Below are 72,089 nucleotides of genomic sequence, written 5' to 3' on the forward strand. Positions count from 1 at the left end.
CATAAGTAACCATTAAGACTGAATATTTCTGCTCTTGCATGCAATGTTGCAACCCAATCTTGTTAAGATTGTGTGTACCTATATGGCTGTATTTGTAATGCAATGTTGCAACACCATCAATGTTTGGACCAGAATTTTTCATTCCTCCAAAACTTTGAAGCTTTTGAAGGTTTTTGAGCTTGTGTCCAACACCAGGGGATGGACCAACATCTTTTAATGTCCTGAAAAATCCATTTACCTCTCCAATTACACCTTCTCTGCCTTGTAGTGGACTAAGAAATGGCCTAGCTTCTGATACATTAGGAAGCAAAGAGACAAACAAAGAAGCAAGAAGAATAAAGGTGAGGAATGTGACAAAGGACTTTAGTCTTGTATCCATGTTGAATAAAATCAAGGCTTATTTTGTGATCACACCTAGAAGGGTATCTTAGTTTTGATTTGTATTGATGAAGTGGCATCAAAGAAGTTCTATTTATAGGTAAATTCTAAAACCATGTGACACTAAAAAATAGCGAGGTTCCGCCAGATGATGTAACTTAACTCATACATTTGTTAAGGAAGCACACAAGGCAGGTTCTTTTGATTTGAAAAATTGATACTTGTGAAAGTGATGTTTCTATGTTACTAGTAATAAATTAAATATATATGGACCACTTATAATGACATATTTGAGCAGAATTCAGACTAATTTGTAATATTGTCACGCAGCCTTAAATTTAGATCGAAATTCCTACCAGAAATTTCCAATTGAATTAAGTTTGGATGTTAAGGTTTGTGAAATTGCTCAAGATTTCAAGGTAAATATTGTTAATTAGTTTCATAATCGAGTTTGTGTGAAATCTTGTTCCTCTTTGGTTTATTTAATTTGTAATTTTTGTTTTTGATATTGTTGTTATAGACGGATCTGAGATTCCAGAGCCATGCAGTTCTTGCACTTCAGGAAGTAGCTGAGGCTTACCTGGTTGGATTGTTTAAGGACACCAATCTGTGTGCAATTCATGCTAAGAGGGTGACAATTATGCCAAAGGACATTCAGCTTGCTCGTCGCATTCGCGGTGAACGTGCTTAGGGTAGTGAAGGTGCTTTTAGGGTTATGGCGGATTAGTATTTTGGAAGGATTATGAATTGAATTTTCTTTTATGCGTTGTATAGTTCTGAACCTATAATGTTCAATTTTTAACAACAGACATATTTTGGATTATGATTAGTTTGTACTATTATAAGTTTGTGCTAGATTTTATTGGGAATATTTTGATATGATGTAATGAAAATTATACATTTCACATTCTTTATAACATTCTTTATTTTGATATTGATGCTTATAGGTTGTTACAAAACCATTAGACAATTAGTTTGGTTTCACAAAGAACACTATCAAAACCATTAAACCATATTTATGGTTTCAACAATAGTTTTTATTTAAAACCATTTATCAATAATGATTTTCACTATTCTTTTAGGAGCACTTGTTGTGGAGCACTTGTTATTGGAAATTATAACATTCACATTCTTTGTTGTTACGTATTCATGATTATAGGTTGTTACAAAACCATTAGACAGTTAGTTTGGTTTCGCATAGAACACTATCAAAACCATTGAACCATACTTATGGTTTCAGTAATAGTTTTTATTTAAAACCATTTATCAATAATAATTTTCACTATTCTTTTATTTTATTTACCATTTGACAATTATTTAATAGGTTATAAGTGTGTACTATTAAGTGGTTACTTAATAATGATTTTAATGTTTATCACCTTTTTTTTATTACAAAACCATTAGACAATTATTTTGGTTTCACATTGAAAACTATCAAAATGTGTACTATTAAGTGGTTTTTTTGAAAACTAATTTTAATAAAATTGAACATTCTTGGGCCAAAAATTAAATAAAATGAACGGTATACTATGATAGATACTATAAAAAGACACAACCAACTGATTATGTCACTTTTCGTAGAAACTCGAGAGGTTTAACACGAAAAACAAACATAAAATAAAGCAAAAGTATGTTTTCTTTTTCTAGAAGATAAATTGTTTAAAACAAATTAATAATTTCATTTAAAACCATTAGGCAGTTATTCTGGTTTCACATAGAACACTATCAAAACCATTTAACCGTACTTATGGTTTCAGTATTCCATACCCCTAATATTAGTAAAATTAAATTAAATTAAATTGAACATTATTGGGCTAAAAATTAAATAAGATGAACAGTATAATATGATAGATACTATTAAAAGACACACCTAAATATCAAAACCATTAAACCATACTTATGGTTTCAGTATTCCATACCCCTAAGTTTGTTTCACCATAAACTTGATACAAATCCAGAAATTCATAAACTTGATACAAACATTAACAAAAAACTTAACACTAATCTAGAAATCCAGAAATTCAATAAAAAAAAAACATTAACGTGCTAGCTTTTGAATCAATTCTTCATAGTATGAAGTTGGTGCCTTCTCCACATAGTTTCTTTTGCAATTGCTTGAGTCGCTTAATATTGATGAACATATTCCAATTCTCAAATTCATAGTTTTTGCAGCCTTGCCATTCTTCCCATAATTTTCATCATCTGAACTTCCTTCATCAGAATCTTGTGCAACATTTTGTTGTTTCTTTTTTTGATGCTTCTTTTCTTTACCCTTAGACTTTCTTGTTTTCTGCTCCTTATTTTTACTACCATCAGATGATGAAGCTGTGTCATTCCTTTCATCCTCCTCCATTTGTGTTAGCCCAAAACTGAATGATGACAATGGCTCTAGCTCTTTAGTTTTTTCACCTGCATGATCAAAGAAAACCATTAAATACATCTAATGGTTTTGGAGTACAACTGACCAAAACCATTTCCACGGCACAATTGTTTTTGCATAGTTTTTAAAGTTTAACAAAGTTCTAACAAAGTGCATTGTGGTGTATGGCTTCTAAATCCTATGTCCATATTACGTCTTATTTTCACTTATATTTCTGGCTCTTGTTTGTTTTTTCCTAACAAAAATAACAATAATGAATTTTTTGTTATATTCAAAATAATTCACACACACATACAATACATACACTAAAGCTTTTGTATGTTGCCAACATGACGTGAAGCCAACGCAAGCTTATTTCAATATCTCTGGTATACCGTACAATGTGGTAAGAAACAAAACTAATATTATTCACTTACTAAGATTGATGTTCTACCATATCTTTTTGGTAAGTAAACGTTACCAAAGGACCTAAGAAACAAAACTAAAAGGCTCTTATTTAGGAAACTAGACCCTAGATGTAGACATTGAAAATCAAGAGTGCAATAACAAAAATCTGAAGTGAAATTAAGAGAAAGGCAAGACTAACACATCTACTTACACATGTTAAAACTGGTTGCCACAAAGGCACACATAGACAATTTTTTCCCTAATATGATAAAATGTTACTAATAAATAATTAAACAATAACTGTGATGACTATAATAGAGACACAAATAGATGGGTAAAAGTTTAAGCATGCACGTTCATGAAGAGTTCTGTGTTTCACTACATAGATCTAAATGCTCCACTTCCATTTATAAAACATACACTAAAGCTAACTCTAAATGCTCCAAGGCCACACAAATTTCTTAATTAACCTGTTAGCAAATTTCTTAACCCAAAATCTCCGAATTCAACAACAAGTAGCATTAAGAAATTGACATGAATATCATCTCAGGTTTCAGCTCAGTCAAATAGCAAACACATAGAGTGCATAGATTAGAAATTTGCGAAAACAGAAAATTTGAAAACCTCGGAATCCAAAGCATCGTTGGTTGCAACATTTTCATGCTCTGCAAATAGAAACACAAATAATTTCATTAAAAAAACGATATAGTTAGCGATTTCAGATAAATTAAGAAGTAAAAGAGAAAGTGTGTGACCTAAGGTTTGCAATGTCCAGATACGCTTCATGATGGAATGGATTAGATCCTATTATTGAATGAAGAAGTTGAAGATTAGGATAGAAAGAAAATTAGTATGAAGAGTGGAATTAGAGAAGAAAGGGTTATAGGATTGCCGTATAGATTCGAAGAAAGAGACACAAATAACTGGTGGAAGATGCTTGCGGCGGCGGAAGATGAAGATGATGCCGATGACAATGCGGCGGTGATGATGTTGAACGACGGTCACGAAGACGGTTTCCGGTGGTGAAAGTTTGTTACCGGCGGTGGTTGAAGTTGGAAATGGAGAGAAAACGCTCGTGATGCTCTGTTTTGGTTTGTTTGCTTTCTTCACCTGTCTTTCTTTGAGGTGTAGGAAGTAATTCTGTTGGGCTAGTTGCATAATGGGCTGGACTAATGCAGGCTTATGCATGGTGCATAAGTTATGGCTTATGCATGATAACCACACCCCTCCATAATATATCATGGTAATATATTCGATCATTCAAGTTTTTTGTGTGTTAGATGATCATAAATATGAAATTATGACTAATAGATAGATAGATATATAGTGAAAGACTAACTTAATGGATCTCTGCAAATGCAAGATAATAAGGTCATAGAGAGAGAGGAGAGAATGAGAGATGAAAATGTTGGGAAACGGCGTTGCACCTTGAAATTGTAAAAGTGAGTGGATATTAACATTTATAATGAGTTTATCACAAGATGGATTAGGGTTTAGGTTAAGTTTTCACAAGGCCGGCCCAATTGCACTCTAAGACAGACATCCGCATTGGGCCTGAACTTTATCTTGGCCTCAAACTTATTATTATAAGAATTTTGCTCTCCACCCAGCACGTTTTGCTCCCACCCTGCAGCCGTTCCATATTTACCCTTGCGCATGTTAACTAACGCAAGTGTAAATGTATGCGTTAGTTAACATGCGTTGCGCAACTTAAGTAACGCAAGTGTTAAACACTGCGTGAGTTAACTTGCGTACACATTAAGCACTACGTGAGTTAACTCACGCACAGTCTGTGCATACAACCAGCAGAGTTGGAAACCTCTTTTCTCCCTGTTTTTTCCAATCATTCTTTGAGGGAAATGTGTTTCTGTGTTGCTGATAAATGACTTAACTAACGCTGCGCAAGTTAACTTGCGCAACGCATGTTAAGTCACGCATAAATCACAACTTGCGCATGTTAAGGTGCGCAGCGTGACTTAACTTGCGCAGGGGTAAAAATGGAATGGCTGCAGGGTGCGAGTGATTTGTGCTGGGTGGAGAGCAAAATTCTTATTATAATTCAATTGATAGTATTGATTTTATTACTATTAATTATTTTAGGTTTGGGAATATGAATTTTTATATATTTTATAATTAATTTATTTACTAAAAAATTAATCAATATTATGAAAGTATTTAACATATTCATTTTATATTGATAAAACCATCGATAATTCTATTTGGTTGATTGGTGTTGGTTAGTGCATTCATCTTTGGCGAGATAATTGGCTCATTGCCCCTTTCGTGGAAATGCTTGATATGTGATTGAAGCATGCCATTGGAACCTCCCCTATAAGCTTTCTAGTCAACCAGAAGTGGTCTATACAACTCAAAAGATGACTCTGCCATTTTTTCAACTTGCTAACAAGCTTTTTTGGATGCATTCATCCGACAATATGATATTTGCAAAACAAGATTTTAATTTTTCGCACCCTTATCCTTCTCACCTTGGGCTTCTATTATTTTGGCTTCTATTATTTGGATGTCTTGCATTGGTCTCATATTCTTTTGTTTTAAGGCGTGATATGCTCCTTAAATTGCCTACAAATGATAATCTTCGAATGTGGGGTTGTGTTGTGGTTTCAGTTTGTGTATTGTGTTTGTCTACAGTTAGGAACCTGCAGTCACTTGTATCTCCCTTGTCCTTTTGTTGTGGCTCTTTGGTTTTGGTTGGGTATCCAATATAGATGTATATTTGATAGAACGTCAATACTCGTAGTGCTCTCTTACGTGCCTTTTGCTTGCAGTTCTTAGATTCTGGACATGTTTATTGTTGTTCTTCATAGAATTCATACTATTTTCTTTAGTTTGGTGAAAATTACGTTTCAAGCTGCAAAAGCTAAGATTACTTCACTAGTGGCCATTGAAGTAAAAATAATAGTCACAAGCAAATGGGGTTTGACTTTTGACCCTTTGAATTTGAAGAATCGGAGAATCTAAAGTATGGATCAAAATGAATTTTATACACGAAAAGATTGGTTGAATGTGTTTAATTTTAAACTATCAAATAAAGGAGTTAAATGATATAGAAGATGAAATAAAGAAACTTTTCCGGTCTACCTATAACATCATGGTCTTTTTTAGGATATTGTTATTTTAATTATTTATTAGGTTTATTAGATCACTTGGTCGCTTAACTTATTTCATGTTTTCATTTTGGTCCCATAAGTAATAAAAAGTACCTTTGAGTCCCTCAACTTTTCAGCCGTTTGCCAAATAAATCCCAACTGTTAACTATAACTCCAAATATCTATAGTGGACCAACCTTAAAAGAGGTCCATGGTAGACCTTATTAAATTTTGTAATTTTATCCATTCGATCTATTTATCATAAAAGGGACCGTTAGATTTTACATGGGTAATTACTGATTTACCCCTTTCTTCTTCATATCCAAAACTGAACTTCCAACCTTCATCTTCTTCTTCTTCTTCACAATCCAAAACCTAGAACTTCCATCTTTCTTCTTCTTCCTAATCCAAAACCCAACTTCAATTTCTTCTTCTCATCATTATGTCTACTTTTTATAACCTCTTGATCTTCATCATCTTCAACATTATGTTCATATAAAACACAAAAAAACTTGTACAAACAAGCCCAGGAAAAAAAAAATTATCGAATCCTTCACCATTCACTGAAATATTAATTGGATTCAATTACTTAAAAAAAAAAAAAAAAATCCAGAATTGAAACACAACAATTCACAAACGTGCTGTTACAGGTTACAAAACACAAATATGATTTTCTAAGAACACAAATCTGCAAATCTTCTTTTTCTCATACTTCAAATCTGTAACTCATGTAATACCTGCAACAATGCAAAATTTCCCATACTGAAATATGTCATAGCTAGAAAATATATTAATAAAAGAAAACTAAAAAAATGGATAATGATAAGTATCAGTAAAAGAAGAAGGATAGAAAGAAAATGAAGTATCAATTTTTTCAACATTAATCAGCTTCATCATTTCATCTTCCACGTTCGGATACAAACATTCATCAGCTTCATCATTTCAGAAAATCAAAAAAATTAGAAAAGTAAATCTCAAATTCATGTGTTTTGAATATCCTTCATCATTTCATTAAATATTCATCAGCTTTATCAATCATTCACTCATTTCAGCCAATCTAAATAGTAGTTCAAGAAAATAAATGGGTTCAATCCTTAACTCATACTCCTGCTGCGAAATTCGGATACAAACATTGTCCTCCTTGATTGAGCGTGGTACAACCAGATCGTCTTCCACCTCCGACGAAGGTACACGATTTTGTTTCTCTTTCTCGTTTTCGATCTCTTCCACCACCGCGTCGGAGTTTCTTCTTCCGCCGCCGTCACGTTTCCGTTTCTCATCTCCGTTTCACATTTCCTCATAACCTTATACTTTGTTTGGATTTTGATTAATTGAAGTTGGGATCGATTTTTTGATTGAGAAGGCAAAAGTCAAAGAGAAGGAGGAGAATGTAATGAAGATGATAGATGGGGGAATGGTATCCGATGAAGAAGAGAGAGCATGAGAGTTAAGGAAAAGGGGGGTTTGAGGGGGGAGAGAGTAGATCGAGATTGAGATAGATTGGGAAAAAAAATCAAATTTTTTTCTGGATTTTTTTTTAATGAAGCTGATGAATGAGGGAGAGGAAGAAGATGAAGAATGGGATATATTGTGAGATACAGTGGACATGCATGATCTAATAGTCTTCCTTTAATAAAAAAGATCAAACGGTTTATATTAAAAAAATAAACAGAATCTATGGTGGACCACTCTTAAGGTTGGTCCACTATAGACATCATTTGGGTTAAAGTTAACCGTTGGGATTTATTTGGCAAACGGAGAAAAATTTGAAGGACCAAAACGTACGTTTTATTAATTGTGGGACCAAAATGAAAACTTGAAATTATTTGAGGGACCATTGGATCAAATAAGCCTATTTATTATTTATTAATTTGTTTGATGTGTTTGAATTGTTGGAATAGTTGGTTTTATTAGAGATAGAGAAATTAAGGGTATTTTCGTAATTTGAGAGTGAGGGTATTTTAGTAATTTAGAAGTGGAGGCTTATTTAAAGAGCATAGTAGAACTTTTAGAAATTAATAGATTAGAAGTAAATATTAAAAAGAGATTTAAGTGTAGTAGAATGAGTAGTGTAATTTTTATCAGTAAAAGTTAAGTGAACTAAGCTCAGTCAAAGTTAAGTGAACCAAGCTCAAATGGTGTGGATATATAAGAGTAGTAGTAGTCACATTTCAGGGTTAAGAAATCATTTGGTAAGTTTTACAAAGAGAGGAGAGAAAATAGAGTAAGTGAGAAGATAAATAAGAGGAAGAAAATTTATAGGGAAAAAGAAGAGAAAGCTTGGAGGACTAAAGTGAAGGGGTAGATTGAAGTTTAGGAGGCTAGCTTAATTGGATAAAACGGTAAGAGGGAAAGTTATTTTCACCATCTAAAATTGATGAGAAATTGTGTGGTTTTGGATTATATGTGTTCTTGCATATTCATAAAATTGTTATTGAATTAAGTTGAATTTCGTGCTCCTTTTATTATGGTTATTTTGAATATGTAAAAAGTGATGAAAACATGTTGTTGTTGCATGAAAATCTATGTTTGGTTATGGTAAGTTGGTGATTTTGAGTTTTTCGCTTAATTGAATGAAAATCATGAAGTTGTTGAAGAATGGTGTTAAATCTATGTTATATTGGAATGTCAAATGTTGGTAATTAGTTGTTAGGTTAATATTTACTCATTCGTTCGAGTTTGAACTCAAGACATGACTCCAACTTTTAATCTCTTAACCCAAGCAGGCTGAGTTACCATAAACCCCAACACCCCCTCCCCTGAACAAAACTTCATATTTACTTTCTACTTTTTTTAATGACATATATTAATAATTAGTTGTTAGATTAATATTTACTCATTCGTCAGAGTTTAAACCCATAATCTTCAACTTCTTATCTCTAAACTCATATCGGCTAAGCTACTCAAACCTCCATCCCTTGAAACAAAACTACATATAAACTTTATATTATTTGTAAAATCAAATATTTTAATACAACTATATATTTTTTTTTCTACAAAAACTACACACTATTGTTTAGATTTATAATTTATACTTTTTCGTAAAAAAAACTTTATAGTGAATACTAAGTTTAATTTAAATTTATGCTTATTTATTTCTCAAATAACTTTAATACTCATTACTTTTGTGTGAGAAGTTTTTTTTTTTTTTGTGCAAATTAGTTTTTAATTTTAATAATATTTTATAAATGCGTTAAATCCACGTGCTTGGTACGGGTATCATACTAGTGACTACTTTATTTGCTTACATCGAAAATCCTAAATTATTAGGCTGACAATTGTCAATGGTTGATTTCATAAGCCTCCACTACATAAGATGAATTATAGATAAAGATGCAATTACACTTAGAAAAAACATCTCATTGTTTCGAAGATGGATTGCAGCACGAACATTCTTTTCCTCTGGTTTTTCAAAAGCTTTCTCACAATTATTAGCTCCAAAACCAGCAGCTATTGCACTATCTCTTGCAGTTTGAGGATCAGTTGGCAACAAACGCAATGCCTTTTGTAATTCATTAATAGTTGTTTCATAGAATTCATTAACACAACTGTTAAGAGCTGGATCAGTGGGAAAAAGTTTTCTCATTTCAAAAAGATCAAGTTGAACCGCTGCTGCGTCATTTTGAACCATCTCCAAGATATACAAGGAGAGGTCATGGTAATTTGTGGCTGAGGTGATTTCTGGGTCAGTTTTCAATATATTCAAGCATAATTTGATATTGCTGCTAGGGTTGCTGTACTCATTGCATAAAGATTCATACAAGCTGACTGATATTGCTGGAAGAGGAGCATAAAATATGATGCACAAGAAGAAAATGAACAATGATGTTTGTGTTGTGGATTTCATTTTTCTAATGGTGTATGGAGGTAGCAAAATTGAGAAATAAATAAATATTGGGTAAGATGTGAGGAGAATCAGATAAATAGTGAGAAAAAAGATAAGAAAGTCAAGAATATATATAATGAGGAAGAGTCAAGAGAATTAATTCGACAAAATTGATTTACCAATAATTGACATTATGGCCCCTTTTCAAAAAATAATACTACCTCCGTCCCTTATTATAGGACCCTTTTAGAAAAAAAATTTGTCTCTTTTTATAAGACCCTTTTGATTTTTTCAAGTACATTAATCATTTCTTTACAAAATTACCCCTATTTACTCTACATATTTTTTTGTAAAGCAATAAATTATTTTTTCCTTTGATAAAAGAACAACAATAAATTTATGTGGGAAAACAATAGACTAGTAACTCTCATTCATGCACCATTCTTCAACATTCTTTGAAGCTGCCTTTATTCACGTCTCATAATAAAAACAGTGGTAACTCCCATTCATGCACCTCTTTTGTTCAAAAATATGTTAAGAGTGGTAACTGATTTATGTTATAATCGTGATCACAAGGATTAAAAAGGATGTTTAAATCTATGTTAAGAGGGGTTTCCATGGCTTCCTATAATTTTTCGTGAAGGGTTGTTTCATGCTCATTGTTCTTAAAAATAATGGCGCCAGAAATTTGCAAAATAATTCCTAAAATTTTTAAGTTTAGTGCCTTAAAAATTTAAATTTTAGGAAAAAATGAGCGATTGCAAATTTTTGTGAAAAAAGAAAAGAAAGTGAATGTTTATTCATGTTCCAATTTTTCTGTGCCATGGCTTTTCCAACTGGTCTACATTCAACCCAAGAGGTTCATTCACGTTCCTTTTCTTTTATGGGTACAATGATAAATTAATTTGGTGCATTAATCAAGTAGTAGTATGTAATTAATATAAGAAAATAATGAGTTGTGATTTCAATTATTAGAAGGGCAAACATGGAAAAAATTATCATTTGCCAACAAATTTAACACAATAATCAACTTTCTTAAAACCCGTGTTTTTTCTGAAAGGGTCCTATAATAAGGGACGGAGGTAGTAATTGACAATTACGGTTGTTGGAACACTAGTTAATTCTAGTGAGAAAAATTGGAAAGAAAGAAAACACTACGAGAAACTAGTGTGTGGGTATGTGACTTAAAAATGTCCCACATTGGAGAGTCACCCCAACTAGTAAGTGTTTATATAAGGGTAGGGTGACCTCCAAGGGTGTGCCCTTGGGGTACGAAAGCGTAGGCGTAACAAATTGATGTGTTACAATCCGACCCGATCCAGAAACTTCCGGATATTTCCAGTTAAGAAACAAAACGCGTTTGCTTAAGGATTAAGCAGACTTAATCCCCAAGTAACCCGTTTTTTTGTTACTAACTCTGCCTATAAAAGGACAGCTCGCCCCACTCATTCTTCACACCAAAATCTCACAGTTGATGCTTCCTGTGCGATTTTCTCTCTTCTCCCTTCGATTTTAACAAATCGTTCTTCTTCTTCTACTCCATTCTGTCCCATCGGTTTCGAATAGAGCGGTTACGTACTGTATCGAGTGGCTTCGATCAAACGATTGAACCATATTTTGAGGTGTAATTCTCGAGCGACTATATATTGTGCAGTATATACTCGTAACAGTGATCTGGGCTGTTTTATCCTGGAGACGGCGTGGTTGATTGTCTACCTTGCACAAATTAGGGTAGTGCCGCGAAACGTCTTAAAGAAAGTGACCTGGTCGTGACTCACCCAGTAATTTCGTTCGGTATAATTTTTAAATCGAAATCCAACAATTTTAAGACGTTTCTGAAAACATGAGTACCAACAACGAAATTACTGTATCTGGAACAGCTATCGATTTCAACAAACCGTTTAAGTTTCACGGTAGTAACTTCAAGCGTTGGCAAACAAAGATGATGTTTTTTCTAACTACTAAAAAGGTTGCCCACGTCTTGAAGAACAACATACATGTGATACCATCGATGTCGGTTCCTATGGAAACGACTAATAACGGTAAGACAGCAGCGGGCACAGATGCTTCTGTTTCTGCTAGAAATGCTGAGTTGGAAAGGCGTAATCCCGAACATGCTGAAAAGGTGAAACATGCTGAAAAGGAAATACTCCTCTGGCAAGACGATGATTACCTGTGCAAGAATTACATATTGAACTGTCTTACGGATCATCTATATGATCTGCATCTTATTTATAAGACAGCTAAGGATGTTTGGGATGCTCTTCAGAATAAATATAATACTGAAGAGGCTGGCTCAAAGAAATTTGTTGTGAGCCGGTACCTGAACTATAAGATGAACGACGAGAAATCTATCGAAGAACAATCACATGAGCTTCAGAATATTGCTCATGAGATTTTTATTGAAGGGATTCAATTACCTGAGCAGTTTCAGATTGCTGTGATAATTGATAAACTACCCCCTGCTTGGAAGGACTTCAAGAACGCCCTTAGGCATAAGACTAAGGAGTTTTCTCTTGAAAGTCTGATTACTCGACTTCGTATTGAAGAAGAGGCAAGAAAACAAGAACTGAATGAAGAGGTGTTTGTTGTCTCGAACAACAACACTAAAAAGAAATCTGTGGGTGCTGTTCTGAAGCCTGCTGGCAAACAATTCAAGAATCAGAACCGTCCTGCAAATAAGAGTTCCAATCGGAATAAGAATGGGAACCCTCAAAAGGTCCCAAGAGCTCAACCATCAAAGAATGACCCTGCTCAACCGTTTAATTGCTACAATTGCGGACAACCAGGTCATATGGCACGAAAGTGTAGAAACCCATCCACTAGACTGGCTCAAGCTCAGGCTCACTTGACAACAAATGAGGAGCAGCCGTATATGGCAATGATAACTGAAATCAACATGGTGGGTGGATCTGATGGTTGGTGGATAGACACAGGTGCCTCTCGCCATGTCTGTTATGAACGTGCTATGTTCAAGACATACACTGCTGCTGAAGATCAGAAGGTGCTGTTGGGAGATTCTCACACCACTGAAGTTGCTGGAACCGGAGATGTGGAGCTGAAATTCACTTCCTGGAAGACTCTCATATTGAAGGATGTGATGCACACTCCTAGAATTAGGAAGAATTTAGTTTCTGGTTTTTTATTGAATAAGGCTGGTTTTGAACAAATCATAGCATGTGATATGTACTCTATTACTAAGGATGGGGTTTTTGTTGGGAAAGGGTATGCTACTGATGGTATGTTTAAGTTGAATCTTATGAATAAAATTTCTCCTTCTGCTTATATGTTGTGTGATTTTAATATTTGGCATGCACGACTCTGTCACGTTAATAAACGAATCATTTCTAATATGAACAATCTCGGTTTAATTCCTAAATTATCTTTGAATGAATTTGAAAAATGTCAGTTTTGTAGTCAAGCAAAAATAACAAAAGGATCTCATAAATCTGTAATAAGAGAAACCGAACCATTTGAATTAGTACATTCTGATATATGCGAACTTGATGGTAACTTGACTAGAAACGGGCAAAGATACTTTATAACTTTTATCGATGATTGCTCTGATTACACTTATGTGTATTTAATGAAAAACAAAAGTGATGCGCTTGATATGTTTAAAATTTTTGTCAAAGAAATTGAAACTCAATTCAATAAAAGAATCAAGCGCTATCGTAGTGACAGAGGCACTGAATATTTATCACACACATCCAATGAGTATTATAAAGAGCACGGAATCATTCATGAAACAACTGCACCTTACTCTCCTGAGATGAACGGTAAAGCGGAAAGAAAAAATAGAACCTTTACCGAGTTAGTAGTTGCCATCATGCTTAATTCTGGTGCAGCACCTCATTGGTGGGGGGAAATTTTATTAACTGTTAGCTACGTGCTAAATAGAGTACCTAAAACTAAGAACAAAATTTCTCCTTATGAAATTTTGAAGAAAAGACAACCAAATTTGTCTTACATTCGAACATGGGGTTGTCTAGCCTATGTAAGGATTCCTAATCCCAAGAGAGTCAAACTAGCAAGTAGAACCTATGAATGTGTATTCATTGGGTATGCCTTGAACAGTAAAGCATATAGGTTTTATGACCTAAAGGTTAAAGTGATCATAGAATCAAATGACGCCGATGTCTATGAAACGAAATTTCCCTTTCTATCAAGAGATAGTGGGGGTAATAGTGGGGGCGCAAATATGAACACTACACCTGATCACACTCCGGTGATTAAGGATAGTGATAAGAACATCATAACTGATGTAACAGAACTTCGAAGAAGTAAGAGAGCAAGAACTGCTAAAGAGTATGTACCTGAATATGTGGTCAATACATTAGAAGTGGATCCATCAAATCTTAAGGAAGCTTTATCTTCCTTGGATGCTGACTTATGGCAAGAAGCCATAAATGATGAAATAGATTCTCTACAATCGAACGAAACTTGGCACTTGACTGAACTACCTCCAGGCTGCAAACCAATAGGTTGTAAATGGATTCTGAAAAGGAAACTGAAACCTGATGGAACTGTTGATAAATACAAGGCACGCCTTGTAGCCAAAGGTTTCAGACAAAGAGAAAATATAGATTTTTTCGATACCTACTCACCAGTTACTCAAATCACATCCATAAGGGTACTAATTTCCTTGGCTGCTGTTTATAACTTGATTGTACACCAAATGGATGTGAAAACTGCTTTTTTGAATGGTGAGTTGGAAGAAGAAATCTATATGGAACAACCTGAAGGTTTTGTAGTCCATGGACAGGAAAGCAAAGTCTGTAAGTTAGACAAATCTCTGTATGGTCTAAAACAAGCCCCTAAGCAATGGCATGAAAAGTTTGACAACTTAATGATTACGAATGAGTTCAAAGTGAATGAAAGTGACAAATGTATCTACTACAAGTATGATAAAAACATTTGCACTATCATATGTCTATATGTAGACGACCTACTCATATTTGGGTCAACCATTCATGCCATAAATTCTGTGAAATCACTGTTGAGTAACAACTTTGATATGAAGGACCTAGGAGAAGCTGATGTAATCCTTGGCATCAAGATCACTAGATCAGATAAAGGAATTTCCTTGGATCAGTCTCATTACGTTGAGAAGATATTAAGGAAATACAACTACATTGACTGTAAACCTGCAAGCACACACTATGATCCAAGTGTAAAACTTTTTAAGAACACTGGAGATGGTGTTAGACAAACTGAATATGCGAGCATCATTGGCAGTCTCAGATATGCCACTGATTGTACTAGACCCGACATTGCCTATGTTGTGGGACTCTTATGCAGATTTACAAGTAGGCCAAGCAAGGAACATTGGCATGCTATTGAGAGAGTCATGAGATACCTGAAAGGGACTATGACATTAGGACTGCATTATCAAAAATACCCTACTGTACTTGAAGGGTACGGTGATGCAGATTGGAACACCTTGTCGGATGATTCCAAAGCGACCAGCGGCTATATATTTAGCATAGCTGGAGGAGCTGTTTCTTGGAAGTCTAAGAAGCAGACTATTCTGGCTCAGTCCACAATGGAATCTGTGATGATAGCACTAGCTACTGCTAGTGAAGAAGCAAGTTGGCTAAGATCCTTGCTAGCTGAAATCCCTTTATGGGAGAAACCGTTACCAGCTGTGTTAATTCATTGCGATAGTACCGCGGCTATTGCAAAGATTAAGAATCGTTATTACAATGGTAAGAGATGACAGATAAGGCGAAAACACAGCACGATTAGAGAGTGTATCTCTAATGGAGCGGTTAGAGTTGATTTTGTACGTACGAATGAAAACTTAGCTGATCCTTTGACGAAAGGACTTAATAGAGAGAAAGTCCGAGAAACATCCAGTAGGATGGGACTAATGTCTATAGCCCACTGAATGATGGTAACCCGACCTATATGACTGGAGATCCCAAGAGTTAGGTTCAATGGGTAAAAACAAGTCACGAAGTGGTAGAACATGCTATGAGAGAAAGAATATAGAAAGCATGATCCTGCAGCGAAAGAAGGATGAGGTAATAGTAACTCTTAATGAGATCTATACTCTATGTTGAGTGGGGTACACAGCTACAGGAGTACCTTTGATAGACTCACCTATACGAATGTGGAACTTAGGCCAGTCCTATGGAATTTTGAGGCAGAATTCCTAGAGCATTCGTTAAAACTGGGATACACGTGCAGGGCCTTAAAACGCACGGGCTTTTAGAATACACCTATGAAAAGGTCTGTGTGTGGATTCTATGTCTGAGATAGAGTTCAATGCTATAAGCAACTCTTGTTAAATCAGAATACCTTCCACTATGCAAAGGTTCAAGTTGTTGGCAACACCTTTGTATATTAGCAAATCTTATGGAAACGTTTTACGTTATTTCTTGAAACCATTTTGAAGTCAAGTGGGGGATTGTTGGAACACTAGTTAATTCTAGTGAGAAAAATTGGAAAGAAAGAAAACACTATGAGAAACTAGTGTGTGGGTATGTGACGTAAAAATGTCCCACATTGGAGAGTCACCCCAACTAGTAAGTGTTTATATAAGGGTAGGGTGACCTCCAAGGGTGTGCCCTTGGGGTACCCATTTTTGTGAATGGGTGAACGCTTACAAAATATATATATCACGCTTACAAAGTAAACATTGATATATATTTTTTTGTCACTTGAAAATGTTAAATTAATTAATTAATTAATTTTTCATTATACGCGTAACAAATTGATGTGTTACAATCCGACCCGATCCAGAAACTTCCGGATATTTCCAGTTAAGAAACAAAACGCGTTTGCTTAAGGATTAAGCAGACTTAATCCCCAAGTAACCCGTTTTTTTGTTACTAACTCTGCCTATAAAAGGAGAGCTCGTCCCACTCATTCTTCACACCAAAATCTCACAGTTGATGCTTCCTGTGCGATTTTCTCTCTTCTCCCTTCTATTTTAACAAATCGTTCTTCTTCTTCTACTCCTTTCTGTCCCATCGGTTTCGAATAGAGCGGTTACGTACCGTATCGAGTGGCTTCGATCAAACGATTGAACCATATTTTGAGGTGTAATTCTCGAGCGACTATATACTGTGCAGTATATACTCGTAACAGTGATCTGGGCTGTTTTATCCTGGAGACGGCGTGGTTGATTGTCTACCTTGCACAAATTAGGGTAGTGCCGCGAAACGTCTTAAAGAAAGCGACCTGGTCATGACTCACCTAGTAATTTCTTTCTGTATAATTTTTAAATCGAAATCCAACAACGGTGAATTAATTTTTACCAATAAAGTTCACCAAGAAAAAATTGACTCGCATGGGATGATAGTCTTGTGTGGATTTGATTTTGCAAATGATATTGATGAATATGAGAACATTTTTTTGACAAATGAATATGAGAGAATTCTTGAAACTGATTTTCTTTTTTATCAAAGTGCAATTGATTTTCTCTATCCATATATCAACCAATAGTTAGATACCCTAATCAATAAAAAAAATAAATTGTTGTCAAATAGTCTATTTAGAAAAACAAGACACCATCCCCACTGACAAAGAAGGAGCAAGGGAACACTCCTCACTTGCATAAGTTGAGAATCAAGGGTTCGATTATAAACTTTGTTTGGGCATTGGTTGATGCCGCCTTTGTTTGGCTTGTAATTTTGTAAATTTTATGTAGTGTTTTTTATACGTCTTATGTTGGAGGAACTACTATTTGGTTGTTAATATATATCCCATTTTAACTTGTTCAAAAAATAAAAATAAAAGATTCGATTATAATTAACTATTAAAATAAACAAAAAATTAATTTTCGTGCCGAATATTAAATTTAATTAGAAAATACTTAATAGCTTTGATATTTGATAAATTTTAGTCGAAAATAATGATAATATATTTTTTTTTGTGGTGTATGGGGGTTTGAACCTCAGATTTTGCATATATCATGCATTGTCCTTATCAACTGACTTAATAGCCCACAATCACTAGCGTGTTGACTTCCAGGAGTAAGAGACACAGGGTTCACAGACAAAATCAACAGGGACGAGTAGAAAGAGTGCACAGAAAAGCAACATGTCTCCTACTCCTCCTAAGCCAACTCCAAAAAATCCGAAGATGCCAACACCCGTTAATGTCGACATACCACACAAAGATCAAATCCCAATTTTGATGCATGACTTTATTGAAAAGGTTACAGATGTACCCGGTGATGGCCATTGTGGGTTCTGAGCAGCTGCGGTCCTACGTAACTTGACTGTTGATGATCACACATTAGTTCGGTACAACCTTTACAAAGAGCTTATCGGTAATGAAAATGCCCGCTATCGGAGGATGATTAATGATGATAGGCGGTATAAAGAGGTCTTAGACGCTCTATCCTACGCCGGTATTGGCAATGCACCACGGGATAAATGGATGACAATGCCGGATATGGGTTTCCTCATCGCACAGAAATTCAATCAAGCGGTTATTGTGTTGTCCATTGGGTTAGGGCTCTCGGCAACCTATTTCCCTCTATGTGGTCCACCGCCGTCGCCAAGTATCTATCCGTTGATGTGTCTAGCATATGTGAATGACAACCATTTTATGGCATTGAAATTGAAGGATGATTGTCCAATTCCTCCTACTTGCAACCTATGGAGACAACACCATCGAGAGGATGCAGACCGCTGGCCTGATAGATATGCCAGCCGGATGATAGATTATAATGAGCTAAGTCGGGCAGCGGGTCAAGAGGTGGTAGAAGATGATGAAGAATTGTACATTATTGAAAATCTTGATCCCGGTGAGAGGGTTGGTCCTGTTGGTCCTGGTCCTTGTGTGAAGGTTGAAAATGATGATAGTTCCATTGATCTTTCGGCGCCATAGATTAAATATATATCGTTAATTTAGTTGAAATGTATATCATTAGGTGAAATGTGTAATGATATAAATTCAACTCTTTTTTGGTATAATGATATATATATATATATATATATATATATATATATATATATATATAATCATTTTTTGATATAATATTTAAATTAATTGCCTTTTATACATACATATATAATGATTTATTGAAAAACAATTATAAAAACCACAATGACATGCAAATCTATTTCAGTTCTGTGTACTGGTTGAATCCGGATTATACAATCCGGACATGTTCGGATTATATAATCCAGAAAGCTCCGAGGGTAATTTTGAAAAAAAAATAGGGTCCGCGAGGAAAGACATAGGGTGGGAAAGTAATAGTCACAAAATAAAATTTGAGTCTCATACCTTGGGGAGGCCCATCTCCATTGAGCTGTTTGCACACTCCAAGGTCCGGGCCCTGGATACCATTCTAATAATCTTACCCAATAATTGAATGCAATGCATTTACCAATTGAGAAATGATATTTGTACACCTATTTTCTAACAACTTTTTGACAACTTTTCTCTCTCATACTCACATTATCTTCTTATTCTCCCTCTTCCTTTTTCTCTTTCTATTATTTTTGACCAATCAAAGAAGAGAAAATCAAAGTTGTCATAAAAGTTGTACTAAAGAATTGTACAAATATCACTACTCTTTACCAATTACCATCATCGATACTAGAAACAATTTCTGAGAATCAAATGGTGCCCTTAGCTACCAAAGGAAACCTCAAACCCAATTTTTAGAGTGCGTCAAAATCAAAGGATTGAAATTTGTTCTCAACCACCTCGGTGGAATTATGTCACCGATTCGAGTATGGTAAGGAGATTTCAAAGACGATCCATCACCTCGGTGGGATCAGCGATGACTGTGTTTTGGTGTTTTGCTGACAAAAATGTTGCACTTAAATTAGACATTAGCAAGGCGTAAGATAGAATTGATTGGCTTTACCTTAAGGAAGTGATGCTTAAAATGGGCTTTGACAATAAATGGGTTCAATGGATTATGATGTGTGTTGAAACTGTTGACTACTCTGTTATTGTTAATAATGAGTTGGTAGGTCCGATTTTACCTGGTAGAGGCTTGAGACAAGGTGATCCGTTGTCGCCTTATTTATTTATCTTGTGTGCTGAAGGCTTATCCGCCCTTATTCGGAAAGCAGAACGAAGCGGAGAAATCCATGGAGTGTCAATTTGTACAAATGCACCTACTATTTCTCACCTCTTGTTTGCAGATGATTGCTTTTTGTTTTTCAGGGCCGACGATAGGGAGGCGCAAGTGATGAAGAACATTCTCCATACTTATGAACTAGCTTCCGGGCAGGCCATTAGTCTTCCAAAGTCCGAGGTTTTTTCAGCAGAATTGTTCCATCGCGTTTGAAGGAAACTATTTCTAATATTTTAGGTGTCAAAGTGGTAATGGGGACATGTAAATATCTCGGCATGCCATCTATGGTGGGCAGAAGTAAAGAGGCAACATTTGGCTTTATAACGGACCGTATTTGGCACAAAATTAATAGTTGGAGCAGCAAATGTTTGTCCAAGGCTGGTCGTGAGGTAATGATCAAATCGGTACTACAATCCATCCCATTTTATATTATGAGCATCTTTTTACTTCCAAATAAGCTTGTTGATGCAATAGAAAAAATGATTAATGCTTTTTGGTGGGGCCACGACGGTAATATACGTCGCGGATTACATTGGATGTCTTGGGAAAGGTTGTCTGTTCATAAAATTTTTGGAGGTATGGGCTTTAAGGATTTGACTTCTTTTAATGTGGCTATGTTAGGGAAACAGGGATGGAGGTTCCAAACTGATTCTAGTAGCCTTGTTTGTAGATTATTTAAAGCTAGATATTTTTCTACTTCTGATTTTATTGGGTCCAAAATCGGGCATAACCCAAGCTATGTTTGGCGAAGTATTTTTAGCGCAAAAATAGTGGTAAAACAGGGTGCAAGATGGCGGATTGGTTCAGGGGCCAATATACCTTTCTTAGGCGCCCCTTGGCTCAAGGATGGCTTATCTTTTTCCACTACTAATCCTATTTTTGAGTCTTTGATGCAGGTGAAATTATGTGATTTTATTGATCAAGATTTAAAAATGTGGAAGGTGCCTCTCATTCGTAGCTTGTTTGATGCGCAAACTGCGCAACTCATACTCAATATGTCGTTGCAGCCACTTGTATTGGAGGACAAAATGATATGGAAAGGGGAAAGGAGTGGTAAGTATTCTGTGAAGAGTGCTTACAGAATTTGTGTTACAGAAATTGCAAATAACTTTCATATGCATGTTAATGGTCGTTGGAACCTTATTTGGAAACTAAAAGTGCCTCCTAAAATCAAGAATTTTCTTTGGCGTGTGTGTCGTGGTTGTTTTCCAACACGTGCTCGCTTAAATAGTAGAGGAGTCTCTTGCCCACTTGACTGTGTTCACTGTAATCATAATTATGAAGATAGCATCCATATCCATATTGAGTGTCCTAAAGTTGTGCAAGTATGGCGGAATGCCAATTTATGGGACATAATTGACAGGGTAATTCATCAAGATTATGATATTAGTGCTCTCATTTTCACTCTGTTACAGAATTTATCTTCAGGGCAATGTGAGCTGATGGCAACTATCATGTGGAGTCTTTGGAAATGTAGAAACCTGAAGCTTTGGCAGCAACAACTTGAGTCCGAATCGCAGGTGTTCCAACGTGCAACCTATGTACTTGAAGAATGGCGGACGGCCCAAAGAATTAGATCAAGCAGCAACACTCAATCTACAATTCCGCAAGTTCAGCCTTTCAGACAAGAGGAAGATGTTTGGAAGAAACCAGCACCTGGCATGTACAAATGCAATATTGATGCATCCTTTTCCACTTCCCTTAATAGAGTTGGCTTGGGCATGTGTCTTAGGGATGAGGATGGTGCTTTTGTTCTTGCAAGGACAGAATGGTTTGCCCCTCTTTGTGATATAGATGTGGGGGAGGCTGTTGGTCTACACACAGCTTTGGATTGGCTTTCTAATCAACAGTTTGATAATGTAGATTTTGTTCTTGATTGTAAAAGGGTTGTTGATTGTGTCAATTCTAGTTTAGATGATAGCAGCGAGTTTGGATGTATTATCACTGCTTGTAAACAGCTGCTAGTAGATAGATTTCAGAACTCTCATGTTGAGTTCAGCAGGAGGCAAGCAAATAGGGTAGCTCATGAGTTAGCTCAGGAAGCCCCGTCTAATCCTAGCCCCCATGTTATTCATGATGTACCTACATGTATTTGGCATATTTTAGCTAATGAAATGAATTGATTTCCTTCCTTAAAAAAAAAAATTAGTGCAATTGTTTCTTCCAGTTTTAGGCGTGGAGTTTGTGGATGATGTGGTGGAATAAATGATTTAATTGTTTAAATGTTTTTTCTATTAACACTAGCGAAAAGATGGACACTTAATGCCCGATTTTTTTTCCTGCTCTTTTTACTGCGTTAAAATTTAAAAAGAGAAAAATTCAACCAAAAGTGCTGAGAGGTGTAGTTTTATTTCTATATAATATAGATACTGGTTGAACGTGTGTAGATTATCGAAGACTTTTTTTTTTATAAAATGTAGATTATCAACAATATCTTATAGAAAATTTGTGTGTAAATTACAAACGATATTTTATATAAATTTTTGGTTATAGATTAACATTATTAGTATAGATATTTGTGACTTTCAAATGTAATAAACTCAACAAATCATATTTATCTTTTCAATGACAACGATAATATAACAAATATAACAACAAAATTTATCTTTTTAATAACAACAACAATATAACAAATATAATTAGAATAACAAAAAAGGTTAACACAAAATTCTCCCAAAACCCCCCTATTTTCTTTATATATATAGTATAGATAACAAAATAATTTCAAGGTACACACTAAATCAATATAAAATATTACTTGACCAAAAATAAATCAATATAAAATATTAAGTTTGGTCAAAATTGCCCTGATTTAGTCCCTTAATAATTAACAATCCATCATTAACAGCATCATGAAAATCTATCAATAATCATCAGGATTATATTAAAATAAGGGTTTTTCTATCATGTGCAAATTTGCACATGTTAAGAAGTTTAAAGTAGTAACTTTGACTTGAAACTTGTGTTTTTTATAATAAATAAAAAACAAATTAGTAGCTCGAGAAACTAGTTTCCGCAATTCGACATATGAGATACCATAATTTACCCAAAAAAAAAAAAAAATGATATAACTGGTGTAATATTAGACATTGAATAACTAAACATCAATCATTATGAATAGGAAAAGAAGTTAAGATTCCCAATGCAAACTGCAGACAGTATATGAAATTCTTTTTTAAACCTATATGCTTCAAATAAGCAACAAGAAAATGAAAGAAAAATAATATGCAGAGAGAAAGAAGCCTTTACTCTGTTGAACAAGAGCATGTATCAAACATGATTATCAAATATGACATAATCTATTATTAACCTATACCATTTATGATGATATAACTAACATCCAAAAAATTTCAATTTAGAGAAAACTTGAGTGTGTAGAGAAAAGAGCATAAAAGTCTACAAAAGCATCAACACGAGTCGATTCACCAACCGCGCTTTGTTAGAAAATCCTTTGTTCTCTTTCTCATGCGGGTGAAGACAATAACTACGCAAGCCAAGACCCATGGAGAGAAGTTCCCAGGAGAAAAGTTGAATTTGCTCATCCATTCTGGACTTTCCCTCGAAACTATTACTATCATTAGGGTTATTACTGCTACCCCAATCAAGATCCTGGTAATCGGTTTAATTAGTGAGTCCTGCAAAATAAAAGTTTAAGCGAATTAGAAGTTTACCTACCACAGTAGTTTCTAGAAGTTTAATCGGTTATAATAATCAGAAAACAATTTCAATCCAATTACACAACTTGCTACTGCAATTCTGAATCCTTCACAAAATCTGAAAAATGAAAAATGGATTACCCCAGGCTTTTGAGAAAGTTGGTAATTTTCTTTATATATTAAATTATAATAGTTCATTGAACACCTAACCCTTCCTATCCTCGTGACGAGGAACCACGTCTGAGAAAAACATTGGTATATAGGTTCTAGAGATAATGTGATTATGCATATTTAAATATTCTAGATGATTAAAAGAAGTGCTCAGTTTATACGAAGCAAATATAAATGCGTCTTTGATTCGTCAATCAACTGACAACAAGCAGAGTTTACAAAGAACTTTGGGCAACAATGCCACTCAAGAGGATGGCGTGGATGAACTTCAAGAGGTCTTTGGAAATTCCTTATGCAGCAAACGTGTTACAACCAGGTGAAGAAGCTGAAGTCCCGCTTGCTATTTAATGGGCCAAGCCAATTTTGATGAAAAGAAAACATCAGCCTATGGGAGAGATGAATTGATCAGGACCGGAATATTGAAAAGAAGAAATGGGCCTTAGAGTTGAAGTGGAGCTTATACATGAACATAGGCTACTTACCAATGTCGAACAGGAAATCACCAAGGGTTGGGCTACTAACATATGTTGGAACTAAATAGTAAATACCATTCATCCTTCAAAACGAAACAAAGAGGAATAACAGCTCTAGAAGGATTTATTTCAATTGCATCATGTTAGTTATGTTTCAAACAGTGGGATCCTCGACAGATTTTAATAATTGACCAACTTAAAAAAGGCTATTGGCATAATGAAGCTCATAACTGTTTCTGTCACGCTATGCTGGCCTACCTTAAAAAGTTTTAAGATAAAATGTGATGCTTCGGGTAAATGAGTGGTGTTGTGCTTATGTGTAGTGGCAGAGCTATTGTCTTCTTTAATAAAGCATTGTTTAGTGGATTGTCCAAGCTGGCTAATGAAAGAGAATTCCACCACAATCACCACAAGGAATAGAGGCTACTAAAGGCTACACTGCCGCATTAGTGGAGGGACCTCAGAAAACCAAAAACACCCTTTAAAATATAACCGTTGCAGAGGGGGCCAAGGTTTTTGTTAGGATGTTTGTAGCAATAAGACATCAGAGACCAAAACAAAGACTCTAAAGTCTCACTTTCAAACAAAAAATTCTCCTGATACTGAGACCACTTTGCATGCTGACATGAAGAATACAAATGCAAAAGCCATGTGGATTTCCTTTTTTATATAGGAAACCAGAACAGACTATCTAAATGAGAATAACCAATGAAGTAAATAAGCATAAATGATGCTTGTTACAAGGAAGCAAGAGCTGAAACCGTATAAAACATAACTTGATGCTTTTGAGGGAATGGAATTTGTCTTAAAGTTGTAAAATCTAATAGATTCAAATTGATGGCGAAGGCTATTAGAAAATATGGTCCCCATTTAAGCTTTGCAAAGATTTAAGCTTGTTATAAATATACGCTTTGTACATAAAACATAACAGCCGGTATAATCAAATTCTAATAGATATCTTGGATAAACCCTCTTGGATAAACCCACATACAACACCGGAACAATTAGTCAATAAGATTGATGCTCGAGATCAAACCATCAAACAACCAACTAGTCTAAAAAAATCAAACAAGCAACTGTAGAAATCACTGTTGACTCTCAAGATATACAGGTAAACTAAACTGTAATTACTACAGGTAGCACCCCAATATTTCTTCAGTTTGGTATTGGTTTTAGATAAAAAAAAAATGAAAAGAACAATAAGAAAATGATTAGTGTAATATGATTGGTAATGACCTTATACAAAAGAGTACATAAATATTAACCCCTTTATAGGGATATCATGGAACAAATCCTGAATAAATAGGAAAATCATGAAACAATCGTAATAATTAATGTTTTAAAAACCGAGAGTCTTTTATAGATCGGGAGAGGGTTGAAAGATCGTAGCACAAATCGTAAGATCCTACTAATAGGTAAAAAGTAAACTTATATATATTGTTATAAACACATGCTCAAACTATCATAGAAAAAATAACCTCTAAATCAAACATTAAACTAAGTTCATAATTGTTGAAATTTGGGGCCTAACTCATCCTTACAAAAACGGCTTGTAAGGTCTTTTCAAGAGTTCTATCTATCTGATGTGGGACTAAATCCACCCCGTCAAAGCCAACACAATGAAAGTGTTGGAGGCTGCAATGAAGGCAAACCAAAGGCCACAATTTAGGCAACTAGGGGCGGACCGCAATAAAGGCGGAATTTCCAACAATAATCATTAATTATGATAGGAGCCCCTGTTTGAGGCCATAAACAGGAAGCACACCACAAGAAACAGAGGAAATGGCACAAGAAACAGAGGATCTCACAAAAAAACAAAGAAACCAGCACTACGGGAAGCACGCCACATGATCGCAAGAAATAGAAGATCCGTCGCATTCACTGTATGATGGAGGCGGCGACGGTGTGTATGATTGTAATCACAGGCAGGGAAGAAGATAGAGTCTGTGTGTTTGCTGTAAACAGAGTATGTGATTGAGAAGAAGTTTTTTTTAAAAAAGGAAAAATTAATTATTTTTTAAAAAAAAAAAAAAACAGGGCTTTCCTTAAACACAATCCAACCAGCAAAGAATTAGAAATATAGCCTTTTTTATTTTTTTTGCAAAAAACCCAATTACTTGTGTGCGATCTTACTCGTGATTCTACAATTCTGCGACCGATCCAAGAACTCACGATCATGGTAACACAGCACAGAAGCTTTATTTTGGATTGTAGACTCATAAAATCCCATGACCCAACTCACGATCCTACAAACGTTGAAGATAATAACTAAGTAATAGGAAAACTAAACTTAGGAGATAATCTAAAATCTAAATATTCTAAGACTAGAAACTGACCTTGCCAGACAAACTATGTTGCTCTAAAAGTAGGACAATAATGACCAGATAGAAAAGGAAAGAAATAAAATCAAATAATAATGTTATGATGAAAGAGTGGTTGCAATCGACGAGGATAGAAATCATTACAACGGGGTGACAGCCACCAACTATCATGATCATGCTTTAGATGATTTGAGAAAATGTTAAAATTGTTGAAGCCACAATAAGAGTATATCGAATGGAGTAGTCGCATAGGGTTAAGGTAAAGAAAACATGATATTAGGAACTAATTTAGTAATACGAAGAGGAACAAGTTCCAACATAATGTATAAATGGAAATACAAAAATAAGAAAGCATGTCAAAAGAAAGAAGTTATAAAGAAGCATGAATGTTTTCTCTTCCCTATAGCTTTAGCCGCCATCCTTTCCCTTAACAGCCCTTTCACTGCCCACACTTCCTGAATCCCCTTTCTTCAATGCCTTTTCAGTTTTCACCATTTAGTTAAACCCCTCCATCTCCCTCCTAACAGACTTCGCCAGACACAACCCGATTCTAGCTCCTTCCCTTAGATTGTTGGTCTAACATAGACCCTAACACTATAAACCAAACTACCGACTATAGCACTACAGCCAAGTAGATTTTGGACAAATCATTATTGTTACGTGATATGTTATTTAGTAAAAGGTATTGTCAATTAGAGCCTATAGTGTCGTAGCACAGCTGCATATAGAAATCTGAACAAACTATTGTTTCCCATGATCCGCGATTAACAAATATTGGTTCTTATACTTGAGCAATGAATCATTAAGAGCCTAACAAATGGTTGGTGTCCAACACGTGTTGATGTCGAATACCAACATGACACCAACGTGGTGATTACATTCAATCACTCCTAAGTCCTAATTTCTCAAATTATTAAACAATATCTACATGTCAGTCTCATCTGGTATCAAGATCAGTATTTCTAACCTTACCAAACAAGTTTGTGGAAGTAATCTTTCTAATAAATACTAGTATTCGTACAAACATCATTACTCTATATATAACTCTATACCTTGAAACAAAAGTCATCTAAGGCTTTTGTTGTTGTAAAACATAAACAAACATAACCAATTGATTGGCTTAAAATGGTTAATGATCTCTAATCTAACAATGAATTGTTCGAGAGAACACGAGTTCCTGAGTGGAACAATTCTTGATCAGGTTTTACTTAACTCCCAACCAATGAACTCTAGATTACCAACATAGAAAACACAAACAAAACCAAATTACCAATGACCCTTCAACAAAATCACAAACATTCATGCACAAAACCAACTTAAAAACACAAATTAATAACAAAATATTTAAAAAAAAAAAAAAATGGAAAAACAAACCTTGGGTTCTCCATCAAGATAAACAACAGCACCATCCCTATAAGTCAAAACAGACCTTCCATTCCTAGGATTAAACCTAACAGGAACACCACGAACACGTGTCTGATGATTAAACGCAAACACAGTTTTCAATCCATGTTTCTCAAGAATATCACCAACTTCAAGCTGATCCTGTTCCCAACCTCCCAACGCTGATTTAAACACCACAATCGGTCCTTTTCCTTGCCGGAATAAATGGATCTCTACTTCAGGTACCTTTGTTCGGACATGCTTTGCGGTGTCGCCGTCGTTACCGGTTGCGGTGGTGATTTCTTCTTCTTCTTCGATTTCGGATGTGAGTAAGGGTGAGTTTTCGTTTTCGTTAACCATTGTTTGATTCGACGATGATGTTGTTGTTGTTCTTCTTCTTGTTCTTCCACTCTGTCACTGTGTCTTCTTCTGTGTTTTAGATTCTTTTGTATGTTGTGTTGTGGATTTACCAAAATGTCCGATTCCTTTCTTGCGCAAACTTCAATCTTTGCTCGATACCTCGAGTTGATATTAATTTTTTTTTTATGCCGGAGTTTGAACCTTGCATATATTATGCATTTTTCATCAGAGCTAAACTCACAAGAACATTCGAATTGTTATTAATTAAATTAAGGCTTAAATATGTCTGAAATCCTTCTAAATAGTGGAATAGAGCTCGTTTGAATTCACTATATTATCCTTTTACAATTGATAGTTAGCGGTACTATAGATTCGACAACCTTTTATACTTAAATAACAGTCTTAGATAAACATAAATACTTAAATAACAGTCTTAGATAAACATAAAAACGATAGCCAACCGTACTTGTAAAATGATCTTTGTGAATTAGACATCCTTTTATACTAAAACACATAAAACAATTAAGAACAAAGAAAGATAAATTAACTAAAGAAAATAAAATAACATTTTGATTTATTTGATTCCTTCTAGAAATAACCTAAAGAAAAGACAAAGTAATATAATTTTGGCTTAATTGATCTGTCGGTCCCTTAATTTATTTCTTTTATTCAATTTGGTCTCATAAGTCTTAACTTTCTCAAACATGTCCCTTAACTTATTCTTTTATTCAATTTGGTCCAATTTTGATAATTTTAATCCCCTAAAAAAAGAGACTGTTGGATTATGGAGGTCTATCAGATTTTGTAATGTATCACCAACACCTAATTTATTTACTTTCGTCTTCTTCTTCTTCCATCATCTTCATTTTCATTCATCCTTCAATCATCTTCATAAAATAAAATATAAAAAAAAAACCCAGATTCAATTCCAAATCACACTCTTCCACTTCCAATCTCCAGATTCATCACCAATTCTCATCTCCGTAATCCCAAACTGTTCCCCATTTCACAATCCCATCAAACTCCAATAAACCTACAAATCGTCTGCACTAGAAGACGACGATGGCCCCTATCATCAAATCGAAAATTGCTTCAACTAGCTTCCACACACGCATTCAATCTCAAGATCTTGCCGGAACCCTTTAATTCCCTCGTCGACGAAATCGCCCGAAGCAATTTGAATGAACACTTCTGAACCGTCTCATAGGTGGCTGGAATAGGAAAACAAACAAATCGAGCAAGAGGAGGAATGGGAAGAAGTTTTTGTTGCCATTGTTTGTGTTGCAGGTTTTTGGGCGTTTAGGGTTTCAGAATTTGACCTGTTTTTGAAGTCATTGTTCTTTTGTTTTGTTGGGGTTTCTTCGATTTCATTGTTGAGAAATAAAGCCATAAAGGATTGGTTTTTAGGGTTTTTCTTTGGGGTTGTTTTGATGATGAGTTTCAGATTGGGAAAAGAGGATGTGAAATTTTGGGTTGAGAAGTTTAGGACTTGTTCTCCTGTTGCACAAATTGCATTGAAGAATATAAATAGAAAATGGAGTGTATCAATTTGAGAGCATGGTTATCTTGTTTTTTTTTTTTTTTACATTTGTTTGATTCAATTCAATCACTGTTAAAAGATTGTTTTCTGTAAGAGAAGTATATTTGTACAACCACTTTGTGACAACCTTTTGACAACTTTCTCTTTCATACTCACATTATCCTCTTATTCTCTCTTCCTTTTTCTCTCTCTATTGTTTTTGACCAATAAAAAGAGATAAAAAAGAAGTTGTGAGATAAGTTGTCTAAAATGAGTTGTTCAAATATCACTACTCTTTATGTAATTGTTGATTCTTGTATACTCCATGGTGTAAAACGAAATGATGATGATTTGATTTTTTGTGTTTAATTTTTTGAACCTGTGACACATTTTTTTTTTATTGTTTTGAAAAGAATGGCCTTTTCTTCTTTTGATTTTGCGATGGTTATGGTGGAGTGATTGGAGGGTTATGATGATGATAGATGAAGATGACAATGATGGTGGTGTAGGGATTAAATAGTAGGTTTAAATTTTTTTTCCTGGGATTTATTGATGAATATTGACGAAGGATGAAAGTAGATGAAGATGACGATAGAAGAAGAAGAAAGTAAATAAATTAGGTGTTGGTGATACACTATAAAATCTAATAGATCTCCGTAATCCAATGGTCTCTTTTTCTAAAGGATTAAAATTAGGGGAATTAGTCACTTTAGTCCCTGAATGGGGAACGATTCGTCAATTTAGTCCCTGAATGCAGATAATATGCAAAACAGTCCCTGCATGGTCAATTTCAGGGACTAAAGTGACTAACGAAGTCTACATTCAGGGACTAAATTGACTAACGGAGTCTGCATTCAGGGACTAAATTGACTAACAAAGTCTACATTCAGGGACTATTTTGCAATTTATCTGCATTCAGGGACTAAATTGACGAATCGTTCCCCATTCAGGGACTAAAGTGACTAATTCCCCTTAAAATTATCAAAATTGGACCAAATTGAATAAAAGAAATAAGTTAAGGGACGTGTTTGAGAAAGTTAAGACTTATGGGACCAAATTGAATAAAAGAAATAAGTTAAGGGACCGGCAGATCAATTAAGCCTATAATTTTACTTCTAAACTAAATAGCTAAATTATTTATTTGAGTCTAATTGCACTTTCTATCATTGCCACTTGCGGACTTATCAAGTTTTTGACGTCCATTTCCGGGGAACCAGTTACTACATATAACTTTTTTTTTGATCAAGTAACCCAGTGACTAGAATTCACTTTTTTTAAAGTGAATAAGTGGGGTGTCTGGGGTTCGAACTCCGGTCCCTGCATATAATAATGCAGATCCCTGCCAACTGAGTTATGCTCACTTGTTATTAATTAGTACAAAATATATGTCATTGTTGCTATAAAATTTACTCCTCATATAAAAAAAATTAGCACGTAGTTTTAGTCCCTATTAAATTAAAATTTGTTTATTTATGCTTAAACTTCTAAATTTTTGAAAGATTTTTTACAGACATGTTCATAACATCGTAAGACACTCTTTTATCATATCTTTTAGTTTTTTAACATGTAATAAATTAAATACGAATTTTTTTAAAAGCCCATATTTTCAAGTTTATATTAATGAAAATTTGGACCAAATAATAAAATTTTGAGCTACTTTTTTGCGGATGAACTTTGTATAATCTTCTAAATAAGTATGTATTTTACAAGGACTAATTAATTTTTAAATGATTTTTAACAGACATAGTAAGAACATTATAATAATAATCTCTTTTATAGAAATTAGAATTTTTTTAACATGTAATGAATTAAATATAATTTTTTTAAACGCAAAAAATTCATGATAAAAATAACGAAAATTTGGACCTAAAAATAAATTTTTGAGCTAAATTATTGCGGAGGAACGTTTTATAAATTTTTAAACAAGTATGTAAAAATCATTAAAAAAATTAAAATTTTAAGAATAATTAAACAAATTTTAATTTAACACGGAATAAAACTAGTGTTCAAAATTTTTATAGGGACCAAAATCTCTCAAATTTTTTTATGAAGACTAAAAATGAAAAACTTAATTAACCCTTAAATAAAATATTGTTTCTTTCCAACCATATTCTAAATACACCAACAAGTTTTTAATCATCAAAGATTAGAGAGGAGTGCTAGCAACACTCTCTTTTCAACACTCCCTCCAACACTCACTTTCTAATTGGCTTAAATCATAGTGGGTCTCACATTTTGGAAATGGGTTCCACTTAAAATGGTGGGTCATACATTGGTTTTATCCAATAAGAGAATGAGTGTTGAAGAGAGTGTTGAAAAGAGAGTGTCCCTAGCATTTCTCAAGATTAGATACCTTACATGCATTTTTTTCTACTCCACCTTAAATTTCATTCCCATTTGTTAATCAACCCACTTTAAAATCTCTATTACATGATAGGAAGTAAAAGAGCTGGAACATTGTTTTCAATGAAAAATCCCCCATCCATATATCAGTCCAAAAAGAATATTTTTTTTTTCCCATTTTTGCAATTTTGATGTAACTAGTTTTCCAAACCAATTAATTTCATTATCATTCAATTTTCCGCTTAAAATAATCCGGCCACAAAGAGTCTAACCATAACATTTCAATCTCACCGCAATTAATCTCGCCACTGGTTTTGACAAAAAAAATATGTGAATGAAGTGCTATAAAACAATTGTTGGTGCTGAATCAACATATTCCTCTTTTAATTTCTTTGGTATTAAGAGTTACCATTTTTTTTCATTTCACCACCAGCCAATCTCCATGTAGAATCTCATCACAATTATATATATAATTGTTAGCTCATGAAAGGAGTCGGGCGATCATGACATTGGACCAAAAGCAACAACAAAAGTGAATTTGGCTTGAGATATGAGTCCTTCAATTCATCGGAGTATACTCCCAGTCAAGCAGAAGTTTTTGAATTCCCGTACACTTACATCACCATTATTGCGCTTAACTGAACACATACCGCCTCTCGGTCAAGAAGACTTACTTTAACTATTGACTTTGATACCACTATTGGATCATGAGGGGAGTCTAAGAATCCAATGAATTAGTCCACGCGCAACATTACAATCTAAAACCTTAAAACATTATCTATATGGATACTCTTTGTAAGAGATTTCTAAAATTTTAATTTGGAAAGGAAGTGGTTATGTATTGGTTAAATACATACTTTGAATTAAATCCACAAAAGTATAATTGATTGGTCTAGGGGTAATACATGTTGGTAGTATGTAAAAGGTTGCAGAATTATGCTCTTTACCCAACACTTTTTGCTCGCTCCCAACTGAAAATACCAAAATACTCCTACGTGAGTTAACTCATGTTGCGTGAGTTAACTCACGCTAGTGTAAATCTTTGCGTAAGTTAACTCACGATAGTGTAAATCTCTGCGTGAGTTAACTCACGTTAATGTAAATCTCTGTGAAAATCCCTGCATGAGTTAACTCACGCAGCGTGAGTTAAGTTATGCATATTTAACACTAGCGTGAGTTAATTCACGCAGGGGTATTTTTGAAATTTTAGTTGGGAATGAGCAAAATGTGTTGGGTAAAGAGTAGAATTCAAGGTTGCGAGCTTGATTCTAGTACATCTTTTGGAAACTTTTTTTTTTATTAATGGGCTAAAATGCAAAACCAAATGAAAATAGTGTGCGTGAGAGTTTCAAACTTGTAATCTTCAGGTTAAATGCAACACACTTTTAAGAGAAAGTTATCAGGTTAAATGCGACACACTTTTAAGAGGAAGTTACCATTTACCCATTGCAACAATGATGAAATAATTTGAACGTTAATAGATGTTAACCATACATATCTGCCAATACATAATCATTTGAATTATTGAGTCTTTTCATCAAGTGACATATATTTTTATAGAAATAGAGGCCGTTGGGGAGCAGTAAGAACATGTACCCTGCATCAATTCAAAGTCTTTTCCCTCTCATCTACACCAGTCTAAATTATCCTCCATTTCTCTAATGCATATGAGTTAAATGTAGGAAATATATTTTTGTAAACTATTATCAAATGATTGATTTGTTGTGTTTGTGCAAATCACATCAAGGTTTTCAAAGTATCCTGAAAGGAATTCCCCAGTTAATGTATTCAATTAATATAGACCGGTGGGGGCAAATAAAACCTAAAGTTTAGTGTGATGCTTTGGAATCTCCTCATGCAATACTAACAACCCTAACTATCTTTATCATCATCTTTTCTTATTCTTGGATTTTGCAGCAACCCCACAACGATTGTTCGAACAATCTCACTTATATGTAACTCAACATATATTCAATTATTCAACCTTGTGAGTAACACTTGCCACCAATAAATAAGATAGTTTTGCATCAAAGTTGAATCCTTTGTAATATCTTAATCTCTAAGTCAATTATAATTATTTATTCAGTGCCCGTTTGGTTCAGCTTTGAATATAATTGATTCTGAGAGAATTGATTCTGATAGAATTGATTCTGACAGAATTGATTCTGAGAGAATTGATTTATGTTTGGATACAATTATGTAGAATTGATTAAACAAAATGATTTATGTTTGGATGCAATTATGTAGAATTGCTTTTGAATGTATAATTACTAAAATAGACATAGCTAAAGGAGAATTGATAAAGAATGAGAATTGATAAAGGGCAATAAAGTAAAATAACGTGTTGTAATAATAAAATATACAAACCTATACACGTTGTTCAAGGAGAATTGATTCTAGAAAAGCTAGAAGCTAGGATTTGTAGCTTCATGAAGAATTGCTTTTGGAGGACAAAAGCAATTCTGAAAAGCTGAACCAAACACGTTGTTTTTGGCTAGAATTGCTTTTGGCACTGTAGAGAATTGATTTTGGGCTAGAATTGCTTCTCAGAAGTGGAACCAAACAATTCCGATCGTGCAAGAGGTATGGCCACCGGTGGTTGAAAGACTAGATGAGAAAAAATATTTGTACCATGGCCATAACAACCATACGTAATAGCACTTTCAAAAGTAGCATGTTATCACATTTATACTTGATACTATCCATATTTTTCGCAAGAGTAATTAGTCTTCTCACTTTGGTTTCTAGAAGATCTTATCACAAATTAGCTAGACTTTACTAGAGTTTGAATCTTCACTTCAACAATTTTTCATTGGATTTTACTCATCTCTAGAGAAACGAAGAAGGATTAAGGGAAAAAATCACCTTCCTCATTACATTTTTTTTGACCAAAACAAAATTAATTATTATCATTAATCAAACAATGTTCAACACAAGAAGGATAAGAATAAAAAATATGGTGACTAACCCAAGAACAGGCCGCCCTAGCTAAAGTGTGAGCAACCATGTTCGCTTGTCTCCTAACAAACTTTACCTCAAAGTTGAAATGTAAAGATAGCTAGCTGATAAATAATATTAGAAACAATAGCGTAGAATTCTAAATCACCATGGCCCGGAGACGATAGAGCTTGCACTAGAGTAGCAGAAACCTCATTACACTTTTTAATAATAAGTTAAAGGTGTTATATGATCTAACAAAATAAAAAATAATCTTTTTGTCACTCAAATTAGTGAGAGTCTTAACAAACCATAGTATTTTAAATCAAGAAATAAAATTACAACAATAAACAAGTTGCTTTTGTCCTGAATCCATGCAATGTCTCACATCATGCACAACTTTAGAAAATACTACAATATTAAATTAAAATAAATAGCATGTATATTCATTCATCGGTCGCAACGCTATTATTTCTACTTGTAATGAGGTCGTTCCACTTTTCAATCTCCTCCTCATCAAGTGATTTTCTGATTCCTTTGAGAAAGTTGAATTCTCTATATGCATTTGTGTGTTTCATTGATTTACTCATTACATAATCCTTGCGAGAGTTGCATTTGAAAATCCCCATAGTCAAAGTGTCTAAAAACAAAAAATGTAAAATTTTAATAGCCTTGTCTTTCAAAAAAAAAAAAACCAAGAAGCAAAAAGGACATAAAAAATATTTAGACATATATATTGAACATTACCACTTTTTTGGCATGAGCAAATTATTCACATCCTCGTAACATGACTCCAAATGGAAAATTATCGCATGCGCCCAGTCTATATATGTTGATCATTAGAAAATAAATAAATTAGCTATTAAATGTAATTACCACTCGTCCCCGTGAGCATAACTCAGTTGACAGGGACATGCATTGTTCAACGCAGAGGCCGGAGTTTGAACCCCGAACACCCCACTTATACGCACCGTAAAGTTTCATATTATATATATATATAACTGTACGTACCTTGTGAAAAAAAAATTATTTTTTTGTGGAATTAATTATTTCATCTCTTTTTTCTTTTAAGAACTTAAATTAAGTTCAAAGAATAAAATATAATATATCATGATTATATATATATATATATATATATATATATATATATATATATATATATATTACCTCATTAATAAAGAGAAATTGATTTTGTCAAAAAAAAAAAAAAGAGAAATTTATTAAGAATTGCTATTATTTTAGACCATTAAATGCATTGTTATCAAAAACACGACTTAAGTCCCAAAATCCTGGTTTTTGCGACTTTGCGTAGCTTCAACGACTCAAATCCATAGCAAAGTCCCAAAAACAGGCAAAATCCTATCAAAGTCGCACAAAATCGCACAAAATCGTGAAATCCATTCAAAATCGCAGGATTTTGATGGATTTTGAAGGATTTTGTTCATTTTATTTTATAAGGGTCAATTTTTGACCCGGTTCGTAAATTGACCCGATTTGAATCCATGACCCGTTCTATAAATACCCAAAGGGTAATTTTTTTTAGTCTTTCACTTACCCCCACATTTATGTATATGTATTTTGTGGACTTTGAACTTTAGTCATTTATGACTATATGCAATATATAACATATATTTAACATTATTTTTATTTTGATAGAATCCTCGATTTTGATTGCGATTTTATGAGTCTCGACTTTGCTATCCTATATCGATTCTACAAAAGTCCTTGAGTAAAATCCTTCGATTTTGATTGCGATTTTACAAGTCCCGATTTTGCTACTCCCTTTCGACTTGAAGTAAAGTCCCGATTTTGATAACCTTGATTAAATGTGTTTTTCTTTTTGGTTAAGTAGCCTAGTGGAGCTCACTGGATAAATGTGCTTTTTAACTATAATTGAATTGGATGAAAGTATATGATAAAAGTGAATGATTATTAGTTACCACAAATAGGGAATCCTATCCTTCTTCTCTTTTGAATCTCAATAAGATCTCCTGGTTTCAATTCATCCAAATCAGTATACTCATAATAATCCACTAAAAATGTCTTTGGAGGTGGCATTCTCAACATATCCCAGGGAATATCTCCTTGAATCCACTGTCGCCCTAAATTTGGAGACCTATAAAATTGATAGAATTTGAAATACAATTTCAACACAATTTGATGTCATTGATTTATTTTATGATTCATATTAAATCCACAACAAAAAAATTTAATTCAAAATAATAGGAACTAGTTAATTATCATATGGTAGTGAAGTGTACCTTGCTCGAAAGGTATCTGTTTTAGAATCATAGCTAACGATGGCGTCATAATAGTATAATGTTTGCAATGTTGCCTGCATAAAAAGTTATATGTGATTAAACTAATTCTAAATCAAAGGATAAAAGTGAATCAGAGTATATTAAACCCCTAATTTAGGCCTTTAAGATTCAATAGTATGTGACTAATATATAAGGAGTTTCTACATAACGAAAATCATTGTTGTTATATAGTGACAATATCTTGTAGAAGAATTTGAGAAAACAATAGGGAGTTCTTTTAAATCACTAAAGACTAATTATTTTTATGTATTTTTGAGAGTAAGTAATAATTTTGAGAGTAAGTAATAATAAAGTGATGCTTATTAAATTACTTTTTATGAAGCTAAATCAGCCCACCCAAATTGGCATCAGAGAGAATCGAACCTGAAACGTCGAAAAGGAACTCACTCCCAAGTCCCAAGCCAATACACCAGGCCAACCCAAGTGGGTTATTAAATACTTGGTAGTTGGATGGAATCCATAATGTAATAAGCATCACTTCATTCTTACTAACTATTAGAAGTACAAAAGAAATACTTTAGTAGTATTGCTAATCATACCTTATAAACTTGAGCAGGAAACCAGAAGCGACCAGTCTCAAGGAAGATATACAAAGCCATTTTTAAGTGATTTTTAATCAAACCAATCAAGGTTCTATTGATTTTCAAATAAGAATGAAGGCGTTGAGGTGAAGAATCACCACTAATAGTTCCAAATGGTTCACTCAGATTTTGATCCACTAATTGTTCCTTATATTTTGTTGTATGATACTCCCATTCATGGTAAGCATCATTACCTACCAACCTGCTCCATTTTTGTTCGACATGTTTCTCCCACAAACAATCGCCTCTACTAATATTCCTCAAACGAGTACACACTTGTGATACCCTATACAAATCTTGTGGTGAAAGACGCTTAAGGATGCAATGTACAACTTCAGTAGGTAAATCTAAAAGAGAAACCTTGCAATCCCCTTGATTCATAAATTTTAGTACTGAGTGGTTTGCCGATGACATTATGATTTGTGGGAAAACCTAAGACAACGAAGAGTTTGGTATCAATATAAATATTTTTTTATCAACAAACAACAACAGTCAATAGTTGAAAACAAAGTTAAAATTTACATTACATAAGATCGAAAAACTTACGAGGGAAGAAACAACCAAAAAAAAGTTCTATAAGTAATGGAAAATGTTAAAATATCCATACGGTAGCACCCAAAGACATATATATAGCATTATTATTTTTCTAATACAAATCTGTTTTTATTTTAAAGGTGGTGGATATTCGCACCTATATTATGTTACCAAAATAATATAACAATATTTATTTGTTGGTGTTGATCCATTGTATAGGAATGATTAAACAATTACAAATATGAAAATCTAATAGAGTATAACTACTCTTTTTTATCGGAAAAATTTATTGATAATGTAAACTATGCTTAAGAACATAGACCTGGAAAACAAAAAGAACATAGTAAAATACACATAGAAAACCCTTACATCTCATACATCAACACACCACTAAATATACCATCAAATCAATGACTACCACCAAAACCAATAAAATATGACCACCAATACCAAAGCCAACTCCAAATATCAACGTCAAACCATCACACAGTTGTAGAAAGCAAAGTTGAGCAAAAACCCCAAACTCCATCATGAATGACCACAAAAACAAGTTTTAAACACCTATCATATGCTATTCATACCAAAAACCTTTTAAAAAAACCATCAAAACAGACCAAAACACCTATAGTAGTACCTAATATTCTCTTCCCACAAATGAGACAAAAATAAACACCCAAAAAAACACTTATTCCAACACATTCGGTTTCAACCACCAACCTAACCCCCTTCTGCCCGAGAAAAACCATAACAAGCCCAAATAACTTTCTTATAGAAATTTTCTCTCAATCTATATGAAAAAGCGGTCGGCCCACCATATTCCAGTAAAAATCACTAAGGCACCTCTCAACTATCGGACCAGAAGAGAGGACACACTAACCAGAATCCAAACAACAAAACCCTCAGGCAGTTAACATGTGTAGTGGTAGCACAAACAAAATCATGGAGTAAAGGGGACCAAGTCGAAAAGAACCCAAAATCAAACCACCAAAATTGAAGCGACTCAAAATCAAACAACAAGGCCATCGAAAAAACAAACTAGAATTAGGAAGAGCTAACGGCTCCAAACATGGACCCAAATCGGAGGTCACCACATGCAAATATAAGGGGGGAAAAAACAAATCCACCCCCACAAACAACACAACCCACAAGCTCCTCATCATCACCACACCAAAAAAGTCATAACTACGCACCAACCACCACCTTGAAACACCCAAAAAAACCCATGTCAACATTCCAACTCAAAACCCAAGAAGTTCATGATTCTAGTTGCACACACTAGCAATTATAGAAATAGAACAAAGTACTAAGTATACTAATATATAAATTGAATGCCATAGAAATTTTCATTTTGAATTAACCAAATTGATAGTTAGTTATCATAAGATATCAACCAAATTGAATGGTGCTATTGGCTAGATTTGCTAAAAAGAAAAAGTGATGCTTGAATTTGAAAATATGCTTGCATTAATAAATAAGTACTTAGAGCTCGGGATGATCTGTGGTTGTTAACTCTGGATACTATAATTAAGTATTCATAGGATCATCAATAACAATTTTTGTTTTTGTTTTCGATCTCGAAAAACTTAATTGGGTTATGGTTTTTTTGTTTTGGATAAGATGTGGTTGTGGGTACGAAACTTCACCTTATTTTTGGAAAGATGATTTTGTTGGAACAAAATGTGTTTAACAATAAACCTTAAAGAGTTTTGATGATAACAAGGTATTAAAAATTGTAAATTGGATTAGCTAATATTTGTTCAAGTGTACAGGACCATAATTATAAAATTACATCATCATTGGTTCTGAATGAGCAAATAAAGAGCTATGGAAACAACAAAAATTTGAAGCTTGGACGCTCCTGAAGGCAACTTGCTCCTAAAGAAAAAGCGCTCCTGAAGTCAAGCTGCTCCTGAAGAAATAGCGCTCCTGAAGTAAGCTGCTCCTGAAGAATAGTGCTCCTGAAGACAAGAGGTCCAGAAGTCACATCATCAGAAGCTGCATCATCAGAAGCTGCAGAAGTCATCTCATCAGAAGCTGCATCATCAGAAGCTGCCTCATCAGAAGCCATTTCACCAGAAGCTGAATATCAACTGGATTTGCAAAGAATCAAGAATTGAAGAATCATCAATGCAAAAGCTGTCTATTGGATTCGAAAACACAAACAAAGGATTAGTGGAGTTTGCAACGGTCATTTCAAAGGTGTTTGAAGGCATGTGTTTGCAATTTGGACGAAAGCGTTGACATTGTACTTTGTACGAATTGTACAACCACGTTCTCCACTACTCTGTTTTGTGTCTGCACTTCAAGACAAGAAAACAGCTCCAGAATACGGTCTCGCCTGCATAGATGTTCCTTTGGATAAGGAATGGATTTCAAATTGGTTCTTCATAGGACAACAACCAAATCAGGCAAAAGATCATTGGTGAAAGATCAAGCTTCAACAACGACTCTTTGGTGTGCTGGCAATTTCACAACGTCTCTTTCACACCTCTATATAAAGGAGTGAAGACCTAGAGAATTGGTAATGCAAGAACGCTGAACGAAAGACTCAAAAAGATTTTCACAAGTACCAAACCTCTGCTGAAATTGTTCTGCATTCACTTAGAATTTCTGTGTCTCAAAGTCATATCTTAGAAATTCTTAAGTCCATTGAGTCTGTATCTGATTTGTATTGTGAGCACCTCTGATTGTATATCAAGTGTTCAACCTTAAACAATTTTCTGTGTAATTTTGTTTAGTTAGGAAGTCTCTTGCAGTTGTGCTTGAGCAGGAAGTCTCTTGATTGTGTTCTTGAGCAAAGGAAGTCTCTTGCTTGTGTGCTTGAGCATTGGAAGTCTCTTGCTTGTGTGCTTGAGCATTTGTAATCAGATATTACTCATAGTGAAATCTCCTTGGAAGTGCAAGGGGGACTGGACTACTTCCGGATTGTGGAAGGAACCAGTATAATTGCTTTGTGTCGTTCTTCTTCTCTCTCTCTGATTTATTCCGCTGCATTTAGATTCTGATTATCACTTCAGAAGCTGTCTCACTTAGCTTCTGATCAGTGTGTTCAGTTTTTAGGAGAAACGAAGAATTTTCCAAAAACACAATTCAACCCCCCTTCTTGTGTTTTTTCTCACCTTCAATTGGTATCTAGAGCCTGGTCTGTTGTGTATCACTTAACCGTGCAACAGTCAAAGATCTGAGAAAAACATGACTACTCCTCCTCCTGATGGTGATACTAGCTATAAAAATGTCTCACATGATTATAGTGATAGTAAGAAAACCAGTGTTGGAAAAATTCCAAAGTTCAATGGAGATGCTGAAGAGTTCTCTTGGTGGAAGACCAATTTTTACAGTTACATCATGAGCCTAGATGAAGAATTGTGGGATATTCTGGAAGACGGCGTTGGTAGTTTAGTCCTTGATGAAGAAGGAGCTGCTGTGGATAGAAAGAAACATACTCCAGAACTGAGGAAACTTTACAAGAAGCATCATATTATCAGAGGAGCTCTTGTCACTGCCATACCCAAAGCAGAATACATGAAGATGAGTGACAAATCCACTGCTAAAGCTATGTTTGCTTCTCTCTGTTCAAATTATGAAGGGAGCAAGAAGGTCAAAGAAGCAAAGGCTCTCCTGCTTGTACATCAGTATGAGTTATTCAAAATGAAGGATGATGAAACTATTGAGGAGATGTACTCAAGGTTTCAAACCTTAGTTTCTGGTCTACAGATTCTAAAGAAGAGCTATGTTGCTTCTGATCATGTAAGCAAGATACTCAGAAGCTTACCTGCCAGATGGAGACCAAAAGTGACTGCCATTGAGGAAGCTAAAGATTTAAACACTTTAAGTGTCGAAGATCTTGTTAGTTCTCTCAAAGTTCATGAGTTAAGTCTTAATGAACATGAGTCTACTAAGAAGAGTAAATCAATAGCTCTTCCATCCAAAGGCAAGTCATCAAAAGCTCTCAAAGTGGTTGAATCTGAAGAGGAAGAACAGTCAAGTTCAGATTCTGAACCAGATGCTGCAGAAATGGCCATGCTCTCAAACAGACTTCAATATCTGGCCAAGAAGAACAGAAAGTTTCTCTCCAGAAGGGGTAACTCCAGAAGCTCAAGGAAAGAAGATCAGAAGGGATGCTTCAACTGTAAGAAGCCAGGTCACTTCATTGCTGAATGCCCTGATCTTCAAAGAGAAAAGTCAAAGGACAAGTCAAAGAGGTCTACCTTCAAACCAAGCAAACTCAAGAAGCAGATTAAGCAGAGTTTAATGGCAACCTGGGATGATTTGGGTAGTGAATCTGGATCTGATAAAGAGGAAGCTGATGAAGATGCAAAGGTAGCTGTTGGGTTGGTAGCAACAGCAACTTCAGAAGCTGGATCAGATTCAGACTCAGAAGATGAAAATGAGGTATATTCCAAAATTCCCAGAGATGAACTTGTTGAGTCACTTAAAGAACTTCTTACACATTTTGAAGTAAGAACCAATGAGTTGAAGGATTTAAAAGAAAAATATGCTGATTTGGTACAACAGCAAAAATCAACTCTATTGGATCTGAAAGCTTCTGAACAGGGACTTAGGGGCTTTGACTTCATGTGTAAAACATATGAAGACCAGCTCAGGTTCTTATGTCAGAAGCTACAAGAAAAGTGTAATGAAAAACCTTTAAGTAATCATGAAATTGCTCTTGAAGACTTCATTATATCTGGCATTGACAGAAGCAGAGTGGCTTCTATGATTTATAGCATTTACAAGAACAATGGCAGAGGAATTGGTTTTCCAGAAGTGAAACTGGAGAAAACCAATCTAAAGTCTTGTTGTGAATGCATCAAGGAAGGTCTGAAAACATTCTTTGTACCAGAAGGGGCTGAGTTGGAAACTGTTGTTCAATCAGAACCTGAAGCTTCCAGTTTTAAGGCTAAGATTACTTCAAAGCCAAAGAACTCTAAGTCAAAGGCTATGATCAAATCTGATTCCAAAACTTCAAAGGTTAGGATCCTGAAAAGATCAGAACCTATTCCTCAGAGTCTGGTGAAACCAAAATCTGGGGTTCTGAAGTCTAAGTTTCAGAAGAAGACAGTTGCTGCTTCTGAAGTACCAAAACCTAAGGTGATGGTTAATCAGAAGCAACCCAACTCACAGCACAAGGTACAAGAAGTGAAGAGTAAAGCCTTAAGTACTAACCTTCCAGGACCCATAGAACAATGGGTACCTAAATCTAAAAATGTCAATGATGCAGGTATGTCTAAGAGCAGTGCCAAAGCAAAGATCATGGTACCTAGACAGCGGTTGCTCAAGACACATGACAGGAGACAAGTCCATGTTCCTCAGCCTAACAATGAAAGAGGGAGGAAATGTGAAATTTGGAGGCAACCAGTCAGGCAGGATCATAGGTACAGGAACTATTGGTAATTCCTCTACCTCAATTAATAATGTATGGTTGGTAGATGGTCTTGAACATAACCTTTTGAGCATAAGTCAATTTTGTGATAATGGTTATGATGTGCTTTTTGAAAAACCCAACTGTACAGTAATCAACAAGAAAGACAAATCCATTGTGTTCAAGGGAAAGAGAGTTGACAATGTCTATAAAATCAATTTTTCTGAACTGGCTGATCAGAAGGTGATCTGCCTACTATCAGTGAATGATAAGAAATGGATGTGGCACAGAAGGTTGGGACATGCTAACTGGAGGTTAATCTCTAAGCTTAGTAAGTTACAACTTGTGAAAGGGCTACCAGACATTGACTATCATTCAGATGCACTTTGTGGTGCATGTCAGAGAGGGAAAATTGTGAAATCATCTTTTAAAACCAAAGACATTGTCTCAACCTCAAGACCTTTAGAATTACTCCATATTGATTTATTTGGACCAGTAAGTACTGCATCCTTATATGGAAGTAGATATGGATTAGTCATTGTTGATGATTACAGCAGATGGACTTGGGTGAAATTCATAAAGAGTAAAGATGTTGCGTGTGATGTATTCAGTAGCTTCTGCACTCAAATTCAATCTGAAAAAGAATCAAAAATTTTGAAAGTCAGAAGTGATCATGGTGGAGAATTTGAAAATGAGCCATTTGAAGCTTTTTGTGAAAAACATGGAATTTTCCATGAATTCTCTTCTCCTAGAACACCACAACAAAACGGAGTTGTAGAGAGAAAGAATAGAACTTTACAAGAAATGGCCAGAACCATGATTCATGAAAACCATTTACCAAAACATTTTTGGGCAGAAGCAGTGAATACAGCATGCTATGTTCAAAACAGGATCTATATTAGACCTATTTTGGAGAAAACAGCATATGAACTCTTTAAAGGAAGAAAACCCAATATCTCTTACTTTCATCAATTTGGATGTACTTGTTACATTCTGAACAACAAGCTCTACCTAAAGAAATTTGATGCCAAGGCCCAAAGAGGAATCTTTTTAGGTTACTCTGAAAGGTCAAAGGCATACAGAGTGTATAATTCAGAAACACTCTGTGTTGAAGAATCTATGCACGTTAAATTTGATGACAAGGAGCTTGAAGATAAAACTTCAAAGCAGGGTGAAAGTTTTGCAGAGATACAGGTTCCTGAAGCTACTCCAGAACCTGATCAGATAGCTGAGTCTGAAGATAGTCCAGAAGCTGAACCCACATCAGAAGCGCAAGATGAAACTGCTTCTGATAAAGCACAAGATGGCTCACATCAAGAAGATCCTCCCAGAAACACATTCAAACACAAGTCTTCACATCCTGAGGAGCTAATCATTGGAAACAAAGATAGTCCAAGAAGAACAAGATCACATTTCAGACAAGAAGAGTCAATGATTGGACTAATCTCAATGATTGAACCTACAACAGTTGATGAAGCACTCTCAGATGATGGATGGATCCTAGCTATGCAAGAAGAGTTGAATCAATTTCAAAGAAATGATGTGTGGGATCTGGTACCCAAACCTCAGCACAAGAACATTATTGGAACAAAATGGGTATTCAGAAACAAGCTGAATGAGCAAGGTGAAGTAACAAGAAACAAAGCCAGACTTGTTGCACAAGGGTATAGTCAACAAGAAGGCATTGATTACACTGAAACGTTTGCTCCAGTTGCAAGATTGAAAGCAATCAGGTTACTTCTTTCCTATGCAGTTAATCATGGCATAATATTATATCAGATGGATGTCAAGAGTGCATTTCTCAATGGTGTCATAGAAGAAGAAGTGTATGTTAAGCAACCTCCTGGATTTGAGGATATTAAATATCCTGACCATGTTTTTAAATTGAAGAAATCACTATATGGCTTGAAACAAGCTCCCAGAGCTTGGTATGATAGACTAAGTAATTTCTTAATCAAAAATGATTTTAAGAGAGGACAGGTTGACACTACACTCTTCAGAAGGACCCTTGGGAAAGATATTCTTGTTGTGCAAATATATGTTGATGATATAATATTTGGTTCTACTAATGCATCTCTTTGCAAGGAATTTTCTGAGTTAATGCAGGATGAATTTGAAATGAGCATGATGGGAGAGCTGAAGTTCTTCCTTGGCATTCAAATCAATCAATGCAAAGATGGAGTCTATGTTCATCAATCAAAGTACACAAAGGAGCTTCTGAAGAAGTTCAAACTTGAAGATTGTAAAGTGATGAACACTCCAATGCATCCTACGTGCAACCTGAGCAAAGAAGATGAAGGAGCTAAAGTAGATCAGAAGCTGTATAGAGGTATGATTGGTTCTTTGTTATACCTCACTGCATCTAGGCCAGATATTTTATTCAGTGTATGCTTGTGTGCAAGATTCCAATCAGATCCTAGAGAATCTCATATGACTGCTGTCAAGAGAATCTTCAGGTATTTGAAGGGAACAACTAATCTTGGACTCCTTTATAGGAAATCCTTAGATTATAAGCTAATTGGATTCTGTGATGCTGATTATGCTGGTGATAGGATTGAAAGAAAATCAACCAGTGGCAATTGTCAATTTCTGGGTGATAATCTTATATCCTGGGCTAGCAAAAGACAAACAACTATTGCTATGTCTACAGCAGAAGCAGAATACATTTCAGCTGCAAGTTGTTGTACACAACTACTTTGGATGAAACATCAGTTGGAAGATTATCAGATAACTGCTAACAGTATTCCCATTTATTGTGATAATACTGCTGCTATTTGTTTGTCTAAAAATCCAATTTTGCATTCAAGAGCTAAGCACATTGAAATCAAACACCATTTTATCAGAGATTATGTTCAAAAAGGAATTTTAGATATACAATTCATTGATACTGAAAATCAATGGGCTGATATATTTACTAAGCCTTTAACTGTTGAAAGATTTGATTTTATTAAGAAAAATTTGAACATGCACTTCGTGTCTGATTAAATGTTTGCTTGCTCCTGAATAGGATTTTAGGTTCTGAAGTTAGTTCAGAAGCAGTAGTCCATCAGAAGCTCTTTATTGAGGTTCTGAGGAAAACTCGCTTCTGATGATGACATCAGCATCTGAAGTCCAGAAGCTGGATTTGTTGCTTCTGAATAGTTGGATTAGTGGAAACGTTAGGAGTTACTTTTTAAAGTAACTTCTGGCCCACTAACTTGGTAGTTACTCTGTGAACTTCTTACGTGGCCTGTATGTGTTGGTGTATAACTAAAAGGGCAATGATGATTTAAAAGCTTTGAAAGTACTTTTCACGCGCCCCCAATTTTGTCATTAATGTTATGTTTGTTTGTCTCTTTTGAATTGCAATCGTTTTACTTTTAACACTCTGTCAATTCACACACTACTCACTCACAACAAACACATTTGCTCTCAAACCGTTTGCGAAGTAAGCGCATTCTCTCAACCTTAGAACCCTAAAAATCTTCATCTTCTTCAAATCTTCGTCAATCATCAAATGGCATCATCAAGCTCGCAACGAAAAGATTCAGTATCTACTTCAAGAATGGTCCCTGAATATGACTACAGAGGAAGAAGCATGAAATTGGAAGAATGGGATTTGCAAGTTCAGATAGAGAATCCAGTGGACTTTGATTCTCTGAATTTTCATGGGTGTTCTATCAGAAGCTACTATGAAGAGCAAGGACTCATGGATTATTTCAGAATGTTGAATGGACCAACATATGAAGCTCTGGTTAGACACTTCTGGGTAAGAGCAAAATTTTACAACAAAGCGGCATCTTTATCTGAGGAAAGTCAAATGGTGCTAATGTATCCTGAATTAGAAGGGAAAACAAGAGAAGAAATGGGTCTTGCGCCATTTGTTGAAGATGAAATCAGGTCGAGCATCTGTGGTATTCCAATAAGAATTGCACAATGGCACATAGAGTATGTTCTCAAGGCTGCAGCCTCTGGATACTACTCTGGAATTGATCTTTCAGATGCTGCTGAAAAACGCATTTGGAAAAAGCAAGCCAACTTGGTGATTTACAATTCTGAGAAGGAGAAGAAGTATGCTGAATTGAGCATGGAAACCAAGATGCTTCTGAAGATTCAGAATGAGACCCTGTTTCCAAGTGGTGACTGTGTGAAACCAAATCTAGCTCAGAAGGTCCTTCTCCAGCACTTCATCAAGAAGGAAAAGGTGAATGTGCCCAAATACGTGTTCAAGTACTTGGTAGAATGTTTGAAGCAGAGTCAGCTACTGGATAAACCCTGGGTTCCTTATGGAAGACTCCTCTCAGAGATATTCTATCAAGGAAGTATCTTGAACAGTCTCAGTCAATCTCAAGGCTTCACAGATCAGCTACTTGTCACAAAAACTGGAAAATTCATTAATGCTCATACTCTATTGAATATGAAGCTAATCAGTGAAGTCACCAAACTTCAAACTGATTTAAGTGAATCACTTGTTATGTCTGATCTTATGAAGGACTTTCCACCCATCTGCAAGAAGGATCCCATTGAAGTGCAATTGTACTATATCAAGGAACATTTTGAGGCAACCAATGAGAGAATCAGATTGGAAGATATTCCAGAGGAAATGTATGGTGGTGCTCTGCCACGAGCCAGAGGCAGAAAGTCAAAAAGGAAGATGACTGCAGAGCAATATCTAGAGGTTGAACAACCTACTAAAAAAGTTGCTGCTGACAAGCTCAAAATTGGAAGTTCATCAGTACCTTCTATTGAAGAAGCCATTGAAGACATGGACTCCAGGATGATCATGGGTGTTGACATTTCTCTTGATCAACCTGCTATACCAAAGAGGAAGAGAAAGCCAGCCTTGAGGAGAACCAAGGATTTTCCTCATATCACCTTAAGAGCTCAAGCTGCTTCTGATTTGAAGTTAAAAGAGTTACAAGAGAAGAAAGCAGCCGCTGAAAAAGTTCTGGAAATTGCTGCTGAGCTACGAGAGTCTGTAGTTTCAGAAGCCAAGCAACTGTTGCAGGTGTCCAGTGAATCTGCTAAAGAGGATTCTGATCCTGAACCAGAAAAGGTAATTAATATATCTTCAGATTCCGCATCCGCATCATTATCAGATTCTGATGATTCTGATGATGATGTACCCTTAGCTCAACTTTTTCAAAAACCAGTAAAAAGCCAATCAACATCAACCAAAACCAACGATAAGCCCTCTTCGTCAACTTCTTATGAACCAGTTGGCCACATAGTTAATGAGAAGTTAGCTGAACTGGCTGTGCAAAGAGAAAGAGTCATTGATTCTATCTTTCGCCTTAACCCTCAACCCCTTTGCATTCAACCTCTCAACATGATTCCTCCTGAAAATGTTGAGTCCACCTCAGAAAAAGCCTCTGAAACAACTCCAGAAGCAGCTGCTTCTGAAAATGTTGTTTCAGAAAACCCTCATCAACAAACACCTGAACCACATAAACCCACAACACCCCCACAATCACCAACAGCTACCATTGACCCCCAACTCAACACTCAAACATCAACTTCACCACAACAACCACCATCTGAAACTGAATTTCAACCTTTACCTGAACACTCTCCTGAACCAACTCCCATGGATGTTGACATCTCTCTAGTCAATGTTCAAGCCTCAACCTCCACCACACACATTGATTCTGACCAGCCCTCATCTTCTAACACACAAACACACCTTACCATTCCAGTTCCTAACCCTATTCAAGACTTAGAAATCAGTGATTCTGATCTTGAAATCCTTGAACATCCACCCACAAACATCCTGGAATCTGGATATATCAATTCTGAGCTTCAGACAATCCTTAGTCAATTGCTTAATCTTGTGGATCAACGAAGGACAATTGATCTCACAAGTGCATATGAAGACTCCTGGGCATCACTTCAGAACCGGGCAACTGAGCTAATTGAAAGCTTAAGGGCTAAGTGCATCAGAAGCAAGGAAGCTTCTGTCAGGAAGTTAATGGAGCATCTGAATCAGAGTCTCAGAATAAGAAGTTCTACACTGCTCCTGGCAAACCAGCCTTTCTTTTTAGAAACGGATTACTTGACCAGAGAAGCAAGGTTGTGTAAGCTTCTGAAGAAACAGATGGCACAGCAGCAGCAAGAAGCTAAGGAAAGGGAACAGGCTCTTCTCCAGAGGCAACAACAGCTTGAAGAACTGTTGCAGAAGAAGATTGAAGAAATGGAGGAGATGAAGAAACAACATCAAACCAACACTTAGTTGCACACCCTTGTGTTTTTCTTTTTGTTTGTTGTTTGTTTTGAATTCCTAGTCCTTGCTTCTGAAACCATTCTGTTTTAATTCTCTTTGCTTCTGAATGCTTACTGATTCTGACTGTTTAGCTGCTTCTGACAATTGAATATACATGATTTTTGCTCTGATTTATTTAGTTCATTGCTTAGTATACTCTCTCACGTTTGAGTTTTTCTCATATCTTTTTGTATTTTGTGCTTAGATTTTTTTAATTTTTTTTTGATAATGACAAAAGGGGGAGTATATGTGACAAGTATTTAAAGGCTCTGAGCCCCATTAATGGCATTTGAAATTTTTGAAAAACTTCTATCTTTTTACCTTATTGGTATAAGCTATGAATGAACGAAGGAGTATCAAAATTCAAGTAAAGTTAATTGAACCATTCTTCTTATCTATAAGTAAATTCTTTCATTGATTCAGTTTTGCTTTTAAGCTCTGATAATAATTATTGCGCGCAAAATGAATTTAATTAACCTGGATAGAACTTAGGGGGAGCTTACAAACCTCACCTTAAAGACTATCAGACTCAGGGGGAGTTTGAGCTTACAAACCTCAGATTCTGAGCTTACAAACCTCAGAACCCCAAAGTCAACTTGTTAATTAGATTAACAACAATTGATCAATTTTAAATACTTTTGTTTGTCATCATCAAAAAGGGGGAGATTGTTGGAACAAAATGTGTTTAACAATAAACCTTAAAGAGTTTTGATGATAACAAGGTATTAAAAATTGTAAATTGGATTAGCTAATATTTGTTCAAGTGTACAGGACCATAATTATAAAGTTACATCATCATTGGTTCTGAATGAGCAAATAAAGAGCTATGGAAACAACAAAAATTTGAAGCTTGGACGCTCCTGAAGGCAACTTGCTCCTAAAGAAAAAGCGCTCCTGAAGTCAAGCTGCTCCTGAAGAAATAGCGCTCCTGAAGTAAGCTGCTCCTGAAGAATAGTGCTCCTGAAGACAAGAGGTCCAGAAGTCACATCATCAGAAGCTGCATCATCAGAAGCTGCAGAAGTCATCTCATCAGAAGCTGCATCATCAGAAGCTGCCTCATCAGAAGCCATTTCACCAGAAGCTGAATATCAACTGGATTTGCAAAGAATCAAGAATTGAAGAATCATCAATGCAAAAGCTGTCTATTGGATTCGAAAACACAAACAAAGGATTAGTGGAGTTTGCAACGGTCATTTCAAAGGTGTTTGAAGGCATGTGTTTGCAATTTGGACGAAAGCGTTGACATTGTACTTTGTACGAATTGTACAACCACGTTCTCCACTACTCTGTTTTGTGTCTGCACTTCAAGACAAGAAAACAGCTCCAGAATACGGTCTCGCCTGCATAGATGTTCCTTTGGATAAGGAATGGATTTCAAATTGGTTCTTCATAGGACAACAACCAAATCAGGCAAAAGATCATTGGTGAAAGATCAAGCTTCAACAACGACTCTTTGGTGTGCTGGCAATTTCACAACGTCTCTTTCACACCTCTATATAAAGGAGTGAAGACCTAGAGAATTGGTAATGCAAGAACGCTGAACGAAAGACTCAAAAAGATTTTCACAAGTACCAAACCTCTGCTGAAATTGTTCTGCATTCACTTAGAATTTCTGTGTCTCAAAGTCATATCTTAGAAATTCTTAAGTCCATTGAGTCTGTATCTGATTTGTATTGTGAGCACCTCTGATTGTATATCAAGTGTTCAACCTTAAACAATTTTCTGTGTAATTTTGTTTAGTTAGGAAGTCTCTTGCAGTTGTGCTTGAGCAGGAAGTCTCTTGATTGTGTTCTTGAGCAAAGGAAGTCTCTTGCTTGTGTGCTTGAGCATTGGAAGTCTCTTGCTTGTGTGCTTGAGCATTTGTAATCAGATATTACTCATAGTGAAATCTCCTTGGAAGTGCAAGGGGGACTGGACTACTTCCGGATTGTGGAAGGAACCAGTATAATTGCTTTGTGTCGTTCTTCTTCTCTCTCTCTGATTTATTCCGCTGCATTTAGATTCTGATTATCACTTCAGAAGCTGTCTCACTTAGCTTCTGATCAGTGTGTTCAGTTTTTAGGAGAAACGAAGAATTTTCCAAAAACACAATTCAACCCCCCTTCTTGTGTTTTTTCTCACCTTCAGATTTCATATAATAACAATTTTATTTTGAAAACTCATTAGCCAGTCCAATAAGTGACCAATTTGAGGGGTTCAATCTTACAATCCACTTTCAGAAAACTATTTAAAGGTTGAAAACCAATACAAATGCACCAACCCAAGTGAGTTATCAGATTCTAACAAGTCATACATAATTTTATTAATTTAGTCACAAGGAATACTGATATAAAAAAGAACAAATTGGAGACAATAAATAAAGATAATAAATATTTATTTTAACTTTATTACTAAGTGTTAAAAACTTCAAAACTAGAGATGTCTAATTTATGTTTTTTATATGTAACAATAATTAAGTATTTTAGTTAATATAAATCAAATCACCATCAACTTTCACGATTTTTTCAATACCTTTTTTAGGGGAGTTAACTTTCTCAATTGCAGAAGAGTTTTCCTACCTTTTTTTGGGGAGAAATTGATCTTTGCTTAGACTTATCTCAATGTCCAGATAATATATAGCAGAGATGAAAACTGACAAAAAAAAATTCGTTTCAATAAACAGTAAAAGATATGATTTATTCAGGCATGTGAAAAAAAATCATATTTACCTATCCCTCTCGTGCATTTGAGAAGGTGAGATACGATTCCAAATTACTCTAAGATCTGGATCGGAGAAAAATGAAACAAAATAAGATGATTTAAATAGTTGTATGCCAAAGGACTAAGATAAATGAAAAGATCTTGGGTTAGGGGAAAAGGGGTAGAGAAATGTCCGGAAAAGAGAAAGAGTGGAGAAACAATTGGAAAAAATGTTGAGATCTGTGATATCTTTGCAAGCTTAGAATTTTTCGATGGACTGCGCAAGATATTCGAGGGTGGAATGGAGGAAGAAAGAGATTATGAAAGATTTTAGAGATCTAGGGTTTTGAAGGTAAAGTGCTCAAGGATGATTCGCCGTAGATGAGAAATACGATAAATGGGTAGATTTGATTTCTCGCCCTATTTTTATTTATAACTGCAACTAAATAAAATTATTATCTTTTTTGTGAACGAAATTTTAGGGGAGTCGGGTCATCGAAGCTCACCAGGTTTAGACCAAAGCATGAAAAATGTCTTTAACCATTATTTAGTGTAACCATATTATGGAAAATTGGACTATTATTCACGAAATTATCTATATCATTTGATTTCTTTATTTAAAAAATTAATTAAGGGTTAATATGTCTTTAACCCCCTGTAATTTGGGCGAGTTCCGGTTTACCTCCTGTAAAAAAAAAAGTTTAGATTCCAACCCTGTAATTTAAGATTCTTTCGCTTTAGACCCTGAGGCTATCTGACTGGACAAAATGCTGACATGGCATGCTGAGTAGCGCGCTGACTGTGCATATCTGATTATGTGGCACACTGATTGTATAATTAATTTTCTTTTTTCAAATAAAAATGAAAAAAATAATATAAACGAAGTTATATTATTTTAAAAATAAAAAATAATTTAAAAAAAGTAATTTTTGAAAATAAAAAACTCGTAAAAAACAATATATTTTCGAAAAAAATAAAAAATTCTGGAATTTAATTTTTTAAATAAAATAAAAAACAAAATTTTAAAAAAAATTTGAAATTAAAAAAAAGTTTAGAAATTTTGATTTTACGAAAAATATTTTTTTAAAAAAATCAGGAATTTTTTTTACTACGAAAAATATTTTCCAACATTTTTATTTTTTGTATAAAAATGAAAATCAAACTTTTTAATTTTGAAAGAAAAATCTAAACTTCTTCGAATTATATTTTCTAATTATTTTCAAAAATTTTGAAGTACATTAACTTCCACAATTTTTCAATTTCGTAAAAAATAAAAAATTCTAATATTTTAATTTCAAAAAGATTTTATAAAAATTCTGGAATAAAATTTTTGAAAAAAAATCTGAATTTGTTTCTGATTTTTCGAATTTTTTAATTTTTTTTAAAAAATATTTTTTCAATTTTGAAAAAAATAATCTGATTTTTTTCTATTTTTAAAATTAATTTTCATTTTTTAAAAATTTAATATAAATGAAAATAAAAAAATTAAATATACAGTCAGTGCGTGCCATGTCATCTTGTTTGCACAGTCAAATGGCCTCAAGGTCTAAAACGAAAGAATCTTCAAATTACAAGGTTTGAATCCAAACTTTTTTTTTATAGGGGGTAAACCGGAATTCGCCTAAATTATAGGGGGTAAAGACATATTAACCAAGTAATTAATTTAAGTTGCAACATCGACCACAATCAAATGAGGTAAAGCAAAAATTAAAATATTTTAAAATATTAAGGCTTATACGCACTTTTGGGCCACTAACTTTACCAGAGTTGCGATTTTGGCCTTCTATTAAAAAAATCACTTTCGATCCCCCTAATTTTTTCCCCTTTTGCAACCTTCAAGCCCCCTGTAATTTTGACCTGGTCAAAGCAACGTGGCTTCTCACTTATGTGAGTTGGATGCCACGTAGGTGATTTTTTTAATTAAAAATAAATCAAAAATCCACATATATATCATAGTAATTAAAAAAATGAAAAAGAAAATGGAAAATCATCTTCAACCACAACCCATCTTCATATCCTTCTCTTCATCAACCATAAATCCCCTTCTTAATTGCACTCTTTCTTTATCATGGCCCTTCAAACTCATCTTCTTCAACCATTTTCTCTTCCAAATTTTTTATCTATTTCTCTCGATTTTCACTGCCAATCATCTTCATCACAATTACAAATTTATTCTTTATCATGGCACAAAAAAAAATTAAGACAAAAGAAATTACCAAATGCAAGAACAACATAAACAATGTGATTATTGGATTCTACACGTAATTCCCTTCGATTCAGATATAAGTTCTGTATGATTTAGAATAGAAACGAATTCGGGAGACGCGTTTGAAGTTTGGTTATTGCTGTAGAAAACTGCTTACGGGTGTAGACATAGATTTTGCAGATTAAGCTAAACTGCGAGTTTTAGTTGATGGAATGGTTCCAGAACTGAACCTATGAACTTGGTAGACTTGGTAAGAGTTTGGATTAGCATGAAGTTGGAACTGCAAGAAGAATTCAGAAGTGATCAAGTGAGTTCCTATAGTTTTAGTTCCCACCTTGGGTTAAATGTGTGAATTGTGTGAAAATCATGAATCTAGAATGTTTAATGCTTAGCTAGTTTACCCCCATGGATTACATAAGTTAGTGAATGTTTATTTCTGGTTTGCCAAGTCAAAAATATTGCATATATGATGTGATTTACGTGCATGAGCATTTCCATGAAGTTGGGTATCGAAAATGGTTGTTTTGAGCTGAAAATTGATTTCAGATATAGTGTAATTGGTTACATTCATGCTGTAACCGATTTTACTCATCCTGCTTGCTGGAAAACGCATTTCTTTCACGCAGTGTAACTGGTTACACACATATGGTAACCGATTACACCCTTCCAGCAACACATAAAATTGGCTGAATTGTCCAATTTCCGTACCGGTTTCTTCCGAAAGGTTACTTTATACTTTTGTAAAGATATTTTTTTAAGGGCAAACCAATGATTAAACATACACATAACTTGTAATGTAATTCAAGAGTGCTTAATACATTTGTTATTATATTTAATTCTGGGTAGTGTTCTAGCCAATAGAGATGGGGAAACAATAGAGACTCAACTTAGATAATTGAGAATAATTATGTTATCATATGAACCAATAGAGATTCAACTTAGATAGTTGAGAATAGTTATGATATCATGGCACTCAGAGGCATATCAGATATATGCATAGAGCAACAATTGTATACTGCAATTAACAGAAATGCATTAGATATGCATATAGTAAAGACATTGCATTAGATATGCATATTGTAAAGACTTATCAGTTAGAGTTTATGAAACGGAGCGGGGAAAACCCGGGTAACACAAGAACCCCTGTTAAAAGGAAAATCTCGAATGTTTCATTGAAACGGAACGGGGCAAACCTGGGTAACATATGAACCCCAGTTAAAAGGCAAATCCTGAATGTTTCAAATAAATTTGAAAAATACGTGTCCCTCGCAGTCACAGGCTCCAGGTTTCGCTGGATGGGTAATCGTAGATGGTAACCACACTTAGTCAGAGGAGTTCCGATGATTAGCCTCAGATAGAAATTGTCCCCGGATTATAACGTGATGGTGATCGGGGTTACTCTACTCAGGATCCATTCCGTAAAATGAACCCAGATAATAATGTTTGTTCAACGCTAACTCTCTAACATAATATGATCAGTTTATGAATCAAAACATGTATATGCTTTTACATCAGAACAGACTTATAATAGCACACAGATGACGATGTAAGTTTACCCTCGATCGTCCAGTTTACAGGAATATGTTAAATAATTCAGATAACAATCTTAGTTTCATAACCGTTCAGGTATGTAGAGCACACACGCACGTATAATCAACCAAAATGTGTTATGTGTAGACAGATAGCAATCGTATGTTTCCCCCGAGATTGCCTGTAGCCTAGGATAGATGGAGCTCACTGAGAAATTATGTCTTATCCTAATCCTTTTATTTATCTTCAGGTACACATGTAGCGTGCAGCAAGGGTAAGGAAAGGCTACCGACAGATCGTGCTTTCATTGGATTTAGTGTCTACGTCTCTTGGTTTGTTATGTACTCAGTTGTTATGTAAATGATGTCATGTACTTGTCAGTTAGTATATGTATCATTCAGTCAGATTTTATGTATTTTCATGTACCAGATATGATATCATAACACTCGAGATTTTTGTACACTATTATCTCAGCCAAGTTATGAATTCAGTTTTGAAATTAATGTATCCAGTACTAAATAGTTAACGAATATGCTAAATATTCTAGACACTTTTAGTATGGGTGTTATAATTTGGTATCAGAGAAAGTTGATTCAGATTGTGCCTTGGGTCATTAGAATTCAATAAACGTATAGGGACCATTGGGTTTCGGATATTTATTCTGAATGTCACATCTAGTTGAGCCTGATCAACTCAATCTATTATATGACAGTCAGAACAAATGTATGAAAACTGAATAGGTCCTAGGAGGGATGAAGCGTATGAAGACGTTGAATCTGGGTGTCAGGACTTAAGACGAATTTTAGTAAGGAAGTACTCAGCGCCAAATGGTGGCCGGTAAACTGTGAAGTTAAAGATGGAGATTTTTCTGGAACGCATACAAAATGTTACAATTAACACAGAGTACACCGAGACTGTTGGACTCGTGGTTGAATGGTACATCACATGTGGAAAAGTAAGAGACTCGTGAATATTTAAGGATTGATCTAAAAACATCAAACGAAGCCGTATTTGAGAAGCAAGAATAAGATGCATAATACAGTTATAGTCCTGGGTGAAAATTCAAGGTAACAGAACAGAAAGAGAAACTTGGAATGAGGAAGTCATCATACGATTGAAGGAATCTGTAAGCCCTCAAGAACGCTAGAGTATGTAAGGCCTGAAGAGCTTGGATGCTCGAAACAGACGAGGTCTTGATGTCTGGGTTGTTAAGAGAATTAGTTGAGGAATAACTAAATTCTTTGAAGCAGATGAAGTTCACTTCTCAACGTGGTTATTGGGCAAGCTTATCAGTAAGTGAATGGAGTTCATACCATGGTATGATGTGAGATGTAACTATTAACGAATCAGAGATAGGAACTGAGTAGTAAGTTTCCAGAATTTAGGGGGCCAACAGACGTATGGTGTCAAAGTTCTTTAATAGAATGTTGAAGACAAGAATGAGTTAACGCATGAATCTAATAGATTGATGTGTTACTGATTAATCAAAAGGTTTTGTTAGGGATTATTCAAAATACTGTTCTACGGAAATCGTCGCTGGAATAATGAAGTTAAAAATACAGTTAAGTATTATGGAGCTACATGATTTCAACTAAAAGAGTAATCTTATATACGAGAATGATATTTTCGAAACCAAAGCTATCTGAGAAGAGATCATAAGTATGCCAGACGAAGTAAGTTGATAAATCAGAGTTGCGCAATGGAGAATTAACTACGAATAAAGAACAGATTACGTAGAAGACTAAGACGATGACGTGAGGTAGTTATGGAATGTTAGTAAGTGGAGAAGTAAGTGGAGACGGACCAAGTATATGGCGAACACTAATGAGGAATCTTAAGAGAAAAGATAAGTGATACTTCAAATGATATTTCAGGGCTTACATAAATTAAAGCAGACTAAAAGAATGTGAGAAGGGTATGATGGATGTGTTCATAATACGATAAGTCAGGAGCGATGTGAAATATCACTAGCATGCTAACCCAATTAATTGGTTCAGTAACTTCAAAAGACTAGAAGTACCAGTGCAGGCAGTAGAGAGTTATCTATGAGGCGTAAAAAATGAATAAGGTACTTAGGGGATAATTCTTCGACTTGAAGTGCCTTTCAGAATTAGCTAGTATAGTAAAAGATGTTTGAGTAGTCATTGACTCAGTTTGGGTTTACCCTTATCAGTGATAACATCTCAACATTGGTACATATTTATGCCAAGTTTGAATGGTCAATAAGTGTAAGACCTTCGTTATGTGAACCAAAACTCAAGAGTTAAGGGTTTTTTGAAATCAATTATGGTACATGAAACCATTCGATGGTTGAACTTGTTCAAGAAAGAGTAAGATCAACGCAATTCGTCGGAGAGAATTATGAAGATAATGGAGAAAACTTTTAAAATCCGGAAGAAGTATTTAAGCTTTGGGTAATCCTAAGTTGGAAATCCAAGAGGTGTGCAAAGCATGAGCTGAGAGAAGCATACCAGAACATGTTGGTTCAATCAGTCGAACCATCCTTCGTTTAAGAAGTATGTAATATGTTTGATTCCTCTCAATTAAGAAAGTTTGTATTGAATCATATCGACCTATAGAATTGGGAATCACAATTATGAAATTGCTCTTTACCAGTTAACTCAAGCCCTTTTATGATGATGGTTATGATGTCAGATATTTTTTTACCTGTTTCTTTCGAAATGATCACGGGGTTACTTTATACTTTTGTAAAGATATTTTTTTAAGGTTAAACATAAACATAACTTGTAATGTAATTCAAGAGTGCTTGATACGTTTGTTATTATATTTAATTCTGGGTAGTGTTCTAGCCCATAAAGATGGGGAAACAAAAGAGACTCAACTTAGATAGTTTAGAATGATTATGTTATCATATGAAACATTAGAGACTCGACATAGATAGTTAAGAATAGTTATGCTATCATAGCATTCAGAGGCATATCAGATATATGCATAGAGCAACAATTGTATGATACAATCAATAGAAATGCATTAGATATGCATTGATGAGTCAATAATTATTGTTTTTAATATAATATTTGATTCCGTTTTATTTATACTTGAGTCCGTTTTATTTAATTCTATTTCCTTTTTAGAGCTATTTTACTTCAATTGGAAGTTATTTTATTTCAGAACAAATATTCAAAAGATTTTGTCTTGGAGCAAAAGAAAGGAGAATTGGAGCTGATTCGTGCCAAAAATATGAATATCTTATGCAAAAATATCTTGTGCAAAGAAATTGAAGATCTTGTACCCAAATATAGCATAGGCGCGCCCCCTTTTGCCCTTTTGCTGCTTTTGTTTCTTTGTCAAGCTGCCTATTTTAGTATTTCTGACCTAGAGCCCATGGTTTCTTGTGCAACACTTTAGTTATTTAATTCTTGGGGCTCAAGTCAATGTTAAACTATAAATAGATCAGCCACCTAGTTTGTAAAACCATCTTTTGTTCTTGGAAATAATAAGTGACAATTGTTTCTTTGAATAAAAGTTCATCTTTATTTTCTTTATTTTATTTTATGTTCTTCTTCTTCTTCTTCTCTATGTCTACAATGAACGTGAGTGCGTAGACTTCTTTGTCTTGTGATTGTTGGATAAGTATAATGACATAATCCTAATTAAACCAAGCCTCGAACCCTAATTTTATACAAATCTACTTTCTAATCTAATTTCACCGTTTTTATAATGAATTAACAAGTATCAAATTCATAAAGCGACAGAGGAGGGTTAGTACTTGTTAATTCATCATCACAAATATTAAGCGATGAATCGAAAGATGAAGTTTTAATATTGGAAGAAGTGAAATTAGAAAAGGATTGCGAAACATGAGAATAAATAGTCTAGCAAACCTTGAGACAAATAAAGTTTCGTTCTTCAAGGATTCCAATAGCAATCAACCATGAGAATAGGCGTGGTTGCTAGAGGAACACATTCACTGAGACCGAAAGGAGATGTGATAGGCTTAAGAGAAACTTATCTTTAGAAAGTGGGTCTAATATATAGTTCTAGGTTTAGGGTTTGATTTGTGAAGGGTTTGTCATCAAGATGAACCAATAATCTCAAGGCGCTTTTTATTATTGTTATTTTTAATCTCTAAAAATCCCAACTTTACAACAAAACTTCTTTCTAATCATCCTTAAAAGTTAATTGAATTAACCAACTCCTTGTCGGAAGGATACTCTTTTATTACTAGACCGGTAAACCGCGCACTTGCGGATTTACTACATCATGCATATAGTACAGACATTGCATTAGATATGCATACAATAAAGACTTATTAATTAGAGCTTATGAAATGGAGCAGGACAAACTAGGTAACACAAGAACCCCAGTTAAAAGGCAGATCCTGAATGTTTCATTGAAACAGAGCGGGGAAAATCTGGGTAACATAAGAACCCCAGTTAAAAGGCAAATCCCGAATGTTTCAAATAAAGTTTAATAATCCGTGTCCCTCGCAGGCTCTAGGTTTCGCTAGATCAGAAATCGTAGATGGTACCCACATATAGTCAAAGGAGTTCTAGTGATTAGCCTCAGATAGGAATATTCACCGGATTATAGTGGGATGATGACCGGGGTTACACCACTCGGGATCCATTACGTAAAATGAACCCATATAATAATGTTTGTTAAACGCTAACTCTCTAACATAATATGATCAATTTATGAATCAAAACATGTATATGCATTTGCATCAGAACATGCTTATAATAGCATACAAATGACAATCATAGTTTACTTACATGAATATGTTAGATAGTTCATATAACGATCTTAGTTTCATGACCGTTCAGGTATGTAGAGCACACACACACACACACAAACACACACACCTATAATCAACCGAAATGGGTTTTGTGTAGACAAATAGCAATCTTATGGTTTCTCTGAGATTGCCTGTAGCCTAGGATAGGTAGAGCTCACTAAGACATTATGTTTCATCCTAAACCTTTTATTTATCTTCAGGTACATAGGTATCTTGCAGCAAGGGTAAGGAAAGGCTACCGACGGATCGTGCTTTCGCTGAATTTAGTGTCTACGTCTCTCGTTTTGTTATGTACTAAGTTGTTATGTAAATGATGTCATGTACTTTTCAATTAGTTTATGTATCATTCAGTCAGATTTTATGTACTTTCATGTACCAGATATGTTAATATAACACTCGAGATTTGTGTACACTATTATCTTAGCCATATTATGTATCCAGTTTTGAAATTAATGTATCCAATACTAAGTAGTTAACACATATGTTAAACATTCTAGACACTTTTAATATGGGTGTTATAGGAACTCATATAAATAAAATCTCATGTACGTTGCCATGTTAAACCCTCCCATATTACAAATATAATTAAGGGAGAATTCAACAATTTGAAAGAAGTTTCTTTTTGAAATGTAATGATAGGATGACATTTTCAATTGCAGGTTTACCCATCGAATAAGACTTTAAGCCGGCACAAAAATCAGAGTTAGAACAATAGAAGGACACTCACTTTTATTCATATATTCGTAACACAACATCACCATAATTTAATTATGAATTTAACACAATCAAAGCATGAACTTAGATATAATAACATACCCAAAATTATAGCAACATTATAGAACACGAATTTAACATCAATTCATCATAAGAACATTAAAATAACAAAAATAACACAAATTTACTACCGATTTTCTAATAAAGTCCTAATGGTAAATAAAACTCACTTGTTACCTCTTAACTCTTCAAAATTAGCCTCCCTCAAGCTTGGGTTTCCATCTCCTCTTTGATTCTTTGAGCTCTCCTCTTCTTTCTCTCTCCTCTACTCTTTTATTCTTTGAGCTCTCATCTCCTTTCTCTCTAGATCCCCTTTTCTACATCTCTCACCTCTTATCTCTAATGTTACAAATAATTTTTTAACCCTAGATCACAAAGACTACTACTTAATTATATCCTCTTGTTTTGTGTTTGGCTCATACAACATAAATGTGCTTAGTTTCTATTTATTCTCCTCAAATAAAATACTACACATTTACTTCATTTAATCCTCCTATTTACTCGTACACACATATTCTCTGAATTCCTCAAAAACTCTTATTTCCCATAGCTTCACAAAAATACTCTTCTCTCCTAAATTGTCAAAAATACCCTTTCCTCCTAAATTCTAATAAAAATCAACTAACACATCAATTCAACCAAATTAAATAAACAAATAAATACTAATATCATTAATATTCATATAATAATAATATTAATAAACTAATAAAAAAATTGGGATGTTAAGCCACCCGTGGTTAAAAGAATTTATTTGTACCTTGGCCATAACAACCACACGTATTAGCACTTTCAAAAGTAGCATGTTATCACATTCATACTCCATACTATCCATACTTTTCACAAGAGTGATTAGTCTTCTCACTTTGGTGGGGAACATATTATTTAGTTTCTACAAGATATTAACACAAATTAGCTAGACTTTAGGAAATACTACAACATTAAATTGAAATAGATAGCATGTATATTCATTCATTAGGAGCGAAGTGATGACATGCTGTCATTACGTAATTTTTAGGACTTATTGTGACATTTTGATAGAGTTCTCATGCAATTTATACTGTTCTGGAGTGCAAAAAGCTTAAATATTGAAGTCTGTTCGAAGGAAATCGCGCCACGCCAATTTCAAGCCGTGCTGCGATTTTTGAAGCAAAATTACATCCTCCCTGTTTGAGGGAAATCGCGGCACGCCTATATACATGGCGCGGCGCGATTTTGACGGGTCAGACCCATGACTTCTATAAATAATGCACTCAATCTGAAGAACAAGGGTGATGATTTTGGAGAGCAAAGTGCGATTTTGAGACATCGGAGACGGCTAGAAGGGCGATTTCTTCATCCTTTTACCAATTCATGTATGTTTTAATTATTTCATTGATTATGCTATTTGTAAACTCGATTATGAGTAGCTAAATCTCTTAAAGATTAGATCCGAGATGAATCTTTGTAACCCTAATTGATACATGTTGCTGTGAAACTCTATTTTGTTTATGAATTCAATTCTAGTTTATTCAATTCAATTGTTCTTAATGCTTTTTATATCTTGATCACATATAACTTGATTTCGTGAGAATGAATGACCACTGACCATGGCTTTCAACTTAGACCTAATTGAATTGTTCTAATAAACATGGTTAGTCTAGGAATAGATAATCGTTTGTTAGTGATAATAGGTTAACGTTCGGTAAAACCTTCAAGAATTATTAGACCACCTAAGGAATTAGGGGCTGTAGTTTAAGAAGAGGGTCCTAACTCAAGGGATTGATTAGGGCTATTTTGTTAATCATCATAAATTTGAAGAGGATTCATAACAAATAGGTGCAGTAGACCAATTAGGGGAACTTAGAGGATTCGACGGATCTGATCTCATCTTTCTCTCATATTTTCTTAATTAAATCTATTTTCTTTTATTTGATTTCATAAAATCAAACCAAATCTACTGCCTAGTGGAAAAATAAAACAAACTTTTATACATCCTATTTTTATAACGCAATTGAATTATTGAAGTTAAAAACAGTCCTCGTGGGATCGATATTTTTACTACTTCGATAGTATTTGGTGCACTTGCCAAACCTCTATCAAGTTTTTGGCACCGCTGCCGGGGACTGTTGAATTATTTCAACAAGGCAATTACGTTATTATTTAGGATTTCTGTCTTTTATACTTTTGTATATATATTTATAAAAAAAAATATTATGCTCTTTGTTTTCTTCTCATTGTACTGTGCTACTGAAAAGTTTATCCAAGTTTTGCAGCTATGATAGACAGGTTACTCCTCTATGACACAGAAGAGATTGCTAAGTTGCAGTATGAAAAATATATGCTATCTTTTAAGATCAAAATTTTGGACAACAAAATCTCGAGTTGTGGTCATTATGAGGCGAATCAACCAGGTAGTGATGGTGAAGGGAAGAAAGAGGTGATCAACATCGATTACAATACTCAACTTTAGAATATTTTAGATGATTTCTTGGTGTCAAATCAAGTTTTATTTGAAAAGTTTGATGTTCAGTGTGGTGATCTTGTTGAGAAAGCACATGAGTCTCAGAGGAAGCTGGTTCAGATGGAGATTGAGTGTCACAAGGTTGTGGTGGAAGAAAATCCAAAAGTGGGAGTGCTGACATTTTCCCGAAGTCTGAACAAACAGGGGTTAAGGAAATCACTCGTGTGCAAATGTCCTTCTCTAAGGTGGGAGAGCTTAAATTCCAAAGGTTTAACTGTGAGTGCATGGGAGCATCTACTTCTTTGTTACAAATTCATGGAATTCCTACCAAACAAGAGGAAGAAGAAGGATGATGTGTTCTTTTTGACATATTTGCCACCCTAACAGTGGTTGAAACGTCAAGCTCAATGACGTAAAAGAAAGCGCTTGGTGGGAGGCAACCCACTATTTATTTTTCAGGTATGATTTTATTGCTTTCAAAAACAAAAACACAAAAATATTTTTCTTTTCTTTTAATACAAGGCAGGAAAGTCTAAAAATTTGTTCAAGTATACCTCCTGCCAAGAAAATCATGCAAGGTACTGATGTCTTGCATGATTCTCTCCTCAAAAGTTTTTCAGAAATTAAAGGAACTCAGGCATTTTTCAAGAAAACAAAAATTTTGGCCTGAGGAAGCAAAACATGCTCCCTGTTTGACCAAAATCGCGTCGCGCCTGTATATGGCCGCAACGCGATTTTCACAAGCAAAGAACCAAACTCCCTGTTTTGAGGAAATCGCGGCACGCCTGATATTAGCCGCGGCGCAATTTTCCTCCTCAGCCTATAAAAACCTCACTGTTCATCATCATTTTCATTCCATTCTTCCTACTTTTCTTTACCAAACTTTCCCTAGACTTCCCATTCACAAATTTCTTCCATCTTCATCTACTTCTTCACTTCCTAAACATCATCTACCCGCAATCCTATCATCAATTCATCAATCCAAACCACCATCAAACCACCATCATTCCCAACTTTCCCAAACTTCAAAAAACTTCCCTTTCACCATCTTCCTAAATCACAAATGGCCTCCAACCAAAGAAACACCCGCTCAAAGAAAGCCACCAACCCCAAACCATCCACAAACAAATCCAAACGCCCTCATGCCGCATCCGAACCACCCGAAAACGCCATTCATTTTTATCAATGACCAAGCCCAAGAGTTCCACCAATCAATGAAAAGTTTTGAAGTTGTGGGGGAGAGAAAGTTTGACTTCACAAGGCTTGTTAAGTATCCGTTCTTTGAGGCTGAATTACGAAGGAGAGGGTGGACGAAGTTGAATGAGATGATCGGTGAAGCGAACAACAAAACCGTGATCGTCGAATTCTTTGCAAATGCACGGGTTTCCGATACACCCTTTCAATCTTTTGTGCGAGGCAAATACATTGATTTCAGCCCGGATGCTCTCAATGCATGGCTGAATGTTCAAGCACCGGAGGAGTGTTGGGTTGAAAAATTGAGAAGGGAGAGATTTGGCATCACGGAGGATACCTTTGATGAGATCATCACCACCATGTGTAGGCCTGGGTCGACTTGGAAAAAGTCCCGGATGCTTACCTATGCAGAGATGCTGCCGATACCCAAGGCGTGGGTGTCCTATTTGGTCCAGACTCTTGAGAGTGCATCTTGCACCTTTAAAATTCCTCTCAAGAGGGTGCTTGCTGCCTATGCCATCATCAAGGAGCACCCTATAGATATTGGCCGCCTCTTGGCCAATAGTCTTCATGATCTAGCAACCGGAAACACCACACAATTGGGGCATGAGAGTCTAATTAATTGGTTGTGTGAGCAAGAGCTTGTGCCGGCTTATGATAGTGATCTCAACACAAGCAATATGAAACCAATCACCGACTCGGTAATGGATGGATTTGTGAAGAAATATGAGGGTTATATGAAGGGGAGAGAGAGGGAGGCAGCAAGGCAACAACAACTGGAGCAAGGAGGGAGTAGTAGCCAAGGGGGTTATGCTCCTCTTCACCCAAAGCTTGAGGAATTCATGCATGTGCAAGCTAATTGGATGAATGAGACTTCGGACCAGCTGTGGGTGAACCGTCCTAGGTTCTCAGCTGCGTCTGCTGCGGAGGCTCAATTGCATATGAGTCCGATTAGTGGGTCTTATGAGAGGTTTGGAGGCTCCCGTGAGCGCATGGAGCAATATTTTACACATCAAGAAGAGTATGGTCTGCGCATGAGGAGGGAAATCACTGATGATTTCAATACCACCGAGCAAGATCAAGGGGATGGCATCTTTGAAGGATTGAGGACACCGGGGGCTGGACACTCAGATGATGATGTGAACATGGGCTAATCTACTGATGGATTAGCATTTTCTGCTTTGTATTTTATTTTCAGTCATTTTTCTTTTGATGTATTTTCTTTATTTTCTTTTTAATGTCGAAGTCCATTGAACTTATTTCCCTATTGTAATTGCTCCTGCACTTGTTTAATTAATGAATTTGTTTTGTTTCATGTGACCTATTCCAGTTTAGTAACAGTTGTTTGATGAAACGGTATTCCAAAAGTTCTAAAGGAGGGGTGACTTGATTCAAAGGCGAAGTGTACGGCGTTGCTAGGTAGTCACATACTCCCAGAAATCTCAGCCATAAGGTTCATTGCCAAATTTGTTTTTCAATTTACTTATATTTAGAATAGTTTTCCATGCAACTACATTTCTAGAACTTGCATTATTTCTCTATTATTGATTGGTCTTTGTCGATTACACACTGAGGCAAAAGTGCTTGGTCCTGTGAGCCTTTTTGAAGCCTACCCTGTTTTTAATTTGTTGAAATTATCCTTTCTTAACCAATTGTGAGCCGGTAGGATTAGAACTTTTTGTTCGGTGACAAACTACATTACAAGCCTAGAGACTTTTAGGACTTGTCCCTTAATGTATTTTCTGAGCTAAGGCATTGTAGAATGTTGCTAAAGATTAAGTGTGGGGTTGCTTTTGGAATTTGCAACCAACTAAGTTTGGGGTGGGGGTACTAGAGAAAAAGAGAACAAAAATGAAAAGAATTATGAAATTGTCATGCAAAATATACACAAAAATGGTGTATCAAAAAAAAAAAAAGAAATTGAATGATGAAAAAGGGACAAAACATTGAAAATCCGAGTAACTTCAAACTCGATTGTCCCTAAAATGTTAAAAGTATTCTCTAGTACCTTTGCATTGATTGTATTTCCACAAGGTGAATGATTGAAGGATTGAATTTTGTGCTTTAACTTCCGTAGGAATGCCTAACTCAAACTTTGTGTAGCCTACTTATCCAAATATATCCCACCTTTCACCTAAGCCCCGTTATAACCCTAAAGACCTCAAAAGTGTGTAATGATATTGACTTTGATTGATGTTTAGAAACTTTTCAAGCGTATGGTAATATGTAGACCTGCATGTTGACTGGTAGAACCCTATTTCAATTTGATGCGAGGAGTTGTGAATTGGTGGATGCGAACAAGTCAAACTAGCTCATCTTTAGCTAGAAGGAGAATGAACTTTTGGGTACTATCGTTTTGTCAAGTAACTGCTATTTTACTGTCATTTGTCACTGTTGCAAGCAAATTCCTTGAGGACAAGGAATGGTTTAAATTTGGGGTTGTGATGACATGCTGTCATTACGTAATTTTTAGGACTTATTGTGACATTTTGATAGAGTTCTCATGCAATTTATACTGTTCTGGAGTGCAAAAAGCTTAAATATTAAAGTCTGTTCGAAGGAAATCGCGCCACGCCAATTTCAAGCCGTGCTGCGATTTTTGAAGCAAAATTACATCCTCCCTGTTTGAGGGAAATCGCGGCACGCCTATATACATGGCGCGGCACGATTTTGACGGGTCAGGCCCATGACTTCTATAAATACTGCACTCAATCTGAAGAACAATGGTGACGATTTTGGAGAGCAAAGTGCGATTTTGAGACATCGGAGACGGCTAGAAGGGCGATTTCTTCATCCTTTTACCAATTCATGTATGTTTTAATTATTTCATTGATTATGCTATTTGTAAACTCGATTATGAGTAGCTAAATCTCTTAGAGATTAGATCCGAGATGAATCTTTGTAACCCTAATTGACACATGTTGCTGTGAAACTCTATTTTGTTTATGAATTCAATTCTAGTTTATTCAATTCAATTGTTCTTAATGCTTTTTATATCTTGATCACATATAACTTGATTTCGTGAGAATGAATGACCACTGACCATGGCTTTCAACTTAGACCTAATTGAATTGTTCTAATAAACAGGGTTAGTCTAGGAATAGATAATCGTTTGTTAGTGATAATAGGTTAACGTTCGGTAAAACCTTCAAGAATTATTAGACCACCTAAGGAATTAGGGGCTGTAGTTTAAGAAGAGGGTCCTAACTCAAGGGATTGATTAGGGCTATTTTGTTAATCATCGTAAATTAGAAGAGGATTCATAACAAATAGGTGCGGTAGACCAATTAGGGGAACTTAGAGGATTCGACGGATCTGATCTCATCTTTCTCTCATATTTTCTTAATTAAATCTATTTTCTTTTATTTGATTTCATAAAATCAAACCAAATCTACTGCCTAGTGGCAAAATAAAATAAACTTTTATACATCCTATTTTTATAACGCAATTGAATTATTGAAGTTAAAAACAGTCCTCGTGGGATCGATATTTTTACTACTTCGATAGTATTTGGTGCACTTGCCAAACCTCTATCACGAAGCTATTATTTCTAGTTGAAATGATGTTGTTCCACTTTTCAATCTCCTCTTCATCAAGTTTTCTGATTCCGTTGAGAAAGTTGAATTGTTTATATGCATCCGTGTGTTTAATAGATTTTCTCATTAAATAATCCAAGCGGAAGTTGCATTTGAAAATCCCCATTGACAAAAGGTCTGAAAACAAAAGATATAAATTTTAATTGCCTTGCCTTTCAATGAACACATGAAAGGAACAATATATATATATATATATATATATATATATATATATATATATATATATATATATATATATATATATATATCTTGGCATGAGCAATGATTGTCATCCTCGTTACACGACTCCAAATAAAAAATTACAGCATGCGCCCAGTCTATATGAATATAGATCATTAAAAAAAATCAGTTATCAAATTTAAATACCAATTTTTATGCACTGTAAAGTTTCATACACAGATAAATAAGTTGTGTGAGTTTGTGTGTGTGTATTACTTCATTAACGAAGGAAATTTTATTAAGAATTGCTATTATTTTAGAACATTAAATGTGATTTATAACTATAATCAAATTGGATGAGAGTATATGATAAAGTGAATGTTTATTTGTTACCACAAATAGGGAATTCTCTCCTTCTTCTCTTTTGAATCTCATTATCTCAATAAGATCTCCTGGTTTCAAATCATTCAGGCTGTTATACTCATAATAATCCACTAAAAATGTCTTTGGTAGTGGCATTCGTACATATCCCATGCAATATCTCTTTGAATCAATCGTCTCCTTGCATCTGGAGACCTATAAAGTTGATAGAATTTTAAATAAAATTACAAGAAACTTGATGCCATCGATTAACTTTATGCTCCGTATTAAATCCACAAAAAGAAAAATTAATTGAAAATAATAGGAACTAGTTAACCAGCATAAGGTAGTGAATTGTACCCTGCTCGAAAGGTGTCTGTTTTAGAATCATAACCAACAATGGCATCATAACAATATAATGTTTGCAATGTTGCCTGCATAAAAAGTTATATATGATTAAACCAATTTTAAATCGACGGATAAATGTGAATGAGAGTCGATTAAATCCTCAATTTAGGCCCTTATGTATCATTTCTCTACTACCTAGATATTATATTTCTATAATATACGACGAAAAAAATCAAAGGAGTTTTTATAGAAAGAAAATATATAAGATGTCACTAAATAAAGTGATTCTTATTAAATTGAGAATAAAATGATGTTTTTTTTTGACAAGGATTAAAATGATGCTTATTATTTCTTAGTCGAAAAAATACATAATAATAATAATAATAATAATAATAATAATAATAATAATAATAATAATAACAACAACAACAATAATAAGTAGTAGTAGTATTTAGTGTTTTATAAGAATTCTCTATTGTTTTCTCAAATTATTCTACAATATCTTGTCACTATATAACAACAACGATTAACGAGACATACTTAACAAAGCAATCAAATATTTTCATTAATTTTTTTTAAACATTCAACATATAAATGACTCTTCCATTTATAAGTTATTTATAATTCAAGTTAGTATTTGACGTAAAAGTCAAAATGCATCAACAAAGTCAAAATGCATCTACAGTGATGAGTCATTGTTAACTAAAAAATTCATGCATGTTGGAGACATACAAAAAAAACACAATAAAGAAATACAATAAAGATATTAGTTATTTTTCTCAGTTGTATATCAGTAAGAAAAAAAAAACCACTGGAGGAAGAAATTCATGCAGTTGTATATCAGTTGGAGACATACAAAAAAAACACAATAAAAAAATTTGCAAGTCCATTTAGTTTACTTAGGTTTCCTTCAAAAAAAAATTTAGTTTACTTAGGTTTTCTCAGTTGTATATCAATAAGAAATACCACTGGAGAAAGAATTTTTTTCAAACTAGAAAAAAAAACACAATAAAGATATTAGTTATTTTTCCCATTTTTATTTGTTTGAATCATTTGAATGTATACGGTACAAGTTTATAGATTTGTCATACTTAATATATAGTATTTTTAATGAGAGAAGGAATTACAATTTTTTGTTGCTAATTTCAAAACTACCTTTTATATTTAATTACCTTAACTTAGAATTTAATAAATATTTTACGTCAAATACTAACTTGAATTATAAATAACTTATGAATGGACGAGTCATTTATATGCTGAATATTTAATTTTTTTTAATGAAATGTTGAATATTTGATTGCTTTGTTAGGTATGTCTCGTTAATTATTGTTGTTATATAGTGACAAGATATCGTAGAATAATTTGTGAAAACAGTAGGCAATGCTTATAAAACACTAAAGACTACTTATAATTATTATTATTGTTACTAATATTATTATTATTATTATTATTATTATTATTATTATTATTATTATTATTATTGTTATGTATTTTTCAGACCAAGAAATAATAAAGTGATTCCTATTAAATAGTTAGTAGTTATTTTTACTTAGGATGCAATCCACAATTTAATAAGCATCACTTTAATCTTACTAGCTAGTAGAAGTACAAAAGAAATACTTAGTAGTTGTTGATAATCATACCTTATAAACTTGAGCAGGAAACCAGAAGCGATCAGTCCCAAGGAAAATATACAAAGCCATTTTTGAATGTTTTTTA

General features: G+C 34.6%; 2 protein-coding genes, 3 long non-coding RNA genes and 3 pseudogenes across 7 annotated transcripts in view; 2 read left to right on the plus strand and 6 right to left on the minus strand.

Annotated features, from left to right (window-relative positions):
- The window catches only part of LOC146914610 (uncharacterized), a 1,703-nt gene extending 1,270 nt beyond the window's left edge, over window positions 1-433 (minus strand). The window contains exon 1 of the mRNA XM_085721094.1: window positions 79-433. Coding sequence (XP_085577220.1) covers window positions 79-379 — 301 coding nt within the window. The 5' untranslated portion in view covers window positions 380-433. The remainder of the gene's footprint in view (window positions 1-78) is intronic.
- A 261-nt stretch (window positions 434-694) lies between these two features.
- Window positions 695-1,201, plus strand: LOC146914611 (uncharacterized). Its single transcript, XR_015014317.1, has 2 exons — window positions 695-797; window positions 899-1,201. It is a non-coding gene; the product is annotated as an uncharacterized LOC146914611 (long non-coding RNA).
- A 998-nt stretch (window positions 1,202-2,199) lies between these two features.
- LOC146914612 (uncharacterized) lies at window positions 2,200-3,812 on the minus strand. Its single transcript, XR_015016844.1, has 2 exons — window positions 3,770-3,812; window positions 2,200-2,787 (listed from the first exon to the last, which is right to left on the minus strand). It is a non-coding gene; the product is annotated as an uncharacterized LOC146914612 (long non-coding RNA).
- A 2,638-nt stretch (window positions 3,813-6,450) lies between these two features.
- LOC146914613 (uncharacterized) lies at window positions 6,451-7,857 on the minus strand. The gene is made up of 2 exons (XR_015014318.1): window positions 7,352-7,857; window positions 6,451-6,989 (listed from the first exon to the last, which is right to left on the minus strand). It is a non-coding gene; the product is annotated as an uncharacterized LOC146914613 (long non-coding RNA).
- A 3,683-nt stretch (window positions 7,858-11,540) lies between these two features.
- Window positions 11,541-18,922, plus strand: LOC146914614 (uncharacterized). The gene is made up of 5 exons (XM_085721095.1): window positions 11,541-13,406; window positions 14,184-14,640; window positions 15,022-15,219; window positions 15,496-15,669; window positions 18,288-18,922. The coding sequence occupies exons 1-5, from the start codon at window positions 11,922-11,924 to the stop codon at window positions 18,920-18,922; spliced, it is 2,949 nt and encodes a 982-aa protein (XP_085577221.1). The 5' UTR covers window positions 11,541-11,921.
- Window positions 18,923-23,350: 4,428 nt separating this feature from the next.
- LOC146914615 (uncharacterized) lies at window positions 23,351-28,634 on the minus strand (annotated as a pseudogene). The gene is made up of 2 exons (XR_015014320.1): window positions 28,122-28,634; window positions 23,351-23,761 (listed from the first exon to the last, which is right to left on the minus strand). The product of XR_015014320.1 is annotated as an uncharacterized LOC146914615 (transcript).
- Window positions 28,635-35,594: 6,960 nt separating this feature from the next.
- LOC146914616 (F-box protein At2g26850-like) lies at window positions 35,595-38,617 on the minus strand (annotated as a pseudogene). The gene is made up of 5 exons (XR_015016845.1): window positions 38,150-38,617; window positions 37,551-37,624; window positions 37,230-37,405; window positions 36,037-36,112; window positions 35,595-35,929 (listed from the first exon to the last, which is right to left on the minus strand). The product of XR_015016845.1 is annotated as an F-box protein At2g26850-like (transcript).
- A 30,785-nt stretch (window positions 38,618-69,402) lies between these two features.
- The window catches only part of LOC146914617 (F-box protein At2g26850-like), a 3,067-nt pseudogene continuing 380 nt past the window's right edge, over window positions 69,403-72,089 (minus strand).

This window comes from Medicago sativa, chromosome 6 (assembly GCF_051527215.1).
Source record: "Medicago sativa cultivar Bolivia chromosome 6, Bolivia_mono, whole genome shotgun sequence".
NCBI lineage: Eukaryota > Viridiplantae > Streptophyta > Magnoliopsida > Fabales > Fabaceae > Medicago > Medicago sativa.

Bases quoted from the DNA above. Each gene is read 5' to 3' on its own strand.
- LOC146914614 (XM_085721095.1), top strand. From the start codon at position 11,922: ATGAGTACCAACAACGAAATTACTGTATCTGGAACAGCTATCGATTTC. The intron at 14,641-15,021 runs GTTTCAGACAAA...GTCTATATGTAG, and splicing joins GGCACGCCTTGTAGCCAAAG to ACGACCTACTCATATTTGGG. The intron at 15,670-18,287 runs GTTGGCTAAGAT...GGTTCTGAGCAG, and splicing joins TACTGCTAGTGAAGAAGCAA to CTGCGGTCCTACGTAACTTG.